Here is a 72,089-nt window from a genome sequence, read left to right as displayed (position 1 = left end):
AATGAACCCAGTATGGAGACGAAGACCCAAGCCTAAAAGAAGATGGATTCATTATAGAGGCATAATCCGGGTTGCGCAGGAAGTAAGCCGCAATGGCCGCCCGCACCTCAGGCGGAGATGCGGGAAGTCGAAAACCTCTGGAAAAACAGAACTGAACCCGGGGAGGAGCTGAACCCAAATCCAAGTCGTTACGCAGAGGGGGAGGGGGGGGGGAAGAAACCCCCACTCCTTGTAACAGCAAGCCCCGCTCGGAGGGTCGGAAAACCCAGGCGGAGTCCAACGGGGCCCCAAGGCCCCCAAGTCAGCTCCTCCCAATCCCGGGAACCTCTACGTCAGGCCTCAGGGCCAAGTCGTCCTCCAAAGCCCCGGCCTTACAAGAAAAAGACGGGGCAGCCGAAATAGCAGGAAGAGGATGGGCCCACTAATCAGACCCCAGAGCTACGGCTGGAGGAACCGACTCGAATGCCTCCGCATCCACCCCGGAAGAGGCAATCCCCCCCCCCCAAGAGTCTCGGAAACATCTAAACCCTGCCCCGACCCTGAAGCCCTCAGATGCTTAGGAGCCGTAAGCAGGAGGAGGGGGGGGGGGGACTGAACGAACCACAGCAGGGGGAAGAACGAGGGAGCGCGGATGGAACCAAGGCCGAAGCTACCAACAACACCCCCAAGTAGGTACTGCCGGTTAGCAGTACCCTGCCTGGGATAACCCTTAGCAGACCCAGTCTAGGGGTCCTGGAAAACCTTGCGGGGCACTGGGGTCCAATGGATGTGACCCCCAAGTCTCCTCTCACTTTTTGCGAGTTTGAGGGTTGCTGTCCCCTTGTCTCAGGGCGACGCTCGTTGTTTTTATCTTTCGTCGTGCTGCCTGTTGGGTCAGTGACACATTCGACCCAGAGTCCTGCGAGCTTTGTTGCTTGTATGAGACTCAGTTCACCCAAACTGATGATGATGATATTCGAGTGCAGGCAGCTCCCGCGTTGCTGGATAGGTTTAGGTTGCTGCAGCACTCTAGGTTGGTTGCTTCCCCGGGTGCCCCGAGGCTGCCTCATTTTGTTTATAGGGCACCCCCGGTAGGCCTAGAACTCCACCCACATCGACTGATGTCAAAAGTTACGACTATTTCTATCAGTCTGGATAGCTCCCGGGAGCCGTAGGGGCTCCCCTCCACCAGAAAAAAGCAGTGTACCCACAAAGAGAGAGAAAAAAGAAAAAGGAAGGACCGCCAGGAAACCCCATATTGCCGCCGAGGTGAAGCACGCAGATGGAACACCATCAACGAAGCCACCTGATCACCAAACATATGGCGATAGACTCAGAGTCAAAATTACCAGACACGAAGACTCGAGGAGAAGACCAAACCAGCTCCGTAACAGACCGGGGCTAAATTAAAATATTTGTTAAAATTCTAAATTTTATCTGATCATTCTAGGACTGGGTTCAAAATGAGCGCCTTCAGATTGCACACAATTTGAAACCATAATGACGACGTAGCCTGACAAATTAGACAAAAAAAAAAGCTAAAAATTAAAATATTTGCTAAAATTCTATTTATTGTTCTATTATTATGGGACTAGTTTTAACATGTGTGCCTTTAGATTGTGAACAATTTGATATCAAAATGAATGGCAGAGATTGAAAATTAATGTCAGAACACTGGAAAGATTATAAATACTTTTGTGATGAGTGTCCAAAATTAATATATTTGTTAAAATTCCACTAATTGTTCTATTATTATCGAACTAGTTTTACAATGCGTGCCTTTATATTGCAAACAATGTGATACCAAAATGAAAGACGTAACACGAAAATTGATGTTATCAAACTGAAGAGAATATACACATTAGGTTGCCGGTGTGCCAATTGGTGCTTGCACACGGGTAACGGTTGTCCGACTTTCGGCTTTGCTGTAAGGGGTAGCGCCAGGCTTTTGGACCTTATATGCATATACCCTTGTGGAGAATTCTATTGCAAACACAATGATACCAAATGGAACGACAAAGCACGAGAATTAAGGTGAGAAAACTGAAACGAGTAGGGTATACACATTTCAGTGTCGCCGCACGCTCGGCCGAAACGTTAGGAGCATTTTGGGGAAGCGTGCGGTGTTCACGAGTCGAGCACAAAAGTGTTAAGATGGCGTCTCTTTATTGGAGTTCTGAAGAACAGAATGTGAGCCCCGTGTAGCCGCGGGAGTTTTGAATCGTTCCCCTATACCTAAAAGCTCCATATGGTGCTCTGCTCGCCCCCGATGGGCACCATACGGCACTCTGAGCTGTGCAGTCATTAATGAGGAAAATAAAGCTCATTTAAAAGTCGAAAAGTTTTTATTTTCCCTTATTTTTTCCTTCCCCTCCCTATTTTACCTTCAAGTATACTTAAAATCTATTTTATATTTATACTATTGTTGTTTATACATTCACAAAAAAGGTGTACCATTATTTTGGGTATGAAAAATAAAAATATATTTTTGCAATAAATAGCAAAACTCTTGTTGCATCAAAATCTATGGCAGAATGGACTATGTCTAGTTTCAATTTTTCACTTTTCATTATATTTTTTTCCAAACTGGCAAGATGACAATTTTGGTGATGGCTACATTTTAAAGGTTGAATATGCAACACAAGGATTCACTAAGGTAATCTTCTTTACATTTTTAAAAAACACTGGTAAATACTTTCTCTACTTCTGGAAACTTGATGGGCTTAAATTTTTGTATTTATTTAATAGCATTCTCCTTGGCATTTAACTAGTCAACTTTACCTCTTCACCCCTTTGATATATTTATTCAAATGTAACTACATCATGTTCTTCATGTAAGCTCATAAGAAGGGGAATAGGAGAAATCCTGCACTGGAGCTACAGAATTTCCTCAGAAGGAACTAAATACATAGAGCGGTGGAAGGGCACCCACGAATCCCCATTGGGATCCCCCTTAGCTCTAGAGCCAGCTATGATGCCCCCCAGAGCAGAACTATATTCTGCACCAAATGCCTGGTACAGGTATGCACAGTATGTCTAACAGCTCTGACTGGAGCCAGGTAATAGTTACGAAGGTAAAGGCTCTGTATCCCCAGCAAAAAAGAGACAGCTCAATAGTCTCCACTGTTGAAGTGGATAAGGCAACCCCCAAGAGTTGGGCTGATCTACATTAACAGCATCGCAAACTTTGGACCTGACTTTCATCCAATTTTTTTCTCTTGAATCCAAACTTTGGACCTGACTTGCGTCCACTACAAAAATATTTGTATAAAATTCATTTTTTTATCCGATCGAGTTCGGGATAGTACCAAAATAAGCGCCTTTAGAATGCGCACAATTTGATACCAAAATGAAAGATATAACATGAAACTTGATGCCCGAACACTTGAAAGATTATAAATAAGTTTTTGGTCAAAATATTAAAATATTTGGTAAAATTCTATTTATTGTCCTATTATGTTGGGTCTAGTTTTAAAATGTGCGCCTTTACGTTGCGAACAATTTGATACCAAATTGAAAGATGTAACACAAAAATTTATGTCAGAACACTGGAAAGATATAAATAATTTTGTGATGATGGGCTTCCAGAATTAAAATATTTGTTAAAATTACAGTTATTACTCTATTATTATGGGACTAGTTTTAAAATGCGCGCCTTTTTATTGCGAACAATTTAATACCAAAATGAAAGACAAAACATGAAAATTGATGTTATCAAACAAAACGAGTATACACATTAGGTTGCAGTGTACAAATTGGTGCTCGTTCACGAGTAACTTTAGGCTTTTCTATGGGGAGGCACTCCAGGCTTTTGTACATTATATTCATACACATCTGTAGGGGATTTAATTGCGAACACAATAATACCAAAATGAGCGACGTAGCACGAGAATTAAGGTGAGAAAGCTGAAACGAGTATGCGCATTTAGGCGTCACCGTGCGCTTGCCCGCACGCTCGCTGGCACGTTGGGTCCACGACTTCTAAGTTGACCGCGCGTGTATCGGGTAAGCGATAGTGTTAACAGCTAAGCCGTGACCTAATTCTGAAACACTCAGACTTTCGGAGCCTGGTTGATCCTTAACCACTGCACTGCGCAATGTGCCGTGAGGCTCTCAATGGGTGGTGCGCAACGCACCTCAGGGCTCTTATAGGTATAGGGTATCATTCAAAACTCCCACAGCCACATGGGGCTCTCCATCAGCTTCCTCAGGGCTCTCCTAAACAGACACCATTTTTTTTTTTTTAATCGTGGGCAACATTCCCGGGTGTGAAGGCCTCAGTACTGAGTGAGTAACCAAGGCTGGTGCAGGCAGCATGAGCTAACAGCACTGCTGTTCAGCTTCTGACCACAGCATCACCTAAAAATGTCAAACTATATATGTATCTGGTATATTTAGCCATGATAGTATTACAGGGAGAGGGAGAGGTGCGTCGGCTGGTGTGTGGCCACTACCAATAACAATAAACATGTTATTGTCTGGAATTACCATACCAACTTAGTGGTTCGCTATGGTGCAGATAGGTATATACAATGTGTGTATATAGTGCAATTACAGCAAAAACACTGATTTATTGTAGAATATAATATACATGTCACATATGAGCCCCATAATTTTGAGCATAGCGATGTTCCACACACTGAACTATATAAATTCCACAAATTACACTTTTGAATAATATTACAGCAAAAAACAGAGATGAAACGAATGAGAAACATCAGAATAATTTTGAAACATTATATTTGCGGCAACTGCCACCCCACGGGGTGGCAGGGCAGAGTGACCCCGAAAGCTTCATTGCTCAGCACCCATAATTTGCTCAACTTTCCAGCTCCATCACAGCCAAAGTATTTCACATACAATATTTTTTTTTTTTTAGTTTCCCATGATCAGAGACTGCATTTTAACAATATAAGAGAAAAAAAAATTGGGGAAAGAATTTATTTTTGGCATACCACAGGTGTGATGTATTTTAATACAGAGCAGTGCAATGGTTAACCAGGGAAAGATGATCAGATGCTGGGCGCACCTCACAACCAGGGGATGGCAGAAGGACGAGCAAACTTAACCAGGTGGAATTCACCTTCTCTTCCAAAAATGGATCTCTAAACACCAAAGGGGTTAACTACAGGGCATCCAAATGAGCACCTTGCCTCAAATAACAAAATCAGGAAAACAAACTGATAAAGTGGCAGCTGCCTGAAAAGTCTCCTGTCCTATGGCCGGCCCTAATAATACAGAGAATATAAATGTCACTGGATTCTGGGTCGAAGGATTTACCAACTCAACAGGCAGCATGGTAAAGACAGATAGAAATATCACAAATAAATAGCAAAGCTGACGAGCACCCTTCAAAATCTCATGTAGCAAGTTTAATATGGAGCAATCTCAGCAAGATAACTTCAGAGAGCCACTGAGAGGCTCCTTCCAGATTTTTTTTTTTTCACCATTTTTACATGCACTGTTAGAATTCCAAGTACAGTACAGTAACTTGAATGGGGGGGTCTGCATAATATGGTTTAATTAGTGATTTAAGTAAAAAATAAAGCATTCAGTGTAATTAATGACTTTTTCTGGGTGGTTCTCAGTTCCTTCCCTTAGAATATGGTGCTGATGTAGCAGGGGGGGGGGCCACTTTTAACATGCCAGGATTTTGTGAATATATTTGCCTACAAGCGTCAAGTATCAATTCCAATGATTCTGTCTTCCCTCCTGAAAGGAAAGTGAAGAATGTAAGAATATCATCTTAAAATGGAGACAAACTGCCCATAACAATGACTCAATAAAACACAGCTGTGTTTTAATTATTATCCTTATCTAATTATCCTTATAATCAATATTCATCAAACTTAAAAAACTCTAACCCACTAACTTTGTTACTAGATGGTGTTTTATTCCCCCATTTGGGATCTCAATGGGCAAGGCCTTCACTATCAATGCTTTATTTCTGAATATGCCCCCCTCAGCTTCCTTCCGATAACACATCAGTGAGATGACTCCCCCCCAAAAAATATTTCCCCAGGATCACTTGTCATAAATATATGAAAAGAAAACTAAGGAAAACAACAGTGAGGAAAAGAGTTTGAAGAAAAAATGAGACTCCATACACATCCAGGACAATCTACCACCAGAGCTATAGTACCCAGGAGAAAACTCCAGGCCCCAAAGATGAGAAAAATGACTGAGAACAACACCCCCAGGAGCAGGACATGGACCCAGAGGTAGAATAGGCAGGACACATATGGAGCAATTTCCAGAAAGTCCAGGGACTGACAGGATCAAAAGATATGATTAAGAACTGAGCTATTAACAACAGCAGAAATTAAAAGAGCATGAGACCCAGTGGACAAATCAGTAGGAGAAACCAAACACCCTCCTATAAGACTAGTGACAACTTGATCATAGAGCAGGAAAACAAGGAGCAAAGAGGAAATCCCAACACTAAAATTAATATAATGCCTCTTTCTGGTCTCTTTCTGCAGAAGCTGTAGTGGCTTCCTGAAGCTATCTTGCTGAGATTGCTCCATACTAAAAGGTCACATCAGTCGGGGAAGTTCTGTTTTGCCTAGCATTACGAGAGCCAGAACCTGAACCCCCTCACAGAGGGGCGAGTACCAATCCACCATCCCAACCGAAAAAGCCTTCTGAAAGTCAGTGAAATTTTAGTGACAGCTGAAGGTTCACAGAAAACAAAGCTTCAAACTAGCTCGAAACTCGTTAGTACCGATTACCACCACAAGGCAGCCTAGACCCAGTCAGCTCCCTCCTGGTGAGTTCTGGAGCTGATGAGCAACCCAACTATTAACCAACAAACCTGGAGGGAGGGTTAGGGGGGATGGGAGGAGAATGGGGGGAATCAGAAAACCACAGGGGCTCCTCCAAACATGGCCCAACACACACCACATGACCATCTGGGATCAGGAACACTTGACTAAATACAGGGCTGTTAGAACCCAGATAGAGCATCAAAACTTGAGCCAAAATATCACCTTAGGAAATGGAGAAGACTGCAGAAAAGCTGCAAAATTGAAAACACCAAGGTCCTGAGGGTAGACTGCAACCTGGCTAGCCTCAACGACATTGCAAGCAACCTGAGAAATGCAAGCCATAGAACAGGGGACCAAGAAATCAGGGTTGACCAGCAAAGCATCCTCCGAGACGGAACCAGTGGCCTGCAGGTGGCAGTGAGGAGCACTACCAGGACACAACAAATGATGAACCTCCAACCAAGCATCAATTGCCAAAGGACTCTTCTGGAAGTCTAGTAACTCATTCATCCAAAATTTTGGCTGAAAAAAAAAAAAAAAAAAAAAAAAAAAAAAAAAAAAAAAAAAAAAAAAAAAAAAAAAAAAATCACCAGAGTCAAAGGAACAGAACCCCTGCCTCTAGAAAGGAGCCTGAAGCTTCCCAAGCCTACAGTCAGAGGCTATAGATGACATCCTAAAGATCAACAACAACAAGGACATTCTAAAGCCAACAAGATGACATCCTAAAGAAAGATATCAAGAGCCAAAGCAGAAACCATAAACCAAGGCAAGGAGGGAAACCAAAATACAGTCAAGAGACCAAGATGGCTCATGAGGAGCACAAGTAAGCTGGAGGTGCAAAAAAATGTACGAGACAAATCGCAAATGGTGCAGCGATGTCCTACATGGAACATGAGCAACAGCAAGCATCAGTAGAGATGCCAACCATGAAACAACCAGACAAGGACAGGACAAACCTAACAAATTGAAGAAAGATGACAGACAAGTTGTGGGAAAACGAGCTCCAGGAAACTGCATACTGACAACACCGACAAACTAGTCACCCGCTCACCATACACATGGTGATAGACATATGTCAAAAACTCAAGTCATGAAGAGCAGAGAAGCTTGAACCAGACTGCCTGCCTGCCAGCCAGCCTGCCTGCTCACCCCCACCTGCCCTCCTGCCTGCCTGCTCATCCCCCACCTGCCCTTCTGCCTGCCTGCTCATCCCCCACCTGCCCTCCTGCCTGCCCACCACTCTTCTGCCCTCCTGCCTGCCTACCACCCTTCTGCCCTCCTGCTCTGCCCACCCCCACCTGCCCTCCTGCCTGCCCACCACCCTTTTGCCCTCCTGCCTGCCCACCACCCTTTTGCCCTCCTGCCTGCTCATCCCCCCACCTGCCCACCCCCCACTTGCCTGCCTACCACCCTTCTGCCTGCTCATCCCCCACCTGCCCTCCTGCCTGCCCACCCCCCACCTGCCCTCCTGCCTGCCCACCCCCCACTTGCCTGCCTACCACCCTTCTGCCCTCCTGCCTGCCCACCACCCTTCTGCCCTCCTGCCAGCCCCACCCAAGAACTCAACAACCCAGGATACATTTCCCAGACAACCCAGAAAGTCTTCCCAACAGACCGGGCACTTCGGCTGAAAGCAGTCATGCAGCCCCTTTGGTTGAGTCAGCCCAGGTAAATATGGTGGTTGATGAACTCCACTACTGGCACCAATAATTTATGAAAGATAATCACAATATCAGGAGACACTAAAGCAACTGGCATACAAATTAAGAAATGCATTAGACAAAGGAAACCCAGAACAGGAGCTTGTACTGCATAAACCTCACAAACGATAACAGCAGGAACATAAATGCTCCTAAAACACAGAAAAAAAGAAGATTCAAAGGATCGCTCAAAACGATACAATGGGCAAAGCTACCAGACATGCGAGGTCAACATCAACAATGGATGTGACTTATGTAAACTCACTGTTTGAGTTTCCTGGATCACTGGATCTTCAATAGATCACTGGATAACTGGATCTCAGCTCCCACAAGAAACAAACAGCATCAGCATAAACAAGCATGCATTCAATTCTTGAAACTGTCAACTTCAAGAACAAGAGGGCACAGATTCAGGCTAAGGAAACAAAGGTGCCCTCCAAAAATATTAGAACATTTTCTTTTGCAGTGTCAGATGACAAAGAATGCTGGGACGACGGGACACCACAAGCATAGTTCTCATCCCGTAACTACACTTAGGTAATTACTGTACACTTAGGTGTACTTTAACTTTTTCTTCACAGGCCTCACTGCTGCAGCTTATGTCTTGAAGCAATACCTAGGCAGGGTTGACTCGACAAGTTTCCCTAATGGAGGATCTTAAAACCTCACAGTTGATAACTCTGTGAACAGTTATCATCAGTCAGTATCAAGGAAGGGAACTGTAGCATAGGTGCCAAAGTAGTGAAAATATCAAGGGGACACTCAATGAGATTACCATACAAGCTCATGAAATAGAGTATTAACTCCTAACAGTGGGACCTACAGTAACTTCAAGAGGGTGGTTAACCAACTTATCTGAAATGGACAATACAGTGATCCCAGGCAGGAGCGACACTATAAAAAACCCACACCAGGGAATACAGTGGTGACCCAGAATATGGCAAGGTACCACCTGGTTGGAGGGAGGAAGGGGGCTGTGTAACAGTTAGCAGGTTGGTGACTTTTTAGTTTGGTAAACATTCTTGGTAGTGTTTTGTGACTTCTTTCATTGTTATAGGCAGTTTGCCACAGATGTTAACTGATCTTCACATGCCCCCCCTGCCCCTGTAAGGAGGTAAAATATATCATTGGTAGGGTACTTACAGCTGATGGGTAGAGAAAGCCATAGGAGCCTAACATGCTGAAAGTGGCTCAACTGCATCAGTGCCATAAGCTGAGGAGACTTGCCCAGAAATACAATATAGATAATTTTTTATTCTAATAATAGAAGTAAAACATTGTTTATATATATTGTGTTTAAATATGGATAAAAAGACACAAGTTAAAAAAAGTTTGTCATTTGCAATAACAAAACTGAATTCTTGTGTAAAATTCTAAAAAAAAAAAAGGCTAAATATTTAGGAATCTGGATTATTCACAAATCAGGATCAGTTTTGGAAATATTATGATCCAGAATTTGGTAGCAAAAAATATATAAATTATTTTCATTAACTATACAGTGAGATGTAGCTACAAGTACTAAAGAAACCACAACACCAATTTAGAGAAATACAAACTTACTATGGCAAATTACTTGACCAGTACAATAACTATCAACAGAAAAATAAACTAAGAAATTTTGTAAATGTAGCTGGTCATCTCTGCATAAGCTTAACAAAATAACTTTGTGTTAAAAATATGCTTAACCACTGTGATGTGCCGAGTTTATTGTGACCTTCCCCCTGTGCGCATAATAGCAAGTGATTACAAAAATTATTTTGATCTTTGTAAAATAATAAATTCCCTTCCCTGAACATGTTCATGTAAAAAAAAAAAAAAAAAAAAAAAAAAAAAAATACACTTACTTTGGTTGTGGGGACGTGGAGAAGGGCATCATGGGCTGGCCGCCCGTATGTGAACCTCCCAGAGGTGGTCGCATGGGCCATTCAATACCTCGAGTTGCCACAAATACAGTTTCAATTATTTGTTCTGTTTATTTCCAATGCGGTTTTGTTTGTTTTTTTATCGTATATGATGCATATTTGTGTCCTTTGCAATATGTATACAGTAGAATGCCCATAATGTTCCATGGAACTGTGATGCATGTATCAGTAATGTGTCCACAATCAATGATTGTCATCACAATATTACTTGTTAATAATTCACTAAAATATGTACAGTTTCCACAGTAACACATTGTATTACACACTCAGTACTTCAGAAGTGAGTGATAATCAACGAAGCAGTCCATGGTATGCAGCGCGACTTCGCTCTCGTTGCACCAGGTACAGATAGATTTTTGCTTCCTGTTCTTTGGCCTGTGTGCTTGCAAATAATGCACTCACGTACACCCTTGGCTTTAGTACTTGTAGGTGGTATGTAGCCAAGCTTGTAAAGCATAAGGTAGTCTTGAAAAATTATAGGAAAGATCAATTTGTAAGTCTCGAAAAGATAGCTTTGTAAGGTCCCTCACTGGAAGAGATTCAGTCATTCTGGAAGATATTAGTCAATCAGGAGGAGATTCAGTCATTCTGGAAGAGATTCAGCTATACTTAAAAATATCTATGGAAAACTCCACTATGAAAGCTGCTAACACTGTTCATCTATGCTACTTGTATCAGATGCATCATCACTGAACCCAGCAAACAATTCATCTATGTATCATCTATAAAAATTGGAGATGGCATGGGTGGCGCTCAGAGCTACAACTTGATAAGCTTGCTTTATCGTCCTCATCGGTGCTGTATCAATTGCATCCGACCTTTGTATTAGGTCCTCATTGCATCTAGCTTCAACAATATCATGACCCTTATGTTCTTCACACAATAAGGTCTGAATTTCACCAACAGAGAGCGATCTTTCAACTCCGCTTAAGATAGGTGTTTGAGAGCCAGAGGTGCGTGCGTCACCCATGGTTGCTTTCTCAGTACTGTACTAAGCCAGCCAGCAGCCCTAGGACATTCTGGGAATTTATTCCAAGATGGCTGCCTCTCACTGGAGGTCACAAGAGTCCATTTCGTAAACAACCTACCGCACACGCACTTTGAATGGGTACGAAATATTCAAAAGGTGTTTTCTAGGTAGCGCAGTTCCAACCGAGTTTTCTCAGTTGGCGCAGCACAGTGGTTAATTACAGTAGAACCTCGATTAATGAATTTAATCCGTTCAGGTACCGAGATCGTCATGTGACACGCTTGTCTTTCAAAACGAATTTCCCCTTTTAAAATAATGGAAATAAAATTAATCCGTTCCACCACCGAAAAACATCAATATAATATTCAATTTTTTAAATAATGGAGCAGCCTACCTGACACACACTGAATGATCTTTTATAATATTTGTCTTGTTTCATTTTTTTTTTTTTTTTTTTTTTTTTTTTTTTTTTTTTTTTTTAGAAAATATAGCAGCCTACCTGACATTCACTGAACTAACCTTTGTTGACATTTGTTCTTCTTTCAATTTTTTTTTATTTTTTTTGTTCTAATTTTGTCTAAAAAACAAAAATCAATGTTATGCAGCATTACAGCAGTCACCCCTTTACATCCTAGCATCATTAGCCTCTTTAAAACAAAACAAAAAAACAGTTATTTGCATCGTCGGAGGTGACCGAGAATTTGCGAGAACCGGCGGGAACGCTAGGAAGCACCATGTGCTTTTCTCGTTAATCAAACGAAAGCTCGGAGACAAATTTTCACTGAGTGGCGTGCCCATTATTCGAAATGCTCGTAGATTGAGGCGCTCGTCACTCGAGGTTCCACTGTAATTGTAAGTGCACACACCAGTGCCATCAATGTCATGCAATTTAAATGTACAGTACTCAGATTCTTTTGTCACCAACTTTGCAGCTGAATGAATGATTTATTAAAAGGAAAATGTGTAATAAAAGATAAAGCCAAGAGAATTAACTACAGCATATTATGTGTGGAGGAAGCATTTTGTAAGGGAAGATGAGGGTAAACAGAGGTGTAGTCTTCATTGAAGACTTCTTCTTCTTCATTCTTCATTGTAATGTAAATATAGAAAACAATACTGTACTGTATTTACTATCTGTGCCTGCAGAATTGAGCTATTAGCTCTTGGACCCCACCTTTCTAACCAATCTATTTTTCCTCTATTATGTCTAATACTGCACATATATTTCTTTCTAACACATGCACTCACACACTCAAAATTCAAAAGGTGACACCCCTAGGGTCAACACTTGCAGCAGAGGAGCTCCAGCATATTTCAACAATCCTAAGTATTGTAGTACAGGTTGATGGTAGTGAGTGGTGTCCCAGAGAACATAAAGGTATAGTGCTCTTGAAAAATAGGTGAGATAACAGGAAAGTGCTAAGGGAAGTGAAAAATCGGATGAGAAAAAGTTGCCCTAGTGTTTACAGTGCAGAGAAGAACATTCAAGATGGCCACTGGCAAGGGGAAAAACAAAACAGAGCTTGATTTTGAGGGATTCAATGAAGAAAGCATTGATATTAGTAGTCTACATAACAAGTTGGTAAATTTAGATACTATAGTGAACTCTCATGTAGAAATAATTAGTAAATTGAAAGAAAGTAATGACCATTTGAATAGCAAAGTTTTATGTCTTGAGGGTTTAGTGGAAAGACTTGCGCAAGGATAAGAATCAATTGGAAACAAATTGCAAAGCCATGGAAGAAGAAAATAAACTCTTAAAAATAGCTTTGGAAGAAGTTAAAGTAAATTTAAACATAAATGACTACAATAGGTTAGGCAAGGAAATTCAACAGGAGAAACAGCTTTTGTCAGCACAGATGGAGGAAGTTACACAGGGAATAGAACAGTGCAAGAAAGATATGCAACTCACTTATGCACAAGTGGCCAAGGAGAAGGAAAAAATAGAAGAAGCAGTAAAGGAAGTCAAACACTGCAGCAACCAAGATAAAACAAACATTAGGCTAGAAGTGAGGAAAGAATTGGCATCTAACCCGAAGTTGGTGCAAAACACAGTTGATCGGAGTAAGTCCCTGATCATTTTTGGCTGCAAAGAAAAGGCGATAACATCTAGGTCAGAAAGAGCTGTAGAAGAAGCTAAAGTAGTAGATAAAATTGTTGGCCTCGTGGAAGGTCTTACAAACAGAGAGAATGTGTGCGACTACAGGAGAATAGGCAGGTACGTAAAAAGGGAAAGATCGACCTTTGAGGATCACCCTAAACGGTGCCAAACAGATGGAAGAAGTACTAAGGAATGCTAGAAAATTGCAAAGGGATGAGGATGGGAAAGGGTGGTCATTAAGACGAGATCTTTCAAAAGAAGATAGAGAGAAGCTGAAACTGAACCTCGCCGAGGCAAAAACATTTAAATGAGAGCAGGAATGAAGAAGAAATAAATTCTTTTTTCTACAAAGTGATAGGGGTAGGCAAACCAGTAAAGTGGTACATAAAGACAAACCAACAAAATCAATAGAGAGAGGGGGAGTGAAGAATAAGGAGAGGGGGAACAAGTTCCTGAAGATTGCATACACCAACATAGATGGAGTGAGATCGAAGATACTGGAGTTTAAGTGATGTAATACAGCTGCAGACACCAGACATTGTTGCACTCACGGAGACAAAACTTGAAGATGTAATTTTAAATGAGGTCATATTCCCAAGGGGCTACTCAATTTGGAGACGGGACAGAAAAATTAGGAAAGGCGGTGGCGTTGCTGTGCTGGTAAAAGAACACCTAAAGGTGAAGGAAATAATGACTGCCAATCCACAAGAAGTTGACATAATAGCACTAGAGATCTGCTATGAGGATGATAAACTAATGATGATAAATGCATATAGTCCACCGCCAAGCAGCACATGGTCAAAGGAGGAGCTAGATAGTAAACGTGAAGGTCTTATAACAATAATGAGAGAGATTATAGCGAGAGCGGATAACGATAGATCACGACTGTTGATAGTCCGGTGACTTCAACTTGAAATCCATAGACTGGGAAGCATATGAAGCTAAAACAGAAGATTTTGGACCTGTAAATTTGTAGACCTCATCCTGGAAACATTCTTGTATCAACATGTTAAACAAGCTACGAGGATGAGGGAAGGGGACGTTCCCTCCATGCTAGATTTGATATTTACCAGGAAGGAGGAAGAGATATTTGACATTCAGTACCTTCCTCCCTTGGGTAAAAGTGACCATGTCTTTTTGGGAATAAAGTATGCAATGCGTTATAAGCTGGAAGAAAATAAGGAGGTTGAAGCAGTTGAAAAACCAGACTTCAGGAGAGGACATTATGGTGACCTTAGAAATTTTTTTAGTGAGTATAATTGGACAGACTTGATGCTAGGCAAGGAAGTGAATGAGATGTATGGCAAGTTTTGTGAAATATATGATAAAGGCACAAAAAAAATTTATACCAAAACAGAGATGCAGAACTAGGAAACAGGATTGGTTCAATAGAAATTGCGAGAGGGCTAGAGACCGAAAGACACAAAAATGGAATCAATACAGGAAGAGGCCGAACCCCCAAACATACCAGCGATACAAAGATGCGAGAAACAACTACACGGCAGTGAGGAGAGAGGCAGAAAGAAATTTTGAAAAAGGGATTGCGGACAAATGTAAAACAGAACCAGGTCTATTCTATAAATTCATAAACAACAAATTGCAGGTAAAGGATAATATTCAGAGGTTGAAAATGGGAAATAGATTCACGGAAGATGAAAAGGAAATGTGTGAAACACTAAACGAAAAGTTCCAAAGTGTGTTTGTACAAAATGAAATCTTTAGGGAACCAGATACAATAAGAATTCCAGAGAACAACATAGAACACATAGAGGTGTCTAGAGACGAAGTGGAAAAAATGCTCAAGGAGCTCGGTAAGAACAAAGCAGCTGGCCCAGATGGCGTTTCACCATGGGTTCTGAGAGAATGTGCATCTGAGCTCAGCATTCCACTTCACCTGATCTTTCAGGCATCCCTGTGTACAGGAATCGTAGCAGACGGGTGGAAACAGGCTAACATAGTTCCAATCTACAAAAGTGGCAGCAGGGAAGACCCCCTCAATTATAGACCTGTATCATTAACAAGTGTAATAGTGAAAGTATTGGAAAAACTAATCAAAACTAAATGGGTAGAACACCTAGAGAGAAATGATATAATATCAGACAGACAGTATGGTTTTCGATCTGGAAGATCCTGTGTATCGAATTTACTCAGTTTCTATGATCGAGCCACAGAGATATTACAGGAAAGAGATGGTTGGGTTGACTGCATCTATCTGGACCTAAAAAAGGCTTTCGACAGAGTTCCACATAAGAGGTTGTTCTGGAAACTGGAAAATATTGGAGGGGTGACAGGTAAGCTTCTATCATGGATGAAAAATTTTCTGACTGATAGAAAAACGAGGGCAGTAATCAGAGGCAATGTATCAGAATGGAGAAATGTCACAAGTGGAGTACCACAGGGTTCAGTTCTTGCACCAGTGATGTTTATTGTGTACATAAATGATCTACCAGTTGGTATACAGAATTATATGAACATGTTTGCTGATGATGCTAAGATAATAGGAAGGATAAGAAATTTAGATGACTGTCATGCCCTTCAAAAAGACCTGGACAAAATAAGTATATGGAGCACCACTTGGCAAATGGAATTTAATGTTAATAAATGTCATGTTATGGAATGTGGAATAGGAGAACATAGACCCCACACAACCTATATATTATGTGAGAAATCTTTAAAGAATTCTGATAAAGAAAGAGATCTAGGAGTGGTTCTAGATAGAAAACTATCACCTGAGGACCACATAAAGAATATTGTGCAAGGAGCCTATGCTATGCTTTCTAACTTCAGAATTGCATTTAAATACATGGATGGCGATATACTAAAGAAATTGTTCATGACTTTTGTTAGGCCAAAGCTAGAATATGCAGCTGTTGTGTGGTGCCCATATCTTAAGAAGCACATCAACAAACTGGAAAAGGTGCAAAGACATGCTACTAAGTGGCTCCCAGAACTGAAGGGCAAGAGCTACGAGGAGAGGTTAGAAGCATTAAATATGCCAAAACTAGAAGACAGAAGAAAAAGAGGTGATATGATCACTACATACAAAATAGTAACAGGAATTGACAAAATCGACAGGGAATACTTCCTGAGACTTGGAACTTCAAGAACAAGAGGTCATAGATTTAAACTAGCTAAACACAGATGCCGAAGAAATATAAGAAAATTCACCTTCGCAAATAGAGTGGTAGACGGTTGGAACAAGTTAAGTGAGAAGGTGGTGGAGGCCAAGACCGTCAGTAGTTTCAAAGCGTTATATGACAAAGAGTGCTGGGAAGACGGGACAACACGAGCGTAGCTCTCATCCTGTAACTACACTTAGGTAATTACACTTAGGTAATTACTCATCCCAGGAAGCAGCTCATACCAGCTGTTTAACTCCAAGGTACCTAGTTACTGCTAAGTGAACAGGAATATCAGGGTGAAAGAAACTTTGCCAACTTGTTTCAGCCACGACCGGGAATCGAACCTGGGCCTTAGGACTACGATCCCCGAGTGCTGTCCATGGGCTTCGCGGCCGAGTACTAAAAGTGTGTAAGGCTGTAGTGCCGTATCAGTGTGCAAGGCACACATCACTCTCACCATACACTAGAACAGGTTAAAAAGGTGTACTACTCATCCAACATCATCTACAGCAGAGGATGTACAAGAATGGTAACAAAAAAGAAACTTTTATTATTCTAGTTTTTATACGAAATACATGAAGCTCCATTAAAAAGAGGACTGGCAGTGATTTTTATGCTCAACCTGTACTATAACAACTACTTAGTGCAGCTATTAAATGTTTCCAGTGGCTTACCCAAATATGATGCTAGTTATCAGCAACATTTTTATTACAACCTTTTAATCTAAACAAATGACAGACTGACCCTGTAAATATATAAATGACTACAGGCTCAAAGTAACACTTGTGGAAATAAATGCGAACACATTACTCTTAAGTTATGCTAGAAATAAATTACAAAGGGGCTTTGGAAGCATCCATTATACCAATATAGCTTTACACATATGTGGAGTACTAACAAAGAGGACTATAATATGAAGACAGGGTCAACCTTTCATTTCTTTCTACATTAGTAAGGCAGGCCATTTAATGATGTGGGGAAAAAAAAAAACTTAATCCCCCCCCCCCCCTGAGTGCTCTGCACGGTCTCATATATATTAACTTTATGAATGGTTTATAAGGCTAACATAACAATAAAATGGCATAATATGTCATTTATTACAATTTCATAAATAAAACAGGATATAATAAAGAAAAAATAACATCAGGCATTCAAAATACAGTCACTAAGTGACTAACATATACAGTATTACAATTACAACCTAAATGTGTAAATTTAAAGATTTCAGATTTCACAACTGTTACACTGTATCACATTCTTACCTGAATGCATTGATCACAAAGCCACTCTGAACAGTCTGTACAAAGGCCAGTTGCCAATGCCTCGTCTGTACAAGAAGTGCAGGTAAAACTTTCTTCAGACGCACTACTTGCCCCTCGGTCCCCACTACTCTGAGCCTCACAAACAAACATATTGTCTAATATACTCTCCTGAGGGAAACCTTTTTTGCACATAGGGCAATGGATGAGGGGATCCACTGAAAGTAAAAAAAATATAAAAGGAAAAATTACATGAGTATACTGGACTAGCTTTAAGATTATAACAAAACTTTATTTACTGAAATAATGTAAATTTAAACACTGAGGCCTTCCAAATCCTTTAAAATTATTATTAAACACTGATAGTTTTTAACACTGCTGGCAAGGCAGTAATGCCAAATATCATATTAATAAACAAATTTAATCTATAACCAAATTAAAATTTTCAAGTATATTTCATTTTACATCATTATTGCACTATCATTTTAAAAATGTGAAACCTTTCATGTATCCAGCATGAAGGGAAGAGTTGGGTTAGCTTGGCCTCTAAGATAGAAAAATGTGAAATAACCAGCATTGAATGTAATGAAATGCCATTTTCTGGATGAGTCCTGAAGGCTCCCTGTAGCTATAGGACTGATATTAGCTATATTTGTCTGGGGCTTCAGTCACATGGAGTTGTCATGCCTACCAAAAACCCCAAGCCAGAACCTGGTTCCCTCAGAGAGGCAAAGGGAGAATTGGCCTATGAAAACTCCACTCTTTGAGAGTATATTCATGTTTGTCATCGACCGGAGTTAGGTACCCAGAAATGTAGGCACCCGCAAAACAGATCCCAACTGGTAGAAAATTGCAACTGGAGACCGAAACAGATGCTAAGAACTCCCCCTAAGAAAAATAAGTAAACAAGCAAATCATCATCATCAGCCTGACGCGCAGCTTGTTGGCCCCACCCCCACCAAGAGGGTGGGAGGGGGAGGCCCTGCCCTGTCTCACCGAGCAGGCTGTCTGCCCACTAGTTTGGAGACTGAGCAAATGGAAGAAAAACAGCCAACCGGAGGGAGGGAGGTTGCCAGGGAGCCTCCGGGGGCTCACCCAGAAAATGGAGTTTCATTACATTCAACGCTGGCTTTCTGAGGGAAAACCCGTCAGCTCCCTGGAACTAGCTACCCAAAGATAAGTAAAAGAGGGATTCACCCAGGAGGCGACAACCCCACACGTTGCAGGATGAAGATGGGACCGTTAGCCGCAACCGACGGCCCAAGGCCACACAAGCCCACAGAGGGCAAGGAACAGACATGAGATAACGGTCGGCCAGGACCCTTTATGACCTCCAAAACCCCCATGCCCTAATGCCAGCCCAAGACATGTTCCCAAACACAGCAGTAAACTTCCAAACATTGTGGACAGGAGAGACCACAGGCTGGCTAGACTCGATAACTCTGCGGACGACCTGAGAGACCCGAGCCCCGGAACAGGGAACGAGGGACATCGGATCAACCCAAAGCTCGTCCCCGGACTCAAAACCCGAGGCGTGCACATAACGGCATAAAGCCGCAACAGGACAGAAAATATGATGCACCCCCGGCCGTCTCAACCAAGCAGCAAAAACCTACATACCCCACCGGAAGCCCGCCGTCTCAATCTTCAAAGGCAAAGGAGGAGACAGCTGCAACCGAACAAAATGTCCACCAGGACCGAAAGAGCAGAAACCCCTGTGTCGGGGAAGAACAGGAAGCTTACCATCCCGACCCCCAGAGGCCAAAGCCAATAATAACAAAGTCTACTGAAAGCAAACGTGAACCGAAGGGGCCACTGCAAAAGTGGTATGGCGCAGAAGTGACATCCACCCAGAGCGCAAGCTGGAGTGGCTCCAACATCGCCACACGAAACAAGGCGACAGTAAACAGCATCAGAAGCTAGTCCTGAAAAAGCCACGAAAGACAAAACTACCCAATCAGACACCAAAGACAACCTATGAAAATAAAGGAAATGGCAAAAATAATGCAAGAGACTTCATACCGCTGCCGAGAAGACTGCAGATGGGACACCATAAGAGAAACCACCTGATCACCAACCAAGTGGTGATCACACACACACACACACACACACACCAGAGATACTAGACGCGAAGCACGGAAGAGTAGATTGAACCAGCAAGGTACTGTACCGGGTTGATCTGCTGGAAGAGGCGAAGCCGCAGAAAATGTCCCGGGTTCGGACACCACGCAAGCAGTGCCTGAAACCAAGGCTGGGCCGGCCACCATGGGGCTAGAAGTAGAACTCTTCCCTGGTAGGACTCCAGCCGAGCCAGAACCTGGAGAAACATCTGGACCGGGAGAAAGAAGTACAAGTACCCCCACCTCAACCAGTCCTGCTGAAAAGCATCAACCGCGATGGCCTTGCAGTCGGGGAAGGTAGGCCTGTGTAGGCCTCCCTACAGAGAAACACCATGATCACGACGACACGAACAGGCTCACCATCGGGGGCCCGAACGTCCAGCAGAGCCAACTGAAGGAGACGGCATCGACCACCCAGTCCGTGGACAGACAAATGAACCGAGACAGGCCGACTGCCAGGACGGTAGACACCCCAGATGTGAACTGCACGGAGAGCTAAACCCTGAAAACACAGCAGAAGAGCCACTCAAAACATCCAGCCCTAAAGAGCCAAGGACCAAAGAGATCCGCCACAGTTTGGGCAAGGAACTAATAGGAGCGCAGTCCGAATGGAGGAGGATCATAAAGCCTCGAGCTAGCCGATCTGTCACAGCGAAAGCCACACTGCTGCAAACACCCACACCGTGTTGTGAGCCCACCACCCCTGGGCGGGGTGTGGAGTACAGGGCACAAAACCCCAGCCGAGAGATGAGGAAGAGTCACTAATTAAACATCCATGGCATCTATAACATCCATGAACACACCGAGCGAGGAACCAGAAGGTGCCAAGGCAGCGAACCCCCGAAAAACTTGAAAAGGAAGCCGGAGACACAACAACCAACACAAGGCACCTGGAGGACAAACTCAGTGATCGCAAGAGCAGCATAAGGGACGGCCCCAAAGGAACCAGAACAAATGCTGAAGCCAAACCCGACCCAGAGAGTAAACCAGCCCAGCGAAGTTCAACTCCCGCACAGCCGCTCAAGCAATCCTTAAACGACCCGGGACACCCTCAAGAACAGCTACAGGCAGAACTGCAGCCGGAGCAAAGCCACCGGGGGGAAGACACACAGACGCTCCAAGAATCCCAAACAAGGCCCAGCCAAGTCCGAACCCGAGATAGAATCAACTGGGACTTACACCAAACTACCAGGAACCCGAACTTGGCAAGCTGAGAAAGAACAAGAACCCGGTCAAGCAGAGCTACCAACCGGCAGAGAGGCCACACCAGCCAACCATCGAGGCAGGCTGCCAGCCAGGAAAACACTAGAATGAACGATTGCAACCGATTAGTGTAAGAGGGACCAAACTCAAACAAAAACCAGACCCAACACAGAAACAGGTCTTACATGAGGCACGAGCTGAGAGCCTCCCAACCCTCGCAAGGGAAAGCGAAGAAGATGAAAACCTCCAAGGGACAAATCCGAGAACCCAAGGGCACCCGGAAACGAACCCGAGGGGGAAGCCCTATCAACCACATTTGCCGGCGGAGAAAATGCAATAGGAAGGAACGGTCGCCAAGGGACAGGAAAGTCGGAACCAAGGAGAAACAATTTTTTTTCGTTCACTGGTTATAACTGCATATCACAGAGGAACGAAGAAAATGAGCACCAATGCTAACACGGACGAAGTACAGAGAAAATTCGAAGGCTTGGGAGCTGGTCAAGCAGAGTGGGCAAGGACACCAGGTACAAAACAAGTGCCCACTAGAAAGGAAAACTAGGAACCTCAATCTGGAAACACAAGACCGAGGGACTAGACCACCACCTTGAGGTTATCTCGAGATGATTTTGGGGCTTAGTGTCCCCGCGGCCTGGTCCTCGACCCGGCCTCCTTTTTGCTACACACTCCCAGGAAGCAGCCCGTAGCAGCTGTCTAACTCCCAGGTACCTATTTACTGCTAGGTAACAGGGGCATCAGGGCAAAAGAAACATTTTGCCCATTTGTCACCGCCTCTACTGGGGATCAAACCCGGAACCTCAGGACTACGAATCCGAAGCACTGTCCACCCAGCTGTCAAGTGCTGTCAGCTGTCAGACACCCAGAAGTCCCAAGGGATCCCAAGTCCCAAGGAAGTCCCAAAGGAAACATGGTAGGATGAAAGAAGCAGGCAACCATAGGTAACCAAGAAGACAAATTAGAGTCCGGAGAATCCTGCACAAGCACGCAAAGCGGTGTAAACAGGTCCAGGTCCCTAATCAAAATGGGGCGGCACAGGGGCATTTGAGCGGGCGGCCAACCTAGCGCGTTGCAAGAACCTAAACCTACGATGCAAAGCGACAGCTGCTTGACCCCTAAGATCTTCTGAAGCAGAATGGGTAAACAGAAGGAGCGGGGAACAAGACCCGCACGATTCCGGGTAATGTGTGGCCACGTCTGTGGTAGAAAATAATAATAATAATAATAATAATAATAATAATAATAATAAAAAAAAAACATTCTGGGTCGAAGGAGCTGATGACCCAACAAGCAGTATGACTGAAGCAATACAGATGAATGTCACCCTGAGACATGGGCAACAAGCAACCTTCAAACTCGCACAAGGCGAGATGGGACTCAGAGGACATAATGAGTCACCCGAGCCCCGACGGGGGTTTCCAGGGCTAGCAGGAGAATGTATCCCTACAGGAAGCCCAGGCACTGGTGCTGCCAAAGCCGGTTAAACCTCGTCTATACTGGGCAAACTGGCCCCTGGGAAGGGAGCAACCTCGGGGACAGCGTGTAGGACCACCAAACGGAACCAAGGCATACAAAATGGGAAGCCACGCAGCCCTCCACCAGGCAGGAAAAAACTAAAAAGAAAAGAACCCTGAAAGTGCTCCACAACAACAGGCCAGAGAGAGGCATGGCCGCTGCTGTTATGCAGCTGTGCAGTGCAGCACAGTGCGCCCCAACCAGCAACAAACACTTCCTACCCAGGGCCAAATGAAAGCACGAAGACCTTAGCTGACCCCCACAAGGGCAAGGCAGAAGCCAAGCGACCGCTACCCCTACGGGAGTGGGAACCCGAAAGTCCCAGAGAAGAGAACCCTGAAACCTAAGGTAAGTACTTAAAGGGCGCCCAGGGAAGAGAACCCTAAGCGCATGCACCCCTGGTACTGTACTTGTAACTCCTGCCCAATGCTCTCACACACAGCAGGGTCAAAATCCTGAAAGGCAATCGAAGCCAGAGTAGACTTCCGCCCCAGTTGGCTTCAGTAGACAAACTGGTGGGCAGACGTCGGCTCGGTGGGGTGAGCACAAACGAGTGGCGCGTCAGGTTGATGACAATTTGCTTGTTTCCTTGTTTTTCTTAAGGGAAGTTCTTTGCCTCTGTTTCGGTCTCCGGTTGCAATTTTCTACCAGTTTGGGTTTGTTTTGGGGGTGCCTACCTTTCTGGGTACTCAACCCTGGTCGATGGCAGACATGAATATGCTCTCAAAGAGTGGAGTTTTCATAGGTCATTGCTCCCTTCACCTCTCTGAGAGAACCAGGTTCTGGCTCCTGGTTCCCGGTAGGCAGAACTCAATGTGACTGAAGCCCCAGACTAATATAGCTAATATCAGCCCAATAGCTCCAGGGAGCCGACAGGGCTTCCCTCAGAAAACTAATTCAAATTCTGCAAATGAAAATATTTATTGTATTCATAAGTAAAAAAAAAAAGGCACAAAATTTCATTCAACAATAAAACATGTCAAATTAAAATGAGAATCATATAAAGATTAATGTACTGAAGAAGAGATGTTGCACATATGCACTAGATGTCAAGAGGAATTTAAATCGAACTTCAGAACGCATAATTGTATTAGACAATATCAAAAAACAAAAAATTAATGGCAAGGTAAATTTACCAGTTTTCAGACCTATAGCACCTGTACCAGTGTAAAGACAAAACTACAAAAATGTCATGCAGTAATGCTATCTATTCTGCAATTAAGTCAGTGTTCTTTCAAAAATCATACAAAACTTATCTTCTTGACCCCTCAAATTTAGGGAGTTATTTTTAATTTAATTTGTTTTCAGGTGGACGTAATAAGATGTATTATGATAACCATCAAAGGCACACTCATCTGCTCTGAGCTGCTAAACACTACAAATGATATGGTGAAAGTAGTGATAATCAAAACAGAAATTCTAAATGTGGCAATTGTCCTTGTAATTATCTAAGTGTATGTACTGTACAGGATGAGAGCTATGATCGTGGTGTCCCGTCTTCCCAGCACTCGATCATATATATCACCAGGTGCAAATCCTCAGCAGTTTAAAGACCAACATGTGAAAATAGAAAACTGCTTAGAAAACCTCACAAACCCTGCCCCAATCATCATCTTGCTTGGAGATTTCAACTTAACAACCACTTAGGCTGGACGGTAGAATGACGGCCATGCATCATTCAGGTCGGCATTCAATCCTGACCATCCAAGTGGTTGGGCACCATTCCTTCCCCCTCTTCCATCCCTAATCCTTATCCTGACCCCTTCCAAGGGCTATATAGTCGTACTGGCATGGCACTTTCTCCTGATAATTCCCTTCCCTTCAATTGACAATGTGGTAAATGCAGTTATACCAGAGAGAATCCCGGGAAAAAGTCTAAATGAAAAGTCACACAAAAATGACCTCTTGCAGATATGTGACAATTTGCCTTAAACCAGGAAACTCCACTGAATTCACAGGAAGTCTGAAGGCTTTCTGTGGATTCAGTGGAATCTCAACAGCAAAAGAAGTGAAACCAGAGAAACCAGAACAGCCCCCCCCAAAGCCACACCCTGCCCAGTGGAAAAAATACACAGGCAAAGTTCAGGTTCCCACATAACCGATCAACCAAACACTGACTCACCCGGGGCCACCTCAACACATGCAGGTGGCAGAACTGTAGCATGAGCAAAGCTGCCAGAGGAAGGGAAAAGTGATGCCACCCGAGAGCCACGTGAAGCCCAACCAAGTCAGAACCTGAGACAGAATGAACTGTGACTTCCACCAGGTTGTTTCCTGACCCGGTGAGTCAGACAACAACCAGATCCCTGGCTAGTAGATAGGCAGACTGACAAATGAAGACAAGTCACCATGACCATAGCCAATCTAGTGAAAACATGGGTGTGATAGAATGGAAATTTCTCCACCAAACCTGTATAACCATAGTTGCAGATTGCAGTGCAATGTGGAGTATGATTGTCATTATCTCAGGTCGGAGTACCATTCATGGTGGGTGTCCCTGAATAGGTAATCATATTTGCAATTCAAATACAGTATGATGCAAGGCATAAGATGTCTAGTCGTATGATGGTACGAGGAAAGCTTATTCATATGTTGTATAGCATGGGTGAATCTCCACCATTTTGTTTAGTGTTGGTGAAGGCAAAAGGTGGCTGGTTGACCTGAAGTCAGGTCCTCTTGTCCTCTCTTAGGTGGGCTGGGAAAGATGCTATCTTCATATTCCCAATGACATTATGAGAACCTATGGTCAGGCCAATCAGATGTTGAGCTAGGGTAGAAGCTATATTTTGAATCGTGTATCAGTGAAAACGAACCAGTACTGGCCAGCACACAAAGACTCACTCCTTGGAAACTGAATTAGTTGGATGTGCACTCCTCCCAACACAGATCAACATAGCTGGCAGTCCCAGGTACGTATTAGAAATGGCAATAGCAAGGGTAGCCGTGGCTTAAGTCGGCACATAATTCCCTTATGCAGAGCTGCAATTCACAAACACATCAACTCCTTCATTGACTCCTGCTGTGGTACCAAAGTCAAGCAGCAAAGATTGCATAGAGCTCTGTATCTGGATGAGGTTGTAGGAGTTCTTCTCCCCAAACCTGGCCAGGGGCCAGGCTTGACTTATAAAAGCTTGGTCCAACAGGCTGCTGCTTGGGGCGGCCCACAGGCCAACATATCCACCACAGCCCGGTTGGTCCGGCACTTCTTGAAGAAAACTATCTAATTTTCTCCTGAAGATGTCCACGGTTGTTCTGGCAATATTTCTTATACTCGCTGGGAGTATGTTGAACAACCATGGATCTCTGATGTTTATACAGTGTTCTCTGATGATGCCTATTCTGTTCTATTCTGCATTTTCTTCCATATCATTCACTCAAGTATGTTGTTATTTTACTGTGTAGATTTGAGACCTGGCACTCCAGTATTTTCCATATGTATATAGTGGAACCTCAGTTTTTGAATGCACCGCTTCTCAAATTTTTCGGATCTCAAGCTCAATTTCTTCTAAAAATTCCACTCGGTATTCGAGGTTGGCCTCAGTGCTAGAGTTTGTTGATACATGTATGGGCCGACCGATCACGTGGCGTGCTTCAGTTTACCAGTGTCTCCCGCCTAGTGACGACCACACTTGAGTTCTTCATGAAGAATTTCATTGGTTTTGTGCTTTTTTGGTTTCTGAACATAAAAGTTCTTATTTTATATCATGCCATGGATTTCAAGAAAGTCAGTGGTAAAGTTCAACCTAAAAAAATAGTTGTAAGGATGACAATATAGGAAAAACAAGAGATCATTCAAAGTGAGACAATGTGATGTCTCGCTACAGACAAGTGTTAAAATGTAGGGAAAAACAAGTGTACTGCATAGACAGATTCTTCGTAAGACAAGCAAGCAGTGAGCCACAACCAACAACCAGGTCCTAGTAGCAGGTAAACGGCCTGCAAAACGTACGAGAGAGTACCCCAGAAATGTCATCACTGCTGTTATAATGGAAGAGGACTCCCCTTCCAAACACTAACACCTCTCCTCCTTCCTTGCTCACCATCTTCCATAAGCCAACAAGAGTCCTCAATAAAGGTAAAATATATTTGTACATACTGTACTACAAAATACAAGCAGTAGTATGTATAAAATGTATTTTTAAGTTAATATTTTTGGGGTGTGGAACAGATTAATTCAGTTTACATTATTTCTCATGGGAAATTAGTTTTGGCTTTCGAACCGTCTCTGGGAACAGATTAAATTTGAAAACGAAGGTACCACTGAACAGTACAGTACCTGTATGTGACATCTATCTTGACTCCTTTCTAGGGAATACATTTGGAGAGCTTTGAGACGATCTCAATAATTTAAGTGCTTTATTGTGTCTACATATGTCGAAAATGTTCTTTGTATTTCTTCTATTTCAGCAATCTCTCTCTCTCTGAAGGGATAAGTGAGTATCGAGCAACACTCAAGACAGACAGCACAAGTGATTTAAATAGTACTGTACATCCATTGTGATGGGATCCCTGGATTTGAAGGTTCTCGTAATCCATCCTATTATTTTTCTAGTTGACACAATATTTGCTTGATTATGCTCCCTAAATGTTAGGTTATCAGACATCATTATTCCTACAGTGGGCAGATTTGATGTACAGTACCCTGTACAGTATTTTGTTTAAGGTCCTCAATTTTACCGTACATGCACACCTAAAATTTGTTACTGTTAAACATAACGTTATTTACTGCTGCCTTAACTACTGCACTGTGCCACCCGACCTGACACGGGCTATGAGTGGTGCGCCACCAGACTTGTAAGCGATGTTAGGATATGGCAAGATTCAAAACGAATGCGCAGGAGTTTGAGTACAAAATTGACACCCAAGACCTCCAGTGAGCAGCAGCCATCTTGAAAGAAATTCTCAGCCCACCTCAGGGCTGCAGGTTAGCTCAATTCTGAGTGATCTGGCGCATGTGCCTCCGACTTCCAATCCCCTGTCGGACACGGTGTCGAAAGATCGCTCTCTGATGATGAAATTCAGACCTTATGGTTTGAAGAAGATAAGGGTGACTATTTCCTGTTCATCTTGTCCTCTCCAATACTTTGGCGAAACTGGCCGTACACTGAATGACAGGCTTAAAGAACACAAGAGAAGTGTTATGTCTGCAGACCCTAACAATGCTCTCTTCTGCCATGTGAGGGATTCTAATCATCCCATTGATTGGTCTTCCTCCAAAATAATCTTTCCTGCCTCTACTCTACACAGACGCCGTCTTGTAGAATCGGCTCTTATTAACAATGTACCCAACATGAACTTGAGTCCTGGCTTTGTTGCTGTGGACTCTTCCCTTTCACAGTATATACTCAAATGCTCTAATCTTTCTAACAAACGTGACTTAACATAAGCTTTCCCCCTTCCATTTCTTTCTTTCTCTTTCCCTTTCTTTCTCTCTTCTCCCTTTTTCTGTTCATTGTCTTCTACGCTCCCTTGCTATCCTCTTCTTATTCCTATTACCATCTCCTTCGGTGGTTATAATAGGAGCTGCCTCGTATGGGCCAATAGGCCTGCTGCTGTTCTCATTACTACTATCCCCTACACCTGACTTTCCTCCTCAGCTCTCTCTTGCCTATTTAATGCCTGTCCCTACCTGTCCTCATCACAATCGACTTGAGAATGGTCCAGGACGGACCGAAACGTCGTCGTCCCTTCAATTTCTAGTGTGTGGTCTGGTCAACATACTTCAGCCACGTTATTGTGACTCATCGCCTGCATAAGGGTAGTGATATTGTTGAAGCAAGGAGGCACGATAAAGACCTAACACATGTCAGATACAAGAGATACAGCACGGATGAGGACGATACAGTGAGTGTATCCAGTACAGGGTCAGTGCCAGGCATGCTGCAGCACTCAGAGAACACTGTATAAACATCAGAGGTCCATGGTTGTTCAACATCCTCCCAGCGAGTATAAGAAATATTGCCAGAACAACCATGGACATCTTTAAGAGAAAACTAGATAATTTTCTCCAAGGAGTGCCGGACTAACTGGGCAGTGGTGGGCCTGCGGGCCGCTCCAAGCAACAGCCTAGTAGACTAAGCTCTCTCAAGTCAAGCCTGGCCTCGGGCTGGGCTTGGGGAGAACAACAACTCCCAGAACCCCATCAAGCAGGTATCAAGCCTCCCAGGCCATCGCCCTCACCATTAGTATCACCACCCGTGTCATCTACAATTTTTGAAGAAAGTGCTACTATAGATGAATCATTTCTGGGTTCAGTGATGCTGCTTCTGATTCAAGTATAGTAGCACAGATGAAACAAGTAATAGCAGCTTCCATGGTGGTTTTACTATGCCAGTGGTGATGGTGCCAGTACAGGAACACAGGTGAATTTGCGATGAAGGACTGTGATAATTTTGTACCAGAAACTACAATTTGATGATACTGTACTGTACTGATGTAGGTGTTGCACCCACTTTCTCATATACAGGTGAAGATACAAGTGAAATTGTATATTTTATGGCTTATTTTGATGAGCCATTCATGCAACATCTCGTAGATGAAACCAACAAGTATGCATTGCAACTGCAACTTATTGCAGGTGGCTTATTACCTGTTTTATGTATGATACACTGGAAGGATACCACTGTGGCGGAATTGTATGTGTTCTTAGCTCTGTGTCTGCTTATGAAACATTCTGTGAAACACGTAAAAGAGGACTATTGGAACAAAGATAGCGCTGTTCCAAGCCCAGTGTTCAACAAGTTCATGTTATGAGGCAGGGTTCTGATATTTCTATGGTGCCTACACTTTGAAAACATTGCAAATGTTAGTCAAAATTATTGACTGGAAAGTGTGAAAAGTGTTCAGTGATATCAGACAAAAATTTGGTGATTACTTTGTACCAGGACAGAATTTTGTCATTGATTTTTTCCTAGAGGGAGCCAGTCGGCCGAGCGGACAGCACACTGGACTTGTGATCCTGTGATCCTGTGGTCCTGGGTTCGATTCCAGGTGCCGGCAAGAAACAATGGGCAGTTTCTTTCACCCTATGCCCCTGTTACCTAGCAGTAAAATAAGTACCTGGGTGTTAGTCAGCTGTCACGGGCTGCTTCCTGGGGGTGGAGGCCTGGTCGAGGACCGGGCCGCGGGGACACTAAAAAAGCCCCGAAATCATCTCAAGATAACCTCAAGGTAGATCTTTTCAAGACCACCTTACACTTCACAAGCTTGGCAACATACTACCTACAGGAACTAAAGCCAAGGGTGTGAGTGCATTGTTTGTAAGCACACAGAACGAAGAAACAGGAAGCAAAAATCTGTGTGTACCTGGTGCATTGAGTCCAAAGTCGCACTGTATATCACGGACGGCTTCTTTGATTATCACTCGCTTCCGAAGTACTGTACTGAGTGTGTAATACGGTGTATGGCTGTGTAGTGTGTGCGAGTGTAGTGTAAATAAATTTAATATTGAACAAGTAATATTGACAATAAACAGTTTTTGTGGGCACATTAGTGACACATGTATCACAGTTCCTTGGAACATTATGAACATTTTACTGTGTACATACCTGTATTGTAAACACAAATGTGTATCAGATAGGATAAAAAAAAAAAAATTAGAAGGCATTGAAAATACATTTAAAAAATTTATGAAAATATATTTGTGGCAACTCGCAAGTCTTGAATTGCCTGTGCGACCACCTCTGGGAGCTTCCTGCACGGGTGAACACGTACGTATCGGTAAAGTCACATCGCATCTTCTCCGTGTTGCCACAGCCAAAGTAGTTTTCTATATTTTTGTTTGCACGTACATGTTTAGGGAAGAGATTTTAACAATACAGTATACAATACTTTACAAAAATTGGGGATGGGAGGAGGGGGGGGGGGAGGAACACTTCAACTTCCACGCACCATCAGAATTTCACAATAAAAGCCACACAGCAGAGGTTAAGGTGGTCTTAGGTACAGGGAATGACTCAAAACTCCCAGAGGTACGTAGGGCTCACAACCTGTGCCTCAGGACTCCAGTAAACAGTTGCCATCTTGACAAAAATCATCTGCATCCCTCGTGGTTGTCAGAGCCTCAGTACTGAGAGTGACCAAGGCAAGTACATACAGCAGATATTCACAGCACCATTGTGCAGCTATCGGCCACAGCACCACTTAATAATAATGAATAAATACTGTAACTGCAATTATTTTGTGATGATAATGTCATAGATGATCCCAATTGTGATAAAGACAGATATCATTGAACACAATGCTAGTTATGATGTTCACAGCATGAGGCAGCCAGTGTAAGGCAGATTGATGCACTCAGACATTGTTTCGCACATCTGCGCACCTTTCAAACATCCTTACAATTGAACCATGTGGAAATGGATTCATATTCAGGATTTTGTGGCAAGAATGCGATAATAGCATTTCTATGGCTAATCTTAGCAATGTGCAAAGTTTATTGGGAGCATTTTCTTTTATCAGGTGACATTTGGTGGCATCGTCTGCTCATATCATGTAGCTCTCTGATGTGTTTTGATGTCATCATCACATCAACCAGAACTGCTTACTGGTTCATTATGATGAATAAAAATGTTTAGAGATATAAATATGATGTGCGTATACAGTGCAATAACAGCAAAAACTATGTTTATTGTTTAAAGAATATAATATTTGAACTCATATTACCATGTGACATGAATACTGTATAACTGTGAGTACAATACTCTACACGTTCTGTGATACAAATACTGTAATATTATCGACAGCCCAATGCATCATTATACTTGAAAGACCATGGTAAAAACATTTTAACACTTTCGCGCTCTCCGCAAAGGTCACTCAGCCAACCGAATGTGCGTGCTGCGTTTTTATCGCTTAAGCGTAAAAACAAAAATGTGTATACTCTTTTTACTCTTCTGACCTTAGTTCTCATGCTACGTATTTCATTTTGGTACCAACGTGTTCGCAATAAAATTCTCTAGAAGAACATCAGTAAAAAAAGTCACGAAACGTATAGGGATACCAGCACCAAATAAATAACTACGAAGATGACTCGCCGTGAGCGCCCATCAGCAACAAAATGTTTTTACTCTTGGGATTGTAATCACCTCCACACTTGTTCTACAGCGTTAATTTTGGTATCAATGGACTCGCAATGAAATTCCCAACACGGTGATATGAATATAAGCGTAGAACAATGATTGCGGCCCGCCCGCAAGAGTGTGGGAAGTGGTGAAATTGTTACCCGGTATCGGTGACGGGACGACGCACGGCGCTTTGAAAGTTTATACTTATTTCACTCTCATGACATTAATTCTCTATGTACGTCATTCATTTTTGGGTCAATGTGTTCGCAATAGAATGTTCTATGTGCCCATAGGTAAAAAATATCAACAAAGCGTAAGTTAGAATAGCGCCAAATATAAAACAACGCTGGAACATATCAGTGAGCGCCAAACACACACGAAATGTTTTTACTTTTGTAATGTTTGTCAAGTTTATACTTGTTGCACACAGTTATTTTTGGTTGTATATTGATCGGAATAAAATTCCCTAAACAGACATATGCATATAATACATGATATGGGGGAAGCATTACCAGTATAAACGGCTAAAGTCACCCACCTGGTTGATACCTGGTTGATGGGGTTCTGGGAGTTCTTCTACTCCCCAAGCCCGGCCCGAGGCCAGGCTCGACTTGTGAGAGTTTGGTCCACCAGGCTGTTGCTTGGAGCGGCCCGCAGGCCCACATACCCACCACAGCCCGGTTGGTCCGGCACTCCTTGGAGGAATAAATCTAGTTTCCTCTTGAAAATGTCCACGGTTGTTCCGGCAATATTTCTTATGCTTGCTGGGAGGACGTTGAACAACCGCGGACCTCTGATGTTTATACAGTGTTCTCTGATTGTGCCTATGGCACCTCTGCTCTTCATTGGTTCTATTCTACATTTTCTTCCATGTCGTTCACTCCAGTACGTTGTTATTTTACTGTGTAGATTTGGTACTTGGCCCTCCAGTATCTTCCAGGTGTATATTATTTGATATCTCTCTCGTTTTCTTTCTAGTGAGTACATTTGGAGGGCTTTGAGACGATCCCAATAATTTAGGTGCTTTATTGCGTCTATGCGTGCCGTATATGTTCTCTGTATTCCCTCTATTTCAGCAATCTCTCCTGCTTTGAAGGGGGAAGTGAGTACTGAGCAGTACTCAAGACGGGACAACACAAGTGCCTTGAAGAGTACAACCATTGTGATGGGATCCCTGGATTTGAAAGTTCTCGTAATCCATCCTATCATTTTTCTGGCTGTAGCAATATTTGCTTGGTTATGCTCCTTAAACGTTAGGTCGTCCGACATTATTATTCCCAAATCCTTTACATGCTGTTTTCCTACTATGGGTACATTTGATTGTGTTTTGTACTCTGTATTATGTTTAAGGTCCTCATTTTTACCGTACCTGAGTACCTGGAATTTATCACTGTTAAACATCATGTTATTTTCTGATGCCCAGTCAAAAACTTTATTAATATCAGCTTGAAGTTTTTCAATGTCCTCAGCCGAGGTAATTTTCATACTGATTTTTGTGTCATCTGCAAAGGATGATACGAAGCTGTGACTTGTATTTTTGTCTATATCTGATATGAGAATAAGGAAAAGCAGTGGTGCAAGGACTGTACCCTGAGGTACAGAGCTTTTCACTGCACTTGGACTAGATTTTATATGGTTGACAGTTACTCGCCGAGTCCTGTTTGACAGAAAACTGAGTATCCAGCGTCCTACTTTACCGGTTATTCCCATTGACTTCATTTTGTGTGCTATCACGCCATGGTCACATTTATCGAAGGCCTTTGCAAAGTCCGTGTATATCACATCAGCATTCTGTTTCTCTTCTAATGCCTCAGTGACTTTGTCGTAGTGCTCAAGTAGCTGTGAGAGGCACGATCTTCCCGCTCGAAATCCATGTTGGCCTGGGTTATGAAGGTCATTGGTCTCCATGAAATTGGTGACCTGACTCCTAATCACTCTCTCAAATACTTTTATGATGTGCGATGTTAGTGCAACTGGTCTATAATTTTTTGCCAATGCTTTGCTCCCTCCCTTGTGTAGAGGGGCTATGTCTGCTACTTTAAGTGCATCTGGTATCTCCCCCGTGTCCAAGCTCTTCCTCCACACTATACTGAGTGCCTGTGCTACCGGCACTTTGCATTTCTTTATAAATATTGAATTCCATGAGTCTGGACCTGGGGCCGAGTGCATGGGCATGTTTTCAATTTCTTTTTCAAAATTTAGTGCGCTCGTGTTTATATCAGTTATATTTACCGGGGTTTGAATATCCCGCATAAAGAAAATGTCTGGATCTTCCACCTTCATGTTGTTTATTGGAGTGCTAAACATGTCCTCATACTGCTTTTTTAGGATTTCACTAATTTCTTTGTCATCCTTTGTGTATGAACCTTCACTTGTACGAATAGGTCCAATACTGGCAGTGGTTTTTGCTTTTGATTTCGCATATGAGAAGAAATATTTTGGATTTTTCTTTATTTCCTGAATTGCTTTCTGTTCTAACTGCCTTTCTTCAGTTTCATATGAGTGTTTCAATTTCCGCTCGATTTCTTCAATCTCCCTATTTAAATTATTCCTTCTTTGACGGGAAATTCGTGTCTGCATAAGCAGTTCCGTTATTTTTTTCCTGCGTTTATAGTGTCGTCTGCGTTCTCTTTCTACGTTAGATCTCTTTCTGGCTTTCCTCAAAGGAACATGTTTCAGACAGACTTGATACGCTTCTGAAGTAAGTTTTTCTATTCCTTCTGTAGGACTTGTATTATTTAGAACAGTTCCCCATGGAATGTTTGTAAGTTCCCTGTTTATTATCTCCCAGTCTATCCTTTTATTATTAAAATTGAATTTACTGAATAGCCCCTCTCGCTTTATCAACGTTTTAGGTCTATTCTGAGTATTGATGGTCGTTTGCACTTCAATGAGTTTGTGATCTGAGTATGTGGTATCTGATATCGTAATGTCTCTGATAATGTCTTCATTGTTCGTAAAGACCAGATCTAGAATATTTTCATTTCTCGTTAGCTCCGATATCTGCTGATTGAGTGAAAATTTGTCACAGAATCTAAATAGTTCTCTAATCTGTGGTTGGTTAGGTCCTGATAGATTTCCTGGTATAATATTATTGTTTGCTATTTTCCACCTGAGACTAGGCAAGTTGAAGTCACCTAGGAAAATAATATCAGGTATCGGGTTCTCCAAATTATCAAGGCTATTCTCTATTTTGCTTATCTGTTCTGTGAATTCCTCAGCCGTTGCATCTGGCGGTTTGTATATTAGTATAATCACTAAATTTATTTTCTCTATTTTTAATCCCAGTACCTCTACCACCTCATTTGTAACGTTTAGGAGCTCCGAGCATACAAGGTCTTCCCTAATATACAGACCCACTCCTCCATGTGACCTAATTTTCCTATCACACCTGTATAGGTTATATCCTGGAATCCAGATCTCACTGTCCAACAATTCCCCTGCATGGGTTTCTGTGAAAGCTCCAAATACTGCATTTGACTCCGTGAGGAGGCCATTTATGAACTGTACTTTGTTGTTTGTTCTTGTTTTCAGTCCTTGTATGTTGGCAAAGATGAATGAGGTTACTCTATTAGTGATAGTTTGAATGGGAGACTTTTTCGGCACGTCCATTAATCGTGGACATAATGAGTTTGTTCTGACCAGTACTGATTGTTGTAGGGCAGTTTTCTGTCGTAGTTGTAGTTCCCTTTCGGTGGGTAATTGTATCTGTAATTCTGGAATGCCAGTGGATCTGGCATCCAGTTCCATACACTCTCCATGCTGCTCCTTTTGAATTCTCTGCCAGTCTGGTATAAAAAATTTATAGAGTTTCCTCCAAATTCATTATCCTGCTTGCCACTCTTTATGTAGCGTTCCGTGCCTTTCACGTGAAAGTGTGGGCAGCTAAGGTCATAGCATTTTCTGTCCTCCAGTGAGGTTTGGCACATGTCAGGATGGAAAAACCTACATATTGATCCAAATCGACACTCGCCTTTCCTAAGCATATTTAAACATTTTTTGGGATGTTGGTAACTGCATTCTAATCCTTTCTTATTACCAGCATATCTATGTCTGCATATGCCCTTTGCATAAAATTTGCATAAGTCTGTCCTTCTGTTCTGAATTGCTCTATCGAGAACCGTCGTGGTGTCTGTACCGATCGAGCTGTCAGGTACACTTTCTAGTTTAATGTCATCTACATCCAGGCCTACTGAGTCAGAGTTTGCAACTTCCTGAGTTTCAGCCTCAGTTTCATCCCTGACTATAGCCTCCGCCCCTTGTATATTAGAATTGTTGTTCCTTTCCCACTCCTTCTGGATGGCTGGTAGGCTTCCAATGAATGATGTTTTCCGTTCATGCGTCATGTTATCTAGAAGGTTTTTTAGGATATTCCAAGCTGGCAGGTCATTTTTACACACCCAGAGCAAGTGGCCATCTCTCAGTGCCGTAGTGTTACTCACTCCTGTACAAGCCGAATGGAATCTAGTCTTACAGATATAACATTCAATTCCCGTTACCTTCGTCTTTAAGAAGTTGTTACAGTGGCCACAAATTTGTTTATTTACTCCCATATTGCCTTGTTTTGTTGTATATATCTATATATTTATAATATTATATGTATATTGTATATTTGTAACAATATATATGTATATATATTTATATGTTTAATATTATAATATTATATGTATATCGTATATTTGTAATATTATGTGTGTTATTTTGTTCAAACTTTATGGCAGGTACTTAGCGTAGGTAGCGAGGCTGGTCCCCCGGTCAGTACAGGTGACCTCTTGTGGCCCAGGTTGATGTCACCAGTTTCCAGTTACCCGATTTATAACCACTGATGCCGCCTCTTGCCACTATTCTATATTTCTAGTGTTCTATATTTATAATATTCACTTCCAACTTATATGTTGTTGTGATACCCGTTCCACATCACTGTTCCACGAATCACCGTTCACTATTTTTTTTGTTTCGTTTTTTTTTTATCCTAATACACGCATGTACACAAAGCCTCGTTCACTGGCTCACACGTGGTCTCCCGTTTATTCTCTATTTAACACAAAGTTCTATTGTTAATGACTATTTTCAATTTTCCAGCGGTCACTATGCACTTTGTTATGTCTGTAATCAGTAATCCACGGCAGTAGTCCTACGAATCCCTGTTAATGTCACGATTTTAACGGAGCGCGCACGGTACGTCTACCCCCTCCCTCGACCTCGACTCGACTCGCCCTGCAACCCGTTTGGGACAAAATACCATTTGATCGAAGTTATCCACACCTTTCATGAACTTATTGTACCATGCAGCCTAGTGGTGAGAAAGAGAGCCTCATAGCGCGCAGTTTAAAACAAACCCAAAGTAAATCGGATAAAAATTGAATTTTATACAAATATTTTAAAAGTTGACATAACTTTATGTCCACTATGCGTTTACGTTAGACGAAACCGGACGCGCCGGCGCGTTCAGATAGCGCGAAAGTGTTAAGTTGAAGGATAGACTGACCTCCACGATGCACGTCCTAATTCAACACAAGCCCGCAGAAGACCTTGGACATTAACCAGATACCCGGCAGCCAAGACCTTGGTCGCCCTCCAAAACCCCCACGTCCGAAACTGACTTAAGACATAGCACCAAACTAACCAGAGGCATACATACGGACATCATGGACACAAGGGTAGACTGCAGGCTGGCTAGCTGTAAGAACACTGCGGACAACCTGAGAAAACCGAGCCCTGGAACAGGAAAACCATATCAACCCACAACGGGTCTACCGAAACAGTACCAGTGGCCTGAAAGCCGTTGCCACAAAGCATGATGCGCATGCACAGGACAAAGCGTGTGATGCACCCCTGGCCAAACCAACAAAGCTCCTACAACTAAAGAACCACTCCAGATGCCTGCTGACTCATTCTTTGCCAGAAAAGAAGGCGACAACCCAACAAAACGACTACAAGGACCAAGAAAAATACTTGGCGCCAAAGGAGAACATAAAGCTCACCCATCTGAAAACTAGAGGCCAAGGCAAGCAAAAACAACACCCTCCAAAAACAATTCTGGGCCGAAGGGGCCATCATAAAACGAGAGGAAGAAAGAGAGACAGAACCCAGACCAAAGATCAGGCAGGCTCTGGCAGCACATGAGCTGGTCGGAGATGAAACAAAGTGCAAGAAGCAGGCAAAGCGGGGCCAAAAAAATGGTAAACCCAAACACAAGCTGATATGGCTCTGCCCATGCTGCATGATAGAAAGCGACAGTATTTGGCAAAGGATACTGATCGAGGAACAGCCAGGAAAGAAAGGACAAAACAACTTAGAGATGGAAGAATAAAGATGTAGGGAGAGAAAATGGAGAAAAAAAAAAAAAAACGCCAAGAACCCTCATACTGTCACTGAGAAGACCGTAGGTGGGACACCTTCAAACCAGCCACCTGTTCAACATATAAATGGTGATAAACCCGCATGAAAAAGATCAGATGCAGAAAGCAGAGAGAAGATTGAACCAGCAAAATACGGTACTCCCCCGACATTCTGAAAGAGGTGGAACCACAGAAAGACGCCTGGGTTTGGATACCGAGCAGGCAGCACCTGAAACCAAGGCTGGGCCAGCCACCAAGGAGACAGAATAATCACCCGCCCCTTTCCTGTCACCTCCAGCCATGCCAGCTTTTGAAGTAACAGTCAGACCAGGGTAAAGAGGTACAAGTAAATGCATCCCCACTGCAACCAGTCCAGCTGAAAGGCATCCACTGTGAGGCCTCGTAGTTGGGGAACAGCACTGCAGAAGTGTCAGATATCGAAACTCACGCAGATGCGAAGAGGGCGACATCCAAGAGGGCATACATCTGGCAAGGCCAGATGAAGGAAAATGACATCAACTGTCCAGTCCAAAGAAGGAAGTAGGACAGACCACCAGCCAGAACATTGGACGCGAATGAAGCGGAGATTCAATCCCGAGAACTCCACAGAAGAGCCACTCGAAGCGACCAGCCCCAAAGAGCCACAGATCGAAAAGGCCCTCCTCCTCCCCGGTTCAGACAATGAACTAAGGGGGAACAGTCAGAAAGAAGCTGGCTCACCAAGTCTGGATGATCCGAACTCTCCACAGTGCCTGCCACACAGACCCAAAGTCCCACACCGTGCCATGTGCCTGACGAAGAGGGGGTCCCAACGACATTGACTGGACTGGAGAGCGCTGACCCCAAGCCCCAACCGAGGGCCAAGGCGCCCAAAAGGACTTAGAGCAAGGAAGGTGCCATGGTGCTGAACCCCAAACCAGAAGAGGAAGCTGGTGACGCAACAACCAGCGAAGGGACACTGGAGGAACTCCCAGCGATCGGAAGAGTGACGAAAAAGAGCTGCCCCAAAAGAACCAGAACAGCCTCTGAGTGAAACCCAGCCCAACTGTTAAACCAGAAGAACAAAGGTCAAACTCCAGCACAGTAGTGCTAGCAATCGCCAAGGCACCCAGGTTCCCCTCGCATTAACACAGCAGGACAGCAGCCGGAGCAAGGCTGCAGGAGGCAGGGAGAGCGACACCAACCAAGACTCCCAAGTCAGGCACAACCAGGTCTGAACCGAGGATGGAACGAACTACGACTTCCACAGGTTCACCAGAAACCTGAATCCAGCGAGCTGGGAAAGAACCAGGTCCCTGGCTAGTAGACAAGCAAACCGGCCGAGAGCCCAAACCAGCCAGTCGTCAAGGTAGGTCAAAACAGGCAAGCGTGTAAAAACGTAATGTGCCAGATTCAGCCAGAATGAGAAAACCCAAAAGCGGTAACATGTCGCCCCACAACGAAACCTAACCAATCCCCAAACCTCAAATGAACTGGGATGTGCCAGTACACATCCTGAAAGTCCAGGAAAAGCACCCAAGCACCCGGCTTGAGAACGAGCCAAACCTGTGAAAATGTAGTCATCTAATAGGAGGGCACAGTTTCAACCGGGCCAGACAGGAAGGTCTAGAATGGACCAGAGGTCTGAACAATCTCGTATTGGGAGCAAAGCAGACGGGAACCCACCGAAGAGATGAAGTCATTCCGACCACCCCAGAAGACTCGGCAAAGGGTGGGAGAGAGGGCGTGTCTCAAAAACTCCAAACCCCCCAATGGAGGTGGGACGATCAAACTCTACTGCAGGCCTCAAAACACGACCTGAAAGCCCCACGAATTGTGGGACCAAGAGTGGGCAAACCAAACAAGCCCCCCTCCCCCCAACCACTGCCCCACAAAAGGGCCAGCACGAACTACAAGCCAGACCGCCAAGCAGAGCAAACAAAACGCAAGCCAGACGAAGAAGAAAAGGCTGATGGAAATGCATTCGAACTGGCCAAACACATAACATGTCAGCAGAGGACCAAATGGAGAAGCAGAAGTGAGAGCCGGCAAACGAGTGCATGCTTGTTATTAAAGATTCGATTGTTTTAGTGTTGGGGAGTTCATTTGGTGGAGTGTGAGGCTCCGGTGTCTTTTGAACCTAGCAGTGGTCTGTATTGGTTCCTTGACTTTCTTGAGGTTTTCCCGGTGGGGTGATAGAATGTCACCTACTTCCATCCACACTGTGAGGGGGGCCAGGCTTTAATGCTGGTCCCCAGTAAGCCGAATAGAGCTCCATGGCTGATGCCTTCGAGTAGTTGGGAGCTATCTCAACGAAATTGCTCCAGGGAGCCACAAGGCTCTCCCCCTAGAAAGTACAGATAAACCATGCTACAACATCCATAATATCAGACTTTAATTCTCAGTGGCTCCTAATAAAAGATCTGCCAAACATTGAGATGCCTAGTGCCAGTCTTCGGCAATCTCGGATACTAGTCTCCAGACAGACGGGGTTGAACATACGGAAAACCAGGGTTGTTATTCTAGGTGTTGCCTAATAATCTGAAAATGCTGTACAATAAAGGAAATAATTAAATTATCCATAACACATATGGTTTAAGTTTCTTATAAATTGAAACATACATATGAATACAGGTACAGTATCTTCATTGCCTGTAGGCCTGACAGCTGAATGGACAGCGCTTCGGATTCATAGTCCTGAGGTTCCAGGTTCGATCCCCGGTGGAGGCAGAAACAAATGGGCAGTTTCTTTCATCCTGATACCCCTGTTACCTAGCAGTAAATAGGTACCTGGAAGTTAGACAGCTACAGGCTGCTTCCTAAGGGTGTGTAACAAAAAGGAAGCCTGGTCGAGGCCCGGGCTGCGGGGACGCTAAGCCCCGAAATCATCTCAAGATACAGTATATGGCTTCTTCAGTTTTTTTAATATATCTGCGGGGCTTTAGATGTACTGTGCAGCACTTATTCTAGTGTCATTTTATAAAGCATCTCCTCTTTCAATGTATAGCATAAATTTTATTCACTAAAATAATTGTTTGTTTAATCAATCAGTAATATCATATATATCATTCTTAACCACTTAACTGCGTCAACCAAGTATTGTCGGTCGGCGGGAAACTGCGCCAACCAAGAAAGCTCTTTTTGATTTTCCCGTAAGCATTCTAAATGTGTGCGAGGTTGGTTTTGTACGAAATGGACTCTTAAGACCTCCAGTGAGAGGCAGCCATCTTGGAAAAAATTCCCAGAATTCCCTAGGACTGCTGGCTGGGTTAGTACTGAATGAGCAACCATGGGTGGCGCACGCGCCTCTGGCTCCCAAACACCTGTCCAACGCAGTGTTGAAAGATAACGCTCTGTCAGTGAAGTTCAAACCTTATTGTTCGAAGAACATGAGGGTCATAATAGTGGTGAAGCTAGGTGCAATAAGGACCTAACACAAAGGTCGGATGCAAGTGAGACAGCACCTATGAGGACGATACAGCGAGCGTATCCAGTTGTAGCTCTGAGCGTCATCCTTGCAATCCTATGCTATCTCCAATTTATTTAGATGATACATAGATGAATCGTTTTCTGTGTTCAGTGATAATGTATCTGATATAAGTAGCATAGATGAACAGTGTTAGCAGCTTCCATGGTGGTGTTTTCCATAGATATTTTCAAGAATACCTGAATCTCTTCCTGACTGACGGACACTCTTTGAGGCAAGCTGAATCTCTTCCTGTGTGGGACCATACAAAGCGATCTTTTCAAGACTACCTTACAAATTGATCTTTTCCTATAATCTTTTCAATGCTACCTTATGTTTTACAAGCTTGGCTACATACAACCTACAAGTACTAAAGCCAAGGGTGTACGTGAGTGCGTTATTTGCAAGCACACAGAATGAAGAAACAGGAAGCGAAAATTTATCTGTACCTGGTGCAACGAGAGCGAAGTCACGCTGTACACCATGGACTACTTCGTTGATTATTACTCACTTCCGAAGTACTGTATAATACGATGTGTTACTGTGTAAATAGTGTGTGAAACTGTACATATTGTAACTTTAGTGAATTTTTAACAAGTAATATTGCGACAATAAACATTCATTGTGGACACATTACTGACACATATATCACAGTTCCATGGTACATTATGAATGTTCTACTGTATACATATTGTAAAGGACACAAATATGCATTATATGCGATAACAAAAATAAAAAATAAAACCGCATTGGAAATACAGTGGTACCTCGGAATGCGATTGTCCCTGTATGCGAGGTTTTCGGAAGGCGAGCAGTATTTACTCCAAAAATTTGTCTCAGAAGGCGAGGGTTACTTCGGGACGCGAGTTTGTTGATACGCGTACAGGCCGACCTAGCGCGTGGTGGTTCGGCGATCGTCGCCCCTCCGCCCCTCAGTTTACCACTGTCTAGCGCTCAGTGACTACCCCCACATCAATTCTTCTCGCGGATTTTCATTGTTTTGTTGGATTTTTGGTGATTTGTCTATACAATTTGTTATTATATATCTCACCATGGGTCCCAAGAAAGCCAGTGGTAAGGATAAAGGCCAGAAAGCTCATGTGAGGATGACAATAGAGGAGAAACAAGAGATCATTCGGAAGCATGAGAACGGTACACGTGTTGTTGAACTTTGTAGGCAGTACAACAAAGCCACATCAACAATATGCACTATACTTAAGAAGAAAAATAAGATTATGGGTGCTTAAGTGGCAAAAGGAGTAAGAACATTAACGGCACAAAGACCACAAATACTTGAAGAAGTGGAAAAGTTGTTATTAATTTGGATACACGACAAGGAGTTGAGGGGTGATAGTGTTTCGGAGGCCATTATTTGTGAGAAAGCCAGGGTGTTGCACGAAGACCTTCTAAAGAATACCCCTGCAACGAGTGATGCAGATAAGAAAGAGTTTAAGGCAAGCAGGGGCTGGTTTGAAAAATTTAGAAAGAGAAGTGGTATCCATAGTGTTACAAGGCATGGGGTTATGTGATGTGATTATGGAAGGGGACTCCCCTTCCAAACAGTAACTCCTCTCCTCCTCCCCCCTCCTCACCATCTTCCATACGCCTACAGCACTCGAGAGCAAGGTAAGTAATAACTGGAACACAGTTTTGTAGGTTTATTTAGATGAATTAGGTAAATTAGGTATAAAAATTTAGTTTGATGTGGGGTTTTTGGGGTAGTCAGGAACGGATTAATTCATTTCCCTTTATTTCTTATGGGGAAATTAACTTCGGAATGCGAGTTTTCGGAAGGCGAGGCGTCTCCAGGAACGGATTAAACTCTTATTCTGAGGTATGCCTGTACATAGAACAAAAAAAGTGACCGTGTCTAGGCGATTCATGCACGGGCGACCAGGCCCTGATGACGTCACAGAGCACCTTGTCCACGTACCCAGTCAAAGTAAGTGGAATTTGGTATTAAGTTTTACATAGTCATGTTCAGGGAAGGGAATTTATCATTTTATGAAGAAAAAAGAAATTTTGGGGAAAACTTTATTTCATGCGCACGGGGAATTTCACAATAAACTTGGCGCAGCATGGTGCTTAAGCACTTTCACCCTATGCTTAACAATGTTGAAATTCTCAAATTAAAATGCAAAAATCTAGGACTTATGATTAGAGAACTTAAGCCAAAAAAATTATGTATAAATATTCAAATTAAGGTAAGCAGGATCTGGGGATTCATATCTATAAGAATTTTTAATATTTTATTTTATTTATATATATGTCGTACCTAGTAGCCAGAACGCACTTCTCAGCCTACTATGCAAGGCCCGATTTGCCTAATAAGCCAAGTTTTCATGAATTAATTGTTTTCGACTACCTAACCTACCTGACCTAACCTAACCTAGCTTTTTCGGCTACCTAACCTAACCTAACCTATAAAGATAGGTTAGGTTAGGTTAGGTAGGGTTGGTTAGGTTCGGTCATATATCTACGTTAATTTTAACTCCAATAAAAAAAAATTGACCTCATACATAATGAAATGGGTAGCTTTATCATTTCATAAGAAACAAATTAGAGAAAATATATTAATTCAGGAAAACTTGGCTTATTAGGGAAATCGGGCCTTGCATAGTAGGCCGAGAAGTGAGTTCTGGCTACTAGGTACGACATATACAGTACTGTATAAGAGTTCTGTTGCTATAGCCACTAGCATGCTATAGCCACTAGCATGCATAGCATTTCGGGCAAGTCCTTAATCCTAATTTTCCCCGGAATATGACCTACCAAATTGTTTAACAACCAGGTACCCATTCACTGCTGGGTGAACAGAGGCTATAGTTAAGGATTGGTGCCCAGTAAATCCTCCCCGGCCAGGATACGAACCCAGGCCAAAGTGCTCGCGAAATGCCAGGCGAGTGTGTTACCACTTCGCCATGGGGACTGCTTATACATCTAATGTTATATATTCAATACATCTAATATTATACTGTATATTCTTTTATTTTATCTTGTCCTTGTTAGGCCCAATTTTCAGCTTGTAGTTCAGTTTTAATCATACTATAAAATGGATATTAATTCAATTAAACCTGTACATAGAAAGAGTAAAGTTAATCCCAGGAATTAGAAGCCTAATATATGATTCTAGATGTTCAGAAAGTTAATAGTGTAATTTACATTCCCTAAAACGGCAGATAAGACAACTGAAATGCAAAACTTATACTGTACAAATGTATGAAAGGTGTTACATGAATCTCCTGCATAGCAGTGGAACTACCTTTTCCACTAACCCTCAATGCCTCTGCACTGAAGTTCACCTCTACATCAGCCCAGATGAGTCATCGGTCCTGCTATCTCTCCACCTCTCTGTACCCCCCAAGGCCTGGCACGGCCTGGTAAGACTCGGCGGCAAACCGAGCACCTCCGCTAACGTGTAGTTTGTCTTCACAAACAAGCAGCTAACCGCCGTCAGCTAGCAGTGGGCCGCCTCAACACAAAGGCGCCGCCAGCCACAAACTAGCAGTTTGCTAATAGCGCTTGTTACCACCTTGCGTTGACACCGGATGTGAGTCATCACCGCCAGACTATATAAAGGGCACCGCCTCCCTAGAGAGTCAGTCTCTCTTAGTGCTCTTGGATCACCTTAAACTCCTGCAATGCCATCTGCCCTCAGCCTACATCGTTTGCTGGATGCTGTGGTGGTATGGTAGATGTCTTCAGCACACCAGTATACTCTTGTATTAGATTTAAACTTTCATTTACTTATTTTATTTGTTCTATAATAACAGCCAAATGTTCTCAGGTGCCATTTTTCTTCATTAATATTTCAGTAAATTGTTTTAATTATTTATTTGATGAATTTCATTCGTTTCCACCTGCGACTTAAACACTGCAAGGGCCAATAGCAGCATTTTTGTTTATTTGTGTGATGGAAAGCATACCACCTTGGTTCAGTATAGCTGCAATATCACAACCCGTCGCAAAGGCAGCCCTTCCTCCAAAAATGGGGAGGTAAATGTAACAGCCCCATAAGTGCAATTATGTATGACAGGAATTGTACTTATTTACACTTAGTATTAAATCATAGTCAAATATATTGTGAATATTTGAGTTTACCTGAAAAGCTGAATAGAAAACCACCACCTAACCTAACGTCTTAGTTTTTGAAGATAAGCATTTTATTGCTTACAATTACAGTAATAATTACAATTACTACTTAACCTATAGCTATATTGATATTACAGTTTTATAAAACAAATAAAACAAAACTAAAATATTTAAATAAATTGCAAAGTAACTCAGGATATTTTCAAATTTTGTATAAAATCTTTATTGTTTAATAAAACTGAGAAAGAAATTTCTTATACAGTGTATTTAAAACTTGTGTATAGCAAACAGAACTTTAAAACTTCATCCTAAAATTCTGAGTGTCTTAACAGAAAACGAGGAGAATTAAATGGGGAGGTAAATGTAACAGCCCCATAAGTGCAATTATGTACTATGTATGACAGTCAGGAAATGTACTTATTACACTTAGTATTAAAATGTACTGTCAATTCGGAGGATGGGTTGCGCAAAGGATATAACAAGGGGGAGGGGGCATTAATAGGGTGCTTAATATGTCCACACAAAACAAAACATGAAACAAAGGTCACAGGACACAAGAAGACAGTGACATGCTGGGAGGACGGTGACAGGCTGGGAAGACGGTGACAGGCTGGAAAGACGGTGACAGGCTGGAAAGACGGTGACAGGCTGGGAAGACGGTGACAGGCTGGGAAGACGGTGACAGGCTGGGAAGACGGTGACAGGCTGGGAAGACGGTGACAGGCTGGGAAGACGGTGACAGGCTGGGAAGACGGTGACAGGCTGGGAAGACGGTGACAGGCTGGGAAGACGGTGACAGGCTGGGAAGACGGTGACAGGCTGGGAAGACGGTGACAGGCTGGGAAGACGGTGACAGGCTGGGAAGACGGTGACAGGCTGGGAAGACGGTGACAGGCTGGGAAGACGGTGACAGGCTGGGAAGACGGTGACAGGCTGGGAAGACGGTGACAGGCTGGGAAGACGGTGACAGGCTGGGAAGACGGTGACAGGCTGGGAAGACGGTGACAGGCTGGGAAGACGGTGACAGGCTGGGAAGACGGTGACAGGCTGGGAAGACGGTGACAGGCTGGGAAGACGGTGACAGGCTGGGAAGACGGTGACAGGCTGGGAAGACGGTGACAGGCTGGGAAGACGGTGACAGGCTGGGAAGACGGTGACAGGCTGGGAAGACGGTGACAGGCTGGGAAGACGGTGACAGGCTGGGAAGACGGTGACAGGCTGGGAAGACGGTGACAGGCTGGGAAGACGGTGACAGGCTGGGAAGACGGTGACAGGCTGGGAAGACGGTGACAGGCTGGGAAGACGGTGACAGGCTGGGAAGACGGTGACAGGCTGGGAAGACGGTGACAGGCTGGGAAGACGGTGACAGGCTGGGAAGACGGTGACAGGCTGGGAAGACGGTGACAGGCTGGGAAGACGGTGACAGGCTGGGAAGACGGTGACAGGCTGGGAAGACGGTGACAGGCTGGGAAGACGGTGACAGGCTGGGAAGACGGTGACAGGCTGGGAAGACGGTGACAGGCTGGGAAGACGGTGACAGGCTGGGAAGACGGTGACAGGCTGGGAAGACGGTGACAGGCTGGGAAGACGGTGACAGGCTGGGAAGACGGTGACAGGCTGGGAAGACGGTGACAGGCTGGGAAGACGGTGACAGGCTGGGAAGACGGTGACAGGCTGGGAAGACGGTGACAGGCTGGGAAGACGGTGACAGGCTGGGAAGACGGTGACAGGCTGGGAAGACGGTGACAGGCTGGGAAGACGGTGACAGGCTGGGAAGACGGTGACAGGCTGGGAAGACGGTGACAGGCTGGGAAGACGGTGACAGGCTGGGAAGACGGTGACAGGCTGGGAAGACGGTGACAGGCTGGGAAGACGGTGACAGGCTGGGAAGACGGTGACAGGCTGGGAAGACGGTGACAGGCTGGGAAGACGGTGACAGGCTGGGAAGACGGTGACAGGCTGGGAAGACGGTGACAGGCTGGGAAGACGGTGACAGGCTGGGAAGACGGTGACATGCTGGGAAGACGGTGACAGGCTACCTACCTTGAGGCTACCTTGAGGTGCTTCCGGGGCTTAGTGTCCCCGCGGCCCGGTCGTCGACCAGGCCTCCTGGTTGCTGGACTGATCAACCAGGCTGTTAGACGCGGCTGCTCGCAGCCTGACGTATGAGTCACAGCCTGGTTGATCAGGTATCCTTTGGAGGTGCTTATCCAGTTCTCTCTTGAACACTGTGAGGGGTTTGCCAGTTATGCCCCTTATGTGTAGTGGAAGCGTGTTGAACAGTCTCGGGCCTCTGATGTTGATAGAGTTCTCTCTCAGAGTACCTGTTGCACCTCTGCTTTTCAACGGGGGTATTCTGCACATCCTGCCATGTCTTCTGGTCTCATGTGGTGTTATTTTTGTGTGCAGGTTTGGGACCAGCCCCTCAATTATTTTCCACGTGTAAATTATTATGTATCTCTCCCGCCTGCGCTCAAGGGAGTACAGATTTAGGCTCTTTAGTCGGTCCCAGTAATTTAGATGTTTTACTGAGTGGATTCTAGCAGTAAAGGATCTCTGCACGCTCTCTAGGTCAGCAATTTCTCCAGCTTTGAAAGGGGCTGTCATTGTGCAGCAGTACTCCACTCTAGATAGCACAAGCGTTTTGAAAAATATCATCATCGGTATAGCATCTCTAGTGTGAAAAGTTCTTGTTATCCAACCTGTCATTTTTCTTGCAGTTGTGACAGCTACTTTATTGTGTTCTTTAAAGGTAAGGTCTTCCGACATGAGTACACCCAGGTCCTTTACATTGCCTTTTCGTTCTATGTTATGATTTGCCTGCATTTTGTACGTGGTTTCTGTTTTTATATTTTCAATTTTTCCGTAGCGCATGAGCTGAAACTTATCCTCGTTGAATACCATATTATTTTCTGTAGCCCATAGAAAGACCTGATCAACATCTGATTGGAGGTTTGCCGTGTCCTCTATGTTGCCAACTCTCATGAAAATCCTAGTGTCATCTGCAAAGGATGATACAGTGCTATAGGTTGTGTTCTGGTCTATGTCCGATATGAGGATGAGAAAAAGTACTGGAGCAAGCACAGTACCCTGGGGGACTGAGCTCTTCACGGTTGATGGGCTGGATTTTATTTTGTTGACTATTACACATTGGGTTCTGTCAGTCAGGAAATTGTAGATCCATCTGCCTATTTTCCCGGTAATTCCTTTTGAACGCATTTTATGTGCAATAACACCATGGTCACATTTATCAAAAGCTTTTGCGAAATCTGTGTAAATTACATCAGCGTTTTGTTTGTCTTCCATAGCATCTAATGCCATATCATAGTGGTCCAGCAACTGCGACAGGCAAGAGCGCCCTGTTCTGAAACCATGTTGTCCGGGGTTATGGAGATGCTGTGATTCCATGTATTTTGTGATCTTACTTCTTAGCACTCTCTCAAAAATTTTTATGATGTGCGATGTTAGTGCTATCGGTCTGTAATTTTTTGCCTTTGCCTTATTTCCTCCTTTATGGAGTGGTGCTATCTCTGCTGTTTTTAGTATGTCAGGGATAACGCCAGTATCTAGGCTTTGTCTCCACAGAATGTGAAGGGCCTGCGATAGTGGTTTTTTACAGTTCTTGATGAATATGGAGTTCCAAGAATCCGGGCCTGGTGCAGAGTGCATAGGCATACTGTTTATGGCTTCTTCAAAATCTAGTGGGGATAGGGCGACGTCTGATATGTGATTTGATGTTGGTATCATATCCATGAAAAATTCATTTGGGTTATCAATCTTTAGTGCATTTAATGGCTCACTGAAAACAGAGTCGTACTGCTTCCTCAGTAACTCGCTCATTTCTTTGTTGTCATCTGTGAAAGTTCCATCTCCCTTTCGCAGGGGCCCGATACTAGATGTGGTTTTTGATCTTGATTTTGCATAGGAGAAAAAATATTTCGGATTTCTCTCTATTTCACTGATGGCCTTTTGCTCTCTTTGCCTCTCCTGGGTTTTGTATGATTCTTGTAGCTTGAGTTCAATTGTTTCTATTTCTCTACCTAACCTTCTTCGCCGTTCTTGAGATAGGGTGCGACTCTCAAGTTGTTCCGCGATTCGTTTTCTTCGCCTATATAGGGAACGACGTTCCCGTTCCAATCTGCATCTCTTTCTCTTTTTTCTTAGGGGTATGCGATTTGAACATATTTCTAGTGCTACTGAGCTTATTTTTTCCAGGCACTGGTTCAGGTTTGCATTTCCTAGCTGTTCTTCCCAGTTTATTTCTGTGAAGTCCTGGTTTATTTGCTCCCAGTTTATCCGTTTATTATTGAAGTTGAATTTGCTGAAATCTCCTCCACCGGGAATCTGGACTGGTTTTGAAGGTCCATTCCCCATGGTTGTCAGAACTTCAATTAAGTTGTGATCTGAGTAACAGGTATTTGTAATCATTATGTTCCCGATCAACTCATCATTATTAGTGAAAATGAGGTCCAGCGTGTTCTCCTTCCTAGTTGGTTCTACTATTTGCTGGTTTAAGGCAAACCTATCGCACATCCGTAGCAGGTCATTTGCATGTGCCTGCTCATTTAGGCTACTTCCTGGTATTCTTTCTGATATTACTGTATTAGCCAGGTGCTTCCATTTCAGGTGCCGTAGGTTGAAGTCCCCAAGCAGGATGATGTTCGGAGCTGGATTTGTGAGGTTTTCCAAGCAGTGCTCTATTTTCATTAGTTGGTCTTTAAACTGCTGAGGGTTTGCCTCCGGTGACTTATATACAAGGACAACAACTACATTTAGGATCTCTATTTTGACTATCAGCACTTCCACCATATCATTTGAGGTGTTTAGCAGCTCAGTACAGATGAGTGTGTCTTTGATGTAGAGGCTGACCCCACCCTGAAGCCGGTGTTTCCTATCACATCTGAAGAGATTGTATTCTGGGATCCATATTTCACCATCAAGGTAGTCCTTTGTGTGAGTTTCCGTTAGGGCTGCAAACACTGCATTTGCCTCATGAAGGAGACCATCTATAAAATGAACTTTGTTGGATTTGCGTGTTTTTATACCCTGGATGTTGGTTGGGCTGGGAAGACGGTGACAGGCTGGGAAGACGGTGACAGGCTGGGAAGACGGTGACAGGCTGGGAAGACAGTGACAGGCTGGGAAGACGGTGACAGGCTGGGAAGACGGTGACAGGCTGGGAAGACGGTGACAGGCTGGGAAGACGGTGACAGGCTGGGAAGATGGGACACCACAAGCATAGCTCTCATCCTGTTTCTACACTTAAGTAATTTCAAATCAGATAAGCTTGGATTCAGCAAGGTCTTTGGTAAATACTGATTTGAGGATTTGGTTGTAGATATGTAGTAAATAGATCTTATGGTGGGCTCTCTTTTAGCGGAGATTAGATATACAGGCTCTAGAAGACTTGAACCATGGACCTCACGTGTGTGAGGCCAAAGCTCTATTGACTGAGCTATTGAGTAGTCTTAAGAAGGAAAGTTTATTTCCATGGAAGTGTGGATGACAATTTATTAGATATACAGTATTGTACTGTACTGGTATTGTATAAATAAGTGAGTTGGGTAGGCATAAACAGGAGCTGCCTCACATGGCCCAATGGGTAATCTGTAGTTTCCCTAATTTTGATGTTCTTATAATACAGTATTGGGTAACACTTCGCTTTGATGTCCAAAGGGTTTGGAAAGGATGGGGAAGGTGAAGGTATGGGGAGGTGAAATTCTGGAAAAGGATGCAGGAGTAGAGAGAGAGCAGGTTTGAAAGTGCAACACACTTATAATAACAGACATGGTTTACAGATGCTTGAATCTATGAGTGTCTGCAGACTAGCATCTAAGGGTATCAGACAGAAACTAGGTATCCCAGTGTTTGGTGGCTTATTCCTTGGGAAGCACTGACCATTAAGATTTCATACTAGTGGACATGCTTGATGGGGTTCTTGGAGTTCTTCTACTCCTCAAGCCCGGCCCATGGCCAGGCTTTGAAGACTTGTGAGAGCTTGGTCCAACAGGCTGTTGCTTGGAGTGGCCCACAGGTCCCACATACCCACCACTGCCCAGTTGGTCCGGCACTTCTTGAGAAAACTATCTAGTTTTCTCTTGAAGATGTCCACGGTTGTTCCGGCAATATTTCTTGTACTCGCTGGGAGGATGTTGAACAACCGTAAACCTCTGATGTGGTAGCAGGGTTACCTTGCGATTACCTTGCGATGATTTCGGGGTCCAATATCCCCACGGCCTGGTCCTCAACCAGGCCTCCTAGTTCTGTGTGTTCGGCCTCACACTCCTCTTAGGGTGTGTTAGTCCTCTTTATAGTTTGGCGACATTTGGTAATTTCAAAATGTTCAGCAACTTAATTTTTTTCTTCTTACCATGCATCCGGAGATTAAAAACTGAACACCCATGATAGGTGACTCATTCCTCAAAAGCCAATATCTGTTATGTTCTGATAATAATATGTAAAGTAGCACTGTTTGGCATGAATCAGTAACATTTACACTTGATTTGAAGACACTTGATTGAGCTGTCTGATGACCTGAAATAGTGCCAGTTTCAATATCGGTCAGGAAAAAGTTTATTACCCATAATGCACTTTTCAAGTGTTGATCCCTTTCCATGTGTCAGCCTTAAGAACCATATACAGTGGAATCTCGACTTACGAATGCTCCTACTTACGAATTTTTCGGGTTACGGCCCCAATTTTGTCAGAAAATTTGAATCGGGTAACGACCTTTGCTTCGACTTGCGACTCTGTTGATACACATATGGGTCAACCGAGCGCGTGGTTCCTAGTGGCAAAAATGAAGTTTAGTAGTGAAGTAAACTGCTTCAGTTTACCAATGCCTCCCACTTCGTAACGATCACACTTGAATTTTTTGTAAAGAATTTCATTGTTTTTCTGAACTTAAAAGACTTTTGAACATAAAACTAATTATTATATATCACGCCATGGGTCCCAAGAAAGTCAGTGGTAAGGTTCAACCTAAGAAAATAGTTGTGAGTAGAGGCAGTGGAGGATGTCCCCTTCTTATTAAAAATGTGTGAATTATGGGAAGAACTACAAAGTTTTGCTGAAAAGACTCACCCAGATAAAGCTGTAGCAGGCTGTTGCATTGACCTTATTAATGACAATGTGATGTCTATTTTAACACTACAGACAGGTGTTAAAATGTAGGGAAAACAAGTCTCTGTGGAAAGGTTCTTAGTGAGACAAACAAGCAGTGAGCCACAACCAGGTCCTAGTGGTATGCCTGCAAAACGAGAGAGAGAGAGTACCCCTGAGTAGTCATCACTGCCTAATGTTATAATAGAAAGGGACTCCCCTTCCAAACACTAGCACCTCTCCTCCTCCCCGCTGTCTTCCATACGCCAACAAGAGTCACCAATAAAAGTAAGTTATAACTTGTACATACTAAAGTACAAAATGTGTGTGTATTATGTATGAGATGTATTTTAAAATTAATATTTTGTGGAGTGTGGAACAGATTAATTCAATTTACATTATTTCTTATGGAAAATTTGTTTCGAGTTACGAATTTTCAAGTTACGACCCATCTCTGGGGACAGATTTAATTTGTAAATGGAGGTACCACTGTACTTTCTATCAATTGCTTTGATAAAATATCTAGGTTTCATGCCCAAGCAATGTTACTTGGTCCATCAGACCAGTGATCTTTTATTGTATTATGACATGCTTTTGGGATATTCCTTTTTTTATATATAAAAGAACAATATGTAACTAAGTAGTACATCCTAATAAAACCACATACTGTTTTGGACTAGTCTTAAACCTAACAAAGAAGTTGAAATAGTCATTAAGAATTTGCAGGGATTTGTAAGATACAAGATGAACAGCTAATCTTAACCCTTAAAATGCTATTATAGTTCAACAGTATCTCAAAGCAGCCATGAGTCAACAAAATCATTTGGAGAGTCAGAGTGACTTTAGCTCCAGGTCCTCCATCATCATTTAATGAACATAATGCTTACCTGCACTAACACAGAGATCTTCAATGTTTATATTTATTTTGTTACTCTACTTTTCCATACAAATTTCTTACTTTTGAATATATTTAAATGAAAATAGACAAAACAAAATCACTTGTTTTGGTACTACTAACTCTTATAAAACATATTTTGATGAATGCCAGAAGGAACTTTGACCACTGTCAATGTCAAAATAAGGTTAGATATACAGTACAGTATCATTTTGGTGTATATCCCAGTCTTTTGAATACAGACCTACATTTAAAAAAAAAAAAAAAGTTTATTACTGTATTATTATTATTCAGAGAGAAATCACATTAAAATGATGTAGTTAGTGTGTGTGTGGGGGGGCAGGGGACACCCAGTGCATAGGTTCGAATCCTCATTACTGCTCCTACAAATTCTCTTATTACTATTACTTTTTTTTGTTTTTTTTTGCAAAGTCAGGGTGACTATTTTGACAATATTTGCACTGAGGCTTAAATAAAGATATAAAATTGCAGTAATGTGATAACATAATTACAGCCAAGTAATGACAACTGTATGTAACATTAGTAATAGGGAAAGACGGTGAACATGTGATGTAACAATGAGGAAATTAGGTACAGTACTTCTTGTTTTACTTTTGAATAATGCATATGTTTGTTATGAAAATGGAAGTGATGTATTTCATGACCCTATCCCACCCAACATTTCCCAACCAAAACCAACCCTTCCAAACCCAATCCAACCCTTCCAAACCCAATCCAACCCTTCCAAACCCAATCCAACCCTTCCAAACCCAATTCAACCCTTCCAAACCCAATTCAACCCTTCCAAACCCAATTCAACCCTTCCAAACCCAATTCAACCCTTCCAAACCCAATCCAACCCTTCCAAACCCAATTCAACCCTTCCAAACCCAATTCAACCCTTCCAAACCCAATTCAACCCTTCCAAACCCAACCCAATTCAACCCTTCCAAACCCAATTCAACCCTTCCAAACCCAATTCAACCCTTCCAAACCCAATTCAACCCTTCCAAACCCAATTCAACCCTTCCAAACCCAATTCAACCCTTCCAAACCCAATCCAACCCATCATAACCTAACACAGCCTACCCCAACCCCACCTAACACAGCCTAACCTAGAACTATATACATGCAGTTTGTACAATTAGAACTAAGCTTTCTCCAAATGCCTGTGAACAACTTGAACATACATCGGTTTTACCCAGCCATGGTTTTGATACAGTAGGTAGTGTTGGGTGCTATGGGTTTGAACAGAACACTTTGAACAGAGAAAGGATATACGGTACAAAGAAAGAACGAGAGGATCTGTAGGTACAGTAGTACTGTATAAGCTCAAAGTATTATACAATGATAAATACGTATACAAGTATACGTATTTATCGTATATATATAGGTAAATAGATATGATAAATACGATGCTCGATAAACATCATTTGAATGTTTAAAAAATTTATTTTCTTAGGAATGTCTATTTTAATGCAAGTGATTTAATAAAATGCAAACAGCATATGATTTTATGTATTATGTATAATTTATATAATACATAAATCTAAAAAAAATATATATATTTTAAATATTTTACTGTGACAATCACAGCATATACTGAATTATAACATTACTTTAAACTACACACAAATAATGAACTTGAAAACTGCTTAAAGAAGTCATTCCAGAAATTCTGCCATGACTGACAACCATGACACTGCTTTGAAAATATGCTAATAATTAAACAGATTTTGTTGAATGACAAAATATGGTTAGGTAATTATCAAGAGAAAGTGTTAAGCCATTATGAATATATAGTGCCTGGGATATGTTAACCAAACTTTGTTAGAAAAATAAGAAAAGGAGCACGAGATTGTTCTACTACCTGAAGCAGAAATTCTATATAACAATTTTATAATGTTATCCGAGATCTTCACAACCCACATGGAATATACTTACTTGCAACGATATCTTCATCTTTGTTCATTTCTGGTTCAGCTGCTTCATGAGTTAGACATTTACTACACGCAGAGTGGAGACACGGCAACAGTTTAGGCTCCTGGTCCATCGCACTCGAGTCACAAAATACACAATGCACACTGTCCCAACTAAACTGGTCCTCGGGCTCAGGAGCGCCCGTCCCCGATACACTCCCCTCACCGCCCCCACTACTGGCACTCGAGTCCCCCCCTCCCTCCATCATCACTTCAGTTTCCGCTTCTTGTGACCCCGTTTCAATATTTTCATCGTTTGGCAATGTGTCCTTTTCTGGCACAGTCCAAGATCTAGTCGTTTCAATTTGTTCACTTTCCGACACTTGTTCTCTATCATTTTGTACACTTAAATGTTGCAGTTCTGAGGCTGAGGGCGCCTCGTCCACCACTAGAGAGGTTGGTGGGTCTGTGCAGGTAGACTCAGTACTGTCGTGGTGGGGGTCCGTACTAACATGATGCAGGCCAGGCAGGTCCTCCCGAGCCTGCTCCGTCTCCGTGTCACCATCGGGCATGGAGCTCTCTGCCGCCTCCTGGGGCTCATCCATGGCAGAGGGTGGCGTGGCAGTCGCCACCTGGTCGTCTAAGACCAGCTTGAGAGGCTGGTCGTCGTCCGCGTCCATCTCAGTGTCCCTCTCCGTGCCTGCCGACTCCTCGTCCGCTGCTTCCCCACCATCCATTTGTAAAGTTTCTATCTGCACTCCCACTAGATTTTCCAGGGCCGTTAAAGGCCGCAAATCTAGACTGGACTCTGCCATGGTTTGGAGCTGGCATCAGCCTTCACCCTCATTTAAATCACGTTAGTTTCATGGCCAAAATTGTAGCACTTCCTCTAGTAGCATCGCCGACATGTTTCTTGTTGTGTACGACTGCACTGGGGGATTGTGGGTCCCCAGGCCTGCCATCTCCCTTGTATTTACACCATTCATCTACCGTTATCTCATTGAACAACTACGGCGATATATTCCCTTTAGTTCGTTCATTGGTCAAAATATATTTTAGTTAATAATCCTTGGGGAAATATAGTCTTCCGGACTGTGAAGGCTGTTTACGGTTGGTACCTAACGTAAGCGGGATTTTTAACTGCCATATCAAAGGCTTCCGTGCTTTGTACCAACCCATCGATCAGCATTACTACGTTACCCGATCTTATACATTAATGAAATCAAGATTATATGCATTAATATATATATTTTGTTAGAAAATATTAGTATACTATCAAAAGAAAATGTAGAAAACTTTCTTATTAGGACAAATCCGGATTTCCCACGAGTGTGAGGCATTGGGAAAGTTAACGCATTGGCCGAATAATTTATATATATATAACCTTACTCAGGATTTACATAATATGTGCGGCATCAATAACATACAATTGTAAACTCAAGATTTATAGGCTAAATATGGCATGATTGTCTGGAAGTTTACGCAGCATTTGAAGAATTGCTAAATATACAATTACCGTTATGCAGTACATTATTAATTCTTAAATTATAGGCATATTGTATATAATATGTTAATGTTGCAGTCGTATTTAAATTATTAAATATAATTTTGCTATAAATATATATAGACCAAACGCACGGCCGAAGGCGTATAATTCGTTTATCTTTTCGTTTATTTTATATTTACCATATAAAACAGCGTTAATTTACCTGAGGGCCACTGACACTAGTGGCCTCGACGATGACAGGAAGCCGGTGGCTTGTCAAATATCCCCCCATTTGCCCTGATGATTTTTTCCAGCTGGATTTTAAAATTTAAGCATTTTGGCATTTACAGCATTGAAGGGTTAGTAGTTCCATGGGTTTACAGCCCTGTGGTTATCTTTTTATTATTTATATACACAGGAGTTCTTACATTATAATAAAGCCATAACACACAGCGTTTCAGGCAGGTCATTAATCTTAATTTTCTTTGGAATACGACCGGTGAAATCCTTTAACACAGGTACCCATTGCACATGCACCATTCATCAGTGTAATTCACCTCTGTTGTTTTTTAGATGTAGCTACTCAGGGCGAAATGTCCATGTAGCACGGGCTATAGTGAGCCCGTGACAGAGATGTCAACAAAATAAGTTGACACCTCTGTCAACTTATTTTGTTGATATAAAACCTTGCTACAATGTACTTTTTTACCTTACCTGATATGTTTGATTAAGGACCTGCTCGAAACGCTATGTGTACTGTGGCTTTGCAAGAATGTACAAAATATCACTCTAATGTAATCCCACCAACCCATTGTACCTTCTTGTTAATAAAATATTATTATTATTATTACTGCTGGGTGAACAGAGGTGTACAGTTTAGGATTGGCACGATACGAACCCGGAATAAATCGCTTGCGAAGCGCGGGGAGAATGTCTTACCACTGCGCCACGGACATTGTGGATAAAAAGCATCTCCTGTTTTCAGTCCTACACTGTTGCTTGTTGAGCTTGAAACCGTTGATCCTTATTTGTGTTACATATTTTAAATAATTAGAGTAGTGAAAATATTACAGCATATATTATCTTCTCTACACATATTGTCTTCTCCTACCACCCCCGTATATTTTTGTATTTTGTCATTTTATTTTATTTATTTCATTATAAATACTTCATTACACAAAAAGGGTTACAACATTGGTTACATGCAAGGTACAAAGCTACTTGTCACATATAAATATATCGCTATAAAAGGGTAGATTCAGGTATAAATTCCTTAAATTCAGGTATCTGAATATATCTACACACGAATGTCGACATAAATGTTACAGTTATTCCCGTCTGAACTGTACTCTTTATGTATCTAACATATTATCGGTCCTTGTTTTTTTTATTAAAACGGATATAATCATAAAAATTGCGTAATACTTTATTATACTATTAAGACTTTTTCATGTAAAATTAATAACATAACTTTTGGCTACATTTTAATCTTAGGAAGCTAAATCTAAATCTTTTATAAATCAATTATTATTTATGAATAACGTTTTTGAATTTACTTGAGGGCCAGTATCTCTACAGGGGCATTAAGCCGGCGGCCTGTCAAAGGTCACCCTATTATTCCTGAAGAACTTTCCAGCTGAATTTTAAACTGTAGCAGTAGCTTGGCATTTATAGCTTCGGCGAGTAGGCGGTTCCATGGGTTAATAACCCTGTGGGTGAAAAACATTACCTGTTTTCTGTCCTACATTGTGGCTTGTTGAGCTTTTATGTACTAAGATGGACCGTTTGAAGATGTGGTCTCGATTAATATCCTCGAATTTCTTCGGTATTTTCAAGGTTTAGATGCGATCAGCCCTGTCATGTCTGGTTTGCAGTGTTGTTAGTCCTGTGGCCCTCAACCCTTCCTGGTATGAAAGTTGACCTAGTTCTAGAAGGATTTTTGTCACTGTGTTGAACTTTCTTCAAAGCAGCGATGTATCCTTTTGAACGTGAGGTTTACAAGCTCGGATACCGTAGTCCAGATGGGGGCACACCAGAAACTAGTGCAGTTGAATAATCATCTTCTTTTCTTTGAGGTCAACAGTTCTTTAGATTATTCTTAAAGTTTGGTTGACTTTATTTTCTGCATATTTCAGCTCCCACTTGTTGCACAACTTTCAGTGAATGGTGGATTCTGACTCCAAGGTACTTTTTCTTCATCAATATGCTGCAAGGTAATAATAATAATGCTGTTAATTTAGTTGTTGTGATGCTCATTGTTATGACCCAACGTGTAATATCTGGCCTTTTTTCGGTATTAAAAAGCATTTGCCAGTCTTCTGACCATTTGTAGAGTTCTTGAAGATCCCTTTGTAAGGCCTCAGTATAATTTTTACTTCCTACTTTACCACGAATCTTAGTATCATGTGCAAATTTGATGATGTGGTTTGTAATATTGTCATGTATGTCATTGATGTATATAACAAAAATGGACCCTTGCGGTACCCCACTCACCATATTTCTCCACATATGTTAGTTGCTTAATTTAGAACCTGTACTTGAGGTCGATCTCGAACCCATTGTTGATGTGACGACTTAAATTGAATTTTGTAACTAGCTCATCAAGATTGTAACTTGCTTAGCTAAATGAATTGTGGGGTTCAGTCCCTGAGCCCATTATATGCCTCTGTAACCCTTTCCACTACCGCCCACAAGATGGGTATGGGGTGCATAATAAATGAACTAAACTAACTGCCTGTAATTTCCTTGCCAGTCTTGCATGCGGCACCTTATCCAAAGCTTCATAAAGTCCGTGTATACTACATCTACTGGAAGCTTTGAACAGCTGGTTACTGTTTCCCAAAATGTGAGCAGTTTTTTAAGCAGTATTTAATTTTAGCAAAACCATGTTTCATTAGTTTTACAAAATTGTTGACTGTGAGATGGTGAATAATTCCTTCCCTTAGGATTCTCTCCGTGAGCCTGCACATGTGTGATGTTACGCTGATCGGCCGGTAGTTTTCTGATGGTCTCTTTCTGCCTTTCTTGAAAAATATGAGTGACATTTCCATATTTCCCATCTAGGGTAACTGTTTCTTGGTCCAGAGATTTTATGAAAAGGAGTTTCAGTGGTAGAAACAGTTCATCTGTCAGTTTCTTCATGACTTTGGACTAAATTCCGTCCACACCTGGGGCTTTTAAATCTTTTAGTTTGTCTATGTCTCACTTTCCACTACAGCCCACAAGATGGGTATGGGGTGCATAACAAATGAACTAAACTAACTATCTCTATGTTCTTCGTGACTATGTCGCACATTATGGAAATATCCCTTAATTCGTTCTCTGTACCTCATTCAAACGTTTGTGTAGGTACTGTGATACAAGAAAAACTCAACTGCTCTTCCCACCTGAGTCCGAATAGATCTATGCAAACACAACGAGCAAATAAAAGGTCTTAAAATATGGAAGTCCCTTTCTACTAAAGTAAAGAATTACTAAGCCAATACTTTATTCAAAACTTAATCAAAGAAGCGGTAATTTCATCAGAGTAGTAAGTTTATGCTACTCTCGTTATGCAGGCTTCATGTTGCTAATGCAACAGCATATACGGCTTCCTGTAACAGCAGTCACCACTAGTAGTCGTCTTTATGGCTTCCCATAACCGGGAACAGAAAACCTTTTAGGCTTGTCGAGCCCTCTCTAGGCCAACTGTTGATGACATTCTCTAGATGTAATCCATAACAGCTGCCTAACTTCAGGGGTACCTATTTACTGTAGATGAACATATACATCAAGTAAAAGAAAACATGCCCAACCGTCTCTGTGCCGTCTGGGATTAGGAACCGGTCATTCCATTGAGACTAAATTTACCTGTATATATCCGAGGACCACTCTAGTGACCTTAACGAATAAAAGGAACCGCTGACTTGTCGAAATTCTCCTTATTTGTCCTAATGATTTGTCGAGCTAGATTTTGAAATTCAGTAGCATTTTGGCATTTACGGCTTCAGTGGTTCCATGGGTTTATACACCTATGAGTGAAAAAGCATTTCCTCTTTTCCGTCCTGTATTGTGGCTTGTTGAGCGCGAAACCGTTGCTCATTGTTTGTGTTACATCTGACCTTTTGAAGAAGTTGTCTGGATCAATATCCTCCAAATTGTTCAGTATTTTAAAAGTTTCAATGAGATTAGGCCTGTCTTGTCGTACTGGCAGTGTTGATAGCCCTGTGACCCTCGACCGTTCCTGGTATGAGAAACGACTTAATTCGGGACTTAGTTCCTCTATGAAGCCCTTGAGGGCTCCTGCTTTGCACAGGAATCCGCACCATCAGTGCGAGAACAGTCTCTCTGGTTACGTTACGAGTGTTAGTATGGACAGCATACCTACACTGACAATTATGGGTTCAATTTCAGTGACTACTGAGGACATGTTTGCTCTTGTAGAGCTTTTCATTTACCTGATTTGCAGAGTGTACCTATCTCAGATCTTAAAATTGGATAATTTCAGGTGATGGCAGTTCAGGAACAATCGGAAAAGATGCTACCTATCCAAGATGCAGTATATAAAGCTACTACGCGTTGTCAGCTCTTTATCCGGAGCAATGATACCATGACAGACCCAGAGATCCCGTCCCTGGCATGGTCAAAGAGCTTCCACCACTAGTCTTGTACTCCAGCGGCGTCCCACGAGCGGCAGTACTAGGGCCCCTTCTTATTTATAATCTAAGTGAACGACCTACCAGAGGTGATAGGATCCTTCTCATTGTTCGCCAACGATGTAAAAACTACTACTGTAGAAGGATAAATACAATGGAAGACTGTATGAAACTACAGAAGAAATTAAAATTAGAATTATAAACTTTATTCGAAACAACTTAAACAAATCATTATAATAATGGCTGGAGTAAACAGATGTACAGTCGCCCAAATCAAACACATTTTTATCATCAATTGAATAACATTTAGCTAAGCAATTTGAGAACAATAATATATCAAGAACTTCAATGAAACCTTGTAGATTAGAGGCAAAGTGAACTCTACACTAGCAATTCCATCTATCATCACACTATCATGCAAGCAGAGCCACACTTCATCCAATAAAATCACCAGACGCCTATATATTATTATGACTCAACTTAAATTAGGTAATACGTATCTCGTACCATTAATTATAATAGAGAGCAGCTTCTGTCGCTTGAACGAATGGATCCAAACTGCTAATCATGGTAGACTTCAACCACGGGAAAATAGATTAAGAGAACTACATGGAGGACCAGATACATGGAGAGGTAAGCTGCTGGACGTGGCAACAAGAAACTTTCTAAGCCAAGGGAGCCACAAGAAGGAGAGAAGATAAACCAGCTAGACTTGATCTGATATTCACTCTGAATGAGTCAACTATAAAGGAAGTTAAGTTGGAAGCGTCCGTGGGAATGAGTGATCACAGTGTACTGATATTTGTGTACCTGGTAGAGTTAGGAGTAATCTCCTCACCCTCCAAAAAAAAAAAATAGAAGGTAAGGGGCTGGCGTATCGAAAAGGGAATTATGATATGAGAAAATTAAAAAAAGTAATACCATGGGACACAGAACTCGGAATTAAGTGGTACAAGACATGATGGATTATGTCACCCAAAAGTGTCAGGAGGCGGTAAACAAGTTTATCACAGACCAAAAGGCAAAACAGGAAAAACAAAAGAGGAATCCGTGGTTTAATATGGTATGTATGGAAGCAAAGGAACTAAACAAAAGGGATGGAGGCACTAGCGAAATAACAGAACACCAGAGAGCAGAGAGAGAAACCAAAGAGCAAGGAATGAGTATCTCAGTGTGAGAAGAGAATCTGAGAAACAGTATGAAAATGACATAGTAAATAAAACCAAGACCGAACCAAAACTGATCCACAGACACATCAGGACGAAAATAACAGTGAAATAACAGGTGATGAAACTGAGAACAGGTGAGGATACAGCAGAGAACGACAAAGAGGTGAACAAATCCACAAGGGCCATGACGAGGATTCGAACCTACGTCCGAGAGGATTTGCCCTTGTGGATTTGTTCATTTGATGCATCACGCTATTGTGATTTCTGTGTGTGTGTGTGACAAAGAGGTGTGTGTGAACTCAACAAGAGATTCCAGGAGGTCTTCACAATAGAACGAGGTGAAGTCCCTGAATTACTTGAGTTGGCAGTAAACCAGGCAGCCTTGGAAGGGTTCGTAATTACCAGAGATGAGGTTAAGAGGCATCTGTTGGCTCTGGACGTGAGAAAGGCTGTTTGACCGGACGGAATCTCGCCATGGGTACTGAAAGAGTGTGTAGAACTACTTTGCTTGCCACTCTCCATAGTGTATAGTAAGTCACTGCAGAAGGGAGACCTACCAGAAATATGGAAGACAGCTAATGTAGTCCCAATAAACAAAAAGGGCGACTGGTAAGAGGCACTGAACTACAGGCCAGTGTTCTTAACTTGTATACCATGCAAGGTGATGAGGAAGATCGTGAAAAAACCTAGTAGCACATCTGGAGAGACGGGACTTCGTGACACACCACCAACATGGATTCAGGGATGGCAAATCTTGCCTTACAGATTTAATAAGATTCTACGACTAGGTGACAAAGATTAAGCAAGAAAGAGAAGGGTGGGCAGAGTGTATTTGCTTAGACTGTCGAAAAACCTTTGACACAGTACTCCATGAAAGGCTGGTGAATAAGTTGGAGAAACAGGCAAAAGTAACTGATAGGTTGCTCCAGTGGATAAAGGAGTACCTAAGCAATAGGAAGCAGAGAGTTACAGTGAGGGGGGTGAGACCTCAGAATGGCGTGAAGTCACCAGTGGAGTCCCACAGGGTTTTGTACTCGGAATTATCCTGTTTCTGATATAAGTAAATTATCTTCCAGAGGGTATAGACTCATTCCTCTCAATGTTTGCTGATGATGCCAAAATTATGAGAAGGATTAGGACAGTATGAAGCTTCAAGATGACCTAGATACACTGAAGGAATGGTGCAACAAATGGCTGTATACCGACCGTTTTCGAGACTTTGGCTATGTGTTGTATGTAGGTACTTGTATATTCAGTCTCTAGTCCAAATATAGGCCAAGGTACTTTCCATTATTTGTATTGCTAATGTTAACATTGTCTCTCTGAAGTTGAAATTTGGTTTGGTGATTTAATAATAAATTCAATTGACTTCCTTTTAATTTACTTTACTAATTTACTTCCAAATACAATGTAGTAGGTCTTTTCTGTGCTTAATGTGAGTTTGTTGGTGGGCATCCACGAGTGGACTTTTTTATAATTCATTATTTACACTATTATTTAGTGTTTGTTAACTTGAGTCTGAATAGATGAAGGTAGTATCGTTAGCAAATAGTATAGGCTTAAGAATGTTAGAACCATTTGGCAAATCATTGCTGTATATAAGAAATAGGAGAGGTCCTAAGATGCTGGCCTGTGGTACTCCTACTGTGAAGGTGGAGTGGGGGAGGTTGTCATTGATGACTACATATTGATGTCTGTCACTAAGATAAGACATGTAGCCGTGTGTGGTGCACACATAGCGTAGACATGTAACCATGTGTGGTGTACACATAGCGTAGACATGTAACCATGTGTGGTGTACACATAGCGTAGACATGTAACCATGTGTGGTGTACACATAGCGTAGACATGTAGCCATGTGTGGTGTACACATAGCGTAGACATGTAACCATGTGTGGTGTACACATAGCGTAGACATGTAACCATGTGTGGTGTACACATAGCGTAGACATGTAGCCATGTGTGGTGTACACATAGCGTAGACATGTAACCATGTGTGGTGTACACATAGTGTAGACATGTAGCCATGTGTGGTGTACACATAGCGTAGACATGTAACCATGTGTGGTGTACACATAGCGTAGACATGTAGCCATGTGTGGTGTACACATAGCGTAGACATGTAGCCATGTGTGGTGTACACATAGTGTAGACATGTAACCATGTGTGGTGTACACATAGCATAGACATGTAACCATGTGTGGTGTACACATAGCGTAGACATGTAGCCATGTGTGGTGTACACATAGCGTAGACATGTAACCATATGTGGTGTACACATAGCGTAGACATGTAGCCATGTGTGGTGTACACATAGCGTAGACATGTAACCATGTGTGGTGTACACATAGCGTAGACATGTAACCATATGTGGTGTACACATAGTGTAGACATGTGTGGTGTACACATAGTGTAGACATGTGTGGTGTACACATAGTGTAGACATGTGTGGTGTACACATAGTGTAGACATGTAACCATGTGTGCTGTACACATAGTGTAGACATGTAACCATGTGTGGCGTACACATAGCGTAGACATGTAACCATGTGTGGTGTATACATAGTGTAGACATGTAACCGTGGGGGGTGTACATATAGCGTAGACATGTAGCCATGTGTGGCGTACACATAGCGTAGACATGTAGCCATGTGTGGTGTACACATAGCGTAGGCATGTAGCCATGTGTGGTGTACACATAGCGTAGACATGTAGCCATGTGTGGTGTACACATAGCGTAGACATGTAGCCATGTGTGGTGTACACATAGCGTAGACATGTAGCCATGTGTGGTGTACACATAGCGTAGACATGTAGCCATGTGTGGAGTACACATAGCGTAGACATGTAGCCATGTGTGGTGTACACATACCGTAGACATGTAGCCATGTGTGGTGTACACATAGCGTAGACATGTAGCCATGTGTGGAGTACACATAGCGTAGACATGTAGCCATGTGTGGAGTACACATAGCGTAGACATGTAGCCATGTGTGGTGTACACATAGCGTAGACATGTAGCCATGTGTGGTGTACACATAGCGTAGACATGTAGCCATGTGTGGTGTACACATAGCGTAGACATGTAGCTATGTGTGGTGTACACATAGCGTAGACATGTAGCCATGTGTGGTGTACACATAGCATAGACATGTAACCATATGTGGTGTACACATAGTGTAGACATGTAACCATGTGTGGTGTACACATAGTGTAGACATGTAACCATGTGTGGCGTACACATAGCGTAGACATGTAGCCATGTGTGGCGTACACATAGCGTAGACATGTAGCCATGTGTGGCGTACACATAGCGTAGACATGTAGCCATGTGTGGTGTACACATAGCGTAGACATGTAGCCATGTGTGGTGTACACATACCGTAGATATATAGCCATGTGTGGTGTACATCATATAACCATAACCGGTGTCAGAGTACATATATGAGACTATGAGCTTGTGCGTCTGGAACAGCTCGGCATCATATCACACACACACTTCCGGATCTGTGGGTGACGTGGCAGTTTGTGCCAGAAGCCAGGTGTTGAGGCCAGATGTTAACACCAGGTGTGTGAGGGGGACACCTGATAAGGCAGTTACACACCCTACAGCTGTCCTTACTCCAGCACCAGAGGAACTCTGTGAATGAGGCGTATATATTTAATGATCTATACAGAAAAAGAATATTTGAAAGTATTGCATTTTAAGTAAACTTTACTGTAGTGAGTTTCAGACGGTTTGGCTCCAGAACGCTGTAACTGTGAGCTTGTCAGACCTGATATACAGAACCATCGACAACAAATATAAGTCATTTGATCATATGAAAAGAGTTCATTAATCCTTAATCAGAATAAATACCTAATTAAATTTAAGGCCCGTGGAAACATCAGTCAATTTTTTTAAAACTATATAACTCCAACTTCAACTTTTTTAAAACTTATTAACTTCAACAACAGCCGCATATATATATATATATATATATATATATATATATATATATATATATATATATATATATATATATATATATATATATATATATATATATATATATATATGTCGTACCTAGTAGCCAGAACACACTTTTTGGCCTACTATGCAAGGCCCGATTTGCCTAATAAGCCAAGTTTTCCTGAATTAATATATTTTCTCTAATTTTTTTCTTATGAAATGATAAAGCTACCCATTTTATTATGAATGAGGACAATTTTTTTTTATTGGAGTTAAAATTAACGTAGATATATGACCGAACCTAACCAACCCTACCTAACCTAACCTAACCTATCTTTAAAGGTTAGGTTAGGTTAGGTAGCCGAAAAAGTTAGGTTAGGTTAGGTTAGGTAGGTTAGGTAGTCGAAAAAACAATTAATTCATGAAAACTTGGCTTATTAGGCAAATTGGGCCATGCATAGTAGGCTGAGAAGTGAGTTCTGGCTACTAGGTACGACATATATATATATATATATATATATATTAGTATATTTTGGTAGCAGTCTTTCTTGTAAACATATGTTGTTAAATATGACCGAAAAGGTAAGATTAATAATTCTAACACGAATTTTCTCAATATTTCCCATGTTTCTTTTCACTGTCAATGGTAAATGAAAAATCAATTCTCCAAAATTCATTTTTATTTTTAGTCTGACGCGACGCTTGAACGCGTTTCGTAATAACGTATTACATTTTCAAAGACTTTAGTTTACACACACAACTGTAACCTGTAAACACGCTAATCCGTCATACTTATACTCGCATTTGGGTGAGGTGATATGGTACAACAGTTTTGGGTGAGGTAAATAAACTTGTGACAAACACAAGACAGAACACGAAACTATGAGTATTAATTGGATATGAGAACATAAGAATGGAAGTAACTGCAGAGGGCCTATTGGCCCATACTTCCTTTTGATGCTTCTATATTGGTTTGGAGTCTTGAAGTGGGTAGAATATAGTTGTGCATTAACTGGCTGTTGATTGCTGGTATTGACTTTTTGATGTGTAGTGCCTCACAGATGTCAAACCGCCTACTATCGCTGTATCTATCGATGATTTCTGTGTTGTTTGTTAAGATTTCTCTGATGATAGTCTGGTCCATCAGACCATTATAATGGTTACCATTGTTACATGGGGTGAGGGCACATTCCGCTAGATATTACTGGTCAAACGAGCCATTGTGGCAAAGTACAATATCCACAGGTCCATCAGACCATCACCAGAGAACTCCTAACAAACAACAATTTATAAAGTATTAAAACAATTTTTTGTATTAATAAGCTTAGGTATACTCAGCACTGTGCTGCTACCTAATTCTATATGAAAGACTACAAAGTGTAGATAAAAAAACTAGCTATAAGTTTATCTAATATCCCCATCTCACAGGATGGTTAGTCATACATGGAATCAGGAGAGAACAGGAAATGCGAGGCTGACCTATCAGCTTACACCAGCACAATCTGGGTACAGCACAAGAATATCTTCCAATATTCGTGAATAGTATGAAGTGCTTTCTTTTACCAACTTCGAGGTTAACTCCGGAGCGGGAGCCCGTAGGGGCAGTTCGTTGTTGCCGTCAACCTCGTTCTGACAGTTCCTGCGACGGCGCTGGAACCAATCGTATTGGCACTTGCCTTTCCATTGGAGACTTTTGGCGCCGTGGAGAGGGAGGACCTGCTGCATGGGTAACAGCTTCTCCCCAGTATCAACCTACCCTGGCTTTACGCCCTGGAGAGGCCACTCCAGACCGACAACCAGAGCGCAACTCCATAGTCTCCTGAGACTGGTGGATGCCTACTATGAAGTAGTTACAGACCTCAATTCATTGCAGACATCGCATAAACATATTTAGCAAAAAAAAAAAACACTTGATAAATGTCTTTGATTAATAGCCATAAAATCAAAGCTGAAGGAATAACCGATTAAGTAGGGAAGTGAATTAAAAATTTTATATCAAGCATATTTCAGACGGTGGTGGTAATGAAACAAGATCCATCCTGAGTATGGTACGCCACACCAACCAGTCCCTCAACATCCCACCAACAGTCCCTCAACACCCCACCAACAGTCCCTCAACACCCCACCAACAGTCCCTCAACATCCCACCAACAGTCCCTCAACACCCCACCAACAGTCCCTCAACACCCCACCAACAGTCCCTCAACATCCCACCAACAGTCCCTCAACACCCCACCAACAGTCCCTCAACACCCCACCAACAGTCCCTCAACACCCCACCAACAGTCCCTCAACACCCCACCAACAGTCCCTCAACACCCCACCAACAGTCCCTCAACACCCCACCAACAGTCCCTCAACATCCCCACCAACCAGTCCCTCAACACCCCACTAACCAGTCCCTCAACACCCCACTAACCAGTCCCTCAACATCCCCACCAACCAGTCCCTCAACACCCCACCAACAGTCCCTCAACATCCCCACCAACCAGTCCCTCAACACCCCACTAACCAGTCCCTCAACATCCCCACCAACCAGTCCCTCAACACCCCACCAACAGTCCCTCAACATCCCCAAAAACCAGTCCCTCAACACCCCACTAACCAGTCCCTCAACACCCCACCAACAGTCCCTCAACATCCCCACCAACCAGTCCCTCAACACCCCACCAACAGTCCCTCAACATCCCCACCAACCAGTCCCTCAACACCCCACTAACCAGTCCCTCAACATCCCCACCAACCAGTCCCTCAACACCCCACCAACAGTCCCTCAACATCCCCACCAACCAGTCCCTCAACACCCCACTAACCAGTCCCTCAACACCCCACCAACAGTCCCTCAACACCCCACCAACAGTCCCTCAACATCCCACCAACAGTCCCTCAACACCCCACCAACAGTCCCTCAACATCCCCACCAACCAGTCCCTCAACACCCCACCAACAGTCCCTCAACACCCCACCAACAGTCCCTCAACACCCCACCAACAGTCCCTCAACACCCCACCAACAGTCCCTCAACACCCCACCAACAGTCCCTCAACACCCCACCAACAGTCCCTCAACACCCCACCAACCAGTCCCTCAACATCCCCACCAACCAGTCCCTCAACATCCCCACCAACAGTCCCTCAACATCCCCACCAACCAGTCCCTCAACACCCCACTAACCAGTCCCACAACACCCCACCAACAGTCCCTCAACACCCCACCAACACCCCACCAACCAGTCCCTCAACACCCCACCAACAGTCCCTCAACATCCCCACCAACCAGTCCCTCAACACCCCACTAACCAGTCCCTCAACACCCCACCAACAGTCCCTCAACACCCCACCAACAGTCCCTCAACATCCCCACCAACCAGTCCCTCAACACCCCACTAACCAGTCCCTCAACATCCCCACCAACCAGTCCCTCAACATCCCACCAACCAGTCCCGCAACACCCCACCAACAGTCCCTCAACATCCCCACCAACCAGTCTCTCAACACCCCACCAACAGTCCCTCAACACCCCACCAACCAGTCTCTCGACACCCCACCAACAGTCCCTCAACATCCCCACCAACCAGTCCCTCAACACCCCACCAACCAGTCTCTCGACACCCCACCAACAGTCCCTCAACATCCCCACCAACCAGTCTCTCAACACCCCACCAACAGTCCCTCAACACCCCACCAACCAGTCTCTCGACACCCCACCAACAGTACCTTAACACCCCACCAACCAGTCCCTCAACACCCCACCAACCAGTCCCTCAACACCCCACCAACCAGTCCCTCAACACCCCACCAACCAGTCCCTCAACACCCCATCAACCAGTCCCTCAACACCCCACCATCCAGTCCCTCAACACCCCACCAACCAGTACCTTAACACCCCACCAACCAGTCCCTCAACACCCCACCAACCAGTACCTTAACACCCCACCAACCAGTCCCTCAACACCCCATCAACCAGTCCCTCAACATCCCACCAACCAGTCCCTCAACATCCCACCAACCAGTCCCTCAACATCCCCACCAACCAGTCTCTCAACACCCCCACCAACAGTCCCTCAACACCCCCACCAACCAGTCTCTCGACACCCCACCAACAGTCCCTCAACACCCCACCAACCAGTCCCTCATCAAGGAGTTCCTCACACTTCTACCAACTGCAACTGGACACTCTTCCTTAGCGCTGTTACCCAAACATTTGGTGGATACCTCCCAGACAGCTGTGAGGCTCATCTGTTCACAGTATTGTTCTTCAAGACTACTATTAACTATTCTCTTGCACTCATCTACCTGTTCTCTCTCATTCTACTTTCCAAATGTTATTCTTTTATTTGTAGGATCCCTGCGAGGGTTATTATTTTATTTGTAGGATCCCTGCGAGGGTTATTATTTTATTTGTAGGATCCATGCTAGGAACGATTCTTTCAGCATGTGATTTTATCTTACCAACATATCGTCAGACATGCCTCCACATATTCCTTAGAATACTGCTTTCAAGAAGTATATCTTGTCCTAGTATACCTAGAAGAATGCGTTCTTTTGTTTAATTTCATAATTTATTCTGGTCCGTATATTCACGTGAATTAACTTCGTATGGGCTATTAGGCTTTCTGCCGTTTCCTCCATAATTATTTCATAAATCTGTAAATAAGCTATATACTCAATGCAATATTCCCGAAACACCATTACCACCCATTATGGCATTCCTAAGGGGTCTAGTTCCTCGCTACCATTGTGATCACTCATAATGACCTTCCACACGCTCTGGCACGACCTACCTCAAGCCCCCGTGGGGTAGTGATGACCTTGTACAGAACCTCTTCCCCACACAACCCCTCCCCCACATGCCCCTCCCGGTCAACCCCTCCCCTACACTGCCCCTCCCGCCCATCCCCTCCCCCACACTGCCCCTCCCGCCCAACCCCTCCCCCACACTGCCCCTCCCGCCCATCCCCTCCCCCACACTGCCCCTCCCGCCCAACCCCTCCCCCACATTTCCCCTCCCCCACACTGCCCCTCCCGCCCAACCCCTCCCCCACACGGCTCCTCCCCCAACACCCTTTCCCCCAAACATCCAATTCCGCAACAATAGGCGACCTTCAACTAAAGATCGCGTCTGCCTCGCATGGAAAATTTTAAGGGAATTCTTAACGCAATTTATCTAATTACTTAAAAAATGAATAATAATCACCGAGTATTCCTGGAGTAGGCTGCATATACGAGTATTATGCCAAGGATTATAATGAATATGGCCGTTCTTTTAGGATCATTAGTGCTCTACTAACAGCTTCAATACAAAATGACAAAAGGGAT

General features: G+C 43.0%; 1 protein-coding gene across 2 annotated transcripts; it reads right to left on the bottom strand.

Annotated features, from left to right (window-relative positions):
• Positions 1-17,668: 17,668 nt before the first annotated feature.
• On the bottom strand, positions 17,669-56,586 carry LOC138358832 (uncharacterized). 2 transcript variants are annotated; one of them, XM_069317069.1, is made up of 3 exons: positions 55,557-56,586; positions 52,700-52,865; positions 48,990-52,403 (listed from the first exon to the last, which is right to left on the bottom strand). In XM_069317069.1, exons 1-3 carry the CDS (start codon positions 56,344-56,346, stop codon positions 52,385-52,387), a joined length of 975 nt encoding a protein of 324 aa, XP_069173170.1. In that variant the 5' UTR covers positions 56,347-56,586; the 3' UTR covers positions 48,990-52,384. The 2 variants fall into 2 exon arrangements, with proteins under 2 accessions (XP_069173169.1, XP_069173170.1); XM_069317068.1 differs by lacking the exons at positions 48,990-52,403; positions 52,700-52,865 and adding an exon at positions 17,669-18,038 and having other exon boundaries at positions 55,557-56,564.
• Between the last annotated feature and the right edge of the window lie 15,503 nt (positions 56,587-72,089).

This window comes from Procambarus clarkii, chromosome 86 (assembly GCF_040958095.1).
Source record: "Procambarus clarkii isolate CNS0578487 chromosome 86, FALCON_Pclarkii_2.0, whole genome shotgun sequence".
Taxonomy (NCBI): domain Eukaryota; kingdom Metazoa; phylum Arthropoda; class Malacostraca; order Decapoda; family Cambaridae; genus Procambarus; species Procambarus clarkii.
Note: the sequence above shows the minus strand (reverse complement) of the source record. Positions and strands in the feature narration are given on the sequence as shown.

Bases quoted from the DNA above. Each gene is read 5' to 3' on its own strand.
- LOC138358832 (XM_069317068.1), bottom strand. From the start codon at position 56,346: ATGGCAGAGTCCAGTCTAGATTTGCGGCCTTTAACGGCCCTGGAAAAT. The intron at 18,039-55,556 runs GTAAGTATATTC...TTTTACTTTCAG, and splicing joins AGATGAAGATATCGTTGCAA to TGGATCCCCTCATCCATTGC.